Raw genomic sequence first — 53,078 nt, 5'->3', positions numbered from 1 at the left:
ACCACCAGGGACACGCCTGCGGTTGAACCAGTTGGATTTATTATTTTTTGCAGTAAGAGAGGACATATATCATGAAAAATCACGGGGAGTCTCAGTAAGAGGGTGTTAGAAAGAACTTAAAGTCCAACTTTTCACAGAAGCGTAAAATACAACAAATAAAAAAAAAAAAAAGAAAGAACTTAAAGGATTTGGACTTTAGATGATTTGGGGGAAGGTCTAAAGAAATGGAGGTTCACTCTATACTGGCTATGTGAGAAAGCCTGGGCAACCCTGTGAAATATGATCTCAACGCCTCTTAACTATAGTGAAGGGGAGATTGGGTCTACAGGTAGTGGAAACTAGAATGAGGTTAAAGTTGTAATTGGTAAACACATTTTCCTTGGTAGATGTAGTGTTTGTTGATTTGTGGGCGACACCATAAACTTGTTTTTGTCTGTGCTTAGACAAAATTATGAGGTTGACTCGCTTTGCCTCACCCTATTAGGATTGCAGAGTAACCTTGTCTGAGGTTGGTATCCTGTGAGATGGCTTATGCTTAGGAGACTGATATGGTCTGTGAGTCTCAGGCCAGGTTCTGAATGTCAGGGCCTGCTTTCTTAGCACTTGGAAAATGCCAGACACACATAGTAAACTTTGAAATGTCACCTGTTACCAGCGTGAACTTGGGGCTTCACAAGCATCTTCTTTGTCTTCGTAGTGATACTGAATTAGGTATGAATATTCGCAGTTTACGAGTGAGGAAAAGAAATCCGTTCTGAGCTGATGCATTGTGTCAACAGGCATATCACACTGCGATGGAGAACGACGTAAAGAAGGTCTGCGTTTTCATTCAATGTATTAACATTAACGTCGTTGGGAGAAAAGCCAAGGCCGGAGCGGCCGGAGCCGCTGCATCTGGGCGCCAGGGGGCGGTGTGTCCTGCGAAAAGCCAAAGCCCCCGGAAGCCGCCCTTGGCGTTTGATTTCCTCCCCTTCGCCTTAGCGAAAGTGAGGCCGCGGTTTAAAAGCAAGACATTGTTATTCTGATAATATGTGATTTAGCGCCACATCGACCACACATTTAAACACGCACTCGAGAAATAAATATAAATTACTGAAAAAGGTGCTCGCACTCGGCGGGCAGTGTATGTCGCCCGTGGCTGCAACCTGCAAACCCTCGTAGGGCGCAGGGGGTCGCCCACCCGCACAAGGACAACGAAGCTGTCGTCCTGACCTACAAAACACTGCGGGCCTAGAAAGCAGTCAAAAGCGAAGGCAAGGCCGAGCAGGCGGCGCCCGTGGGCCGGGACCTGCGAGTGGGGCGGGGGTGGCGCCTCGGGGCACCGCCGCCCGCCAGGGCGGGCCACACTGGTGCTGGCGGGCAGCCCAGCACGTTTTTCTCTCTGCCCTTTCCTGCGTCCCGCGCCCTTCCGGCCCGAGTTCCGAGGCCCAACATGGCGCTGCCGGGCTGGGGTGTCTTTGCCCGGGGGTCCTGGCTGCCCGGCCTCAGTCCTCGGCGGGTAAGGCGGCCGGGCGCGCGCGGAGGACAGGGCGTCCCGGGGCGCAGGGAGAGAGGACAGGGGGTCCCGGGGCGCAGGGAGAGAGGACAGGGGGTCCTGGGACGCAGGGAGAGAGGACAGGGGGTCCCGGGGCGCAGGGAGAGAGGACAGGGCGTCTCGGGACGCAGGGAGAGAGGACAGGGGGTCCCGGGGCGCAAGGAGAGAGGACAGGGCGTCTCGGGACGCAGGGAGAGAGGACAGGGGGTCCCGGGGCGCAAGGAGAGAGGACAGGGCGTCCCGGGACGCAGGGAGAGAGGACAAGGGGTCCTGGGGCGCAGGGAGAGGACAGAAGGTCCCGGGGCGCAAGGAGAGAGAACAAGGGGGTTCCGGGGCGCAGGGAGAGGACAGAAGGTCCCAGGACGCAAGGAGAGAGGACAGGGGGTCCCGGGGCACAAGGAGAGGACAGAATGTCCCGGGGCGCAAGGAGAGAGGACAAGGGGGTTCCGGGGCGCAAGGAGAGAGGCCAGGGAGTCCCGGGGCGCAAGGAGAGGACAGAAGATCCCGGGGCAAAGGGGGAGAGGACAAGGGGTCCCGGGGCGCAGGGAGAGAGGACAGGGGGTCCCGGGGCGCAGGGAGAGAGGACAGGGGATCCCGGGGCGCAGGGAGAAAGGACAGGGGTCCCGGGGCGCAGGGAGAGAGGACAAGGGGTCCCGGGGCGTAAGAAGAGAGGACAGGGGTACCGGGGGGCAAGGAGAGAGGCCAGGGCGACCCGGGGCTTGGGGAGCTAGGACCACTAGGTCCCTGGGCGCGTGCTAAGCGGAGAGTGAGCGGGGGAGGGGAGGTTTCGCTGGCAGATTAAGTCGCGGTGTATGTAGGGGGGATAGGGAGGGCACTTGGTTTTCGAAGTTTTCACATTTTTGCAAGTTTCAAAGTTATGTGTAAATAGGTAGATGTAGGGAAGGATCCAGCACAGCGACCCCTTGAGTGGGAGAGAGGCCAGGGTAGGGGGAGTGGGCTCTGGAGGGAGCACCGGCCTTACTGGAAGTTCTTTTTTTTTTTTAATGAGGAAAATCCATTTATGCGTTAGGTATGGGATTCAACAGCAATGCAACCAAATTCACATAAAAATGAAACAAAAACAAAACTTCAGCTGTCTGTAGACTTCCCAGGGAAAAAGCCAGGAGAGGGGCATCTCACATTGGCTTCCACCTCTGTCTCTTCCACACTTCTGTAGTTTTGTTTGGTCCACATCTCTCCACTGAACCCATAATTGAAGTAGAATATGCAGGTGAAGACAGCTAGGAAGGGGAAGAAAGAGAAAGAAAAACAAAAAGAAGCAACATCCAAGACAGGCCCTCCCTCCAACTAAATTTAAAAATCTTAATAAATAAACTAAAAGGCAGAATTTCTTTAGCCAGGTAAATAAATTCATATGTCAACTGTGAAAAAACTTTCAATTTGATAGAGCTGGTAACCATGGTTTTTTGTTGTTGTTGTTGCTGTCGTTTGTTTTGTTTTTAATACAGGCAGCAGTAATTCCAAATGTGAATACAAAAAACTGGTATGATGATTCTCTCAAGTAAGAGGACTTTTAAAAAGAGATTTGTTCATGGCTACTAGAGTGTTGCTGATATTTTCTCTTCCTGTAAAGACTAGGTATAGGTCACTGTAAAGGAATCCTGTTCCCAAAGAACTTTCTCACTTGAAACCTACAACAGCTCTGTGAGGTAGAAAAATCTTCAGAGATTTTTTTTTAAGCACAAATGATTAGGATTTTAATAAGGTCACACAGACCATATCCCAGCTCTCCTGACACCATTAGACAATACAGTTTGAGACAGAGAAAATGAACTCGCTTAAAAATTCAATGTAATCTGACAATATTGATATTCCTTTGCTTAATAAAAATGGAGGGTTTGAGGATGGAAGTTTGGAGGCAAGAGAGACACCTGTTAGTGTGGTTTGCCTTCTTCCTGGCACATGCAGGCTGGGGTTTGAATCCTTGGGAGAAGAAAAGTCTTAACATCTGTGAAGTGAAGTGGGAGGTTGTTCGGGGGGAACATCTTGTTTTTGTGGGCAGATACAAGTTATTACAATTAAAACCCCTAATCTCGATACTTTTGTTACTAAGAACCAAGAGAAATGTTTCATCTTTCATAAAACGTATTTGTGAAGTGCTTATATTAATATGTGCTGTTAGCTAGTAGGCTTCAGTTAATTCAATGAATATTTATTTATGCCTGGCCTAGTGCTATCCCCGGGGAATACAAAGATTAAAAAAATATGAACTTTGCTCTCAAGTTGCTCTCAGTTTTGCTGAGGAAAACAGTCATTCAGTTGTTTATCAGAAAGTGCTAATTAAGTGCCTACTAAGTGTTGGGCATCCTTTGGTGATCCACAGTTGAAAGACATCCCTACCTTCAATGTGCTAACAGTCTTATGTATGTTTTTCAAGCCATGGGTAATAATAAATGAGTGGGCTTTGAAATCAATTCAGTGTAGCAAAATAGATTTTAAAAAATAAATTGGAATAGAATAGAATATATCTGAGTTCATCTCATACAGTGAGGCTATTTACTTTGTGAAACTAAAAAAATTTGCCATTTTTCCTTTTGTAGATTCATTCTTTGATAACTGTGATGCACACTGCCATTCTCCCTTTCTTTTTGTTTTTATCAAGAGTATTAACTTTACTATTTTTAGACAAATGATTCCTGGCCAATAGTAATTCAAGCAATATAGTTACATTTTAAAAAACCCCAAAGTAACACATGACTTCAGACTGACCACCCAGAGCATTTGGTGAATATCATTCCTGGTATCTGTTCTGGTGAAAGGATAGGTAGCATCATTTTACTTGGATGTTTCACATTTATTTTCCCCTTAAAGTATAGTCAACATTGTTTCATTGTCTTGTGACACTGAATATTGTTAGGAAGAAGTATAAAACCAACTGGATATTTTTTTCTTTTTATGTTTACTTTGTTTTTATTTATATATTTTCTATCTGGAAAGCATAAGTATTTCTTTATCTGATTTAAAATTATAGAATATAAAACTCATGGAGGTAAGGATTTTTATCTGGTTTGTTTACAATTTTTACCTAGAACAGTACCTATTACAGAGTAAACATGTACTAATAATATCTGTGTTATATGAATGAATATGTATCCTGTGTTGATATATAAAGCAAATTTCTTACTAGGGTTCACATTTTAAAAATGTCTGAAAAATGAGTCCAGTGAGTCACCATAAAACATCAGTAGACTGTGAAAATGCATGTGTATTTGAATGCATATATGAACCAAACTGCCTCTAGAAGAGGCAGGGAAGGCTTCATAAAGGATGTGGCTCCTAGAGCTTACTTTTGAAACAGGAATTGAAATTCATGGAGCCTCAGAGGTAATCTAGACCTAAGGAATAATGTGTATCAAGAAGTGAAGGAGCACGGCTATTTCTAAAACTTCAAGTGGTTTGGTATTGTGGAGTTTGTGAAGTATAGAGGCAAAGACAAGTGGATGGAGATATCACTGATGAGGTTACAAGGGGCCTGAGCATGGTGGGCTTCCCTTATTTATATAGCAAATTGAGCATTTACTGTGTGCTAGCCACTGTGCTGGGCATATGAGGGTGTGAAGAAGAGCTGATTCCTGCTCTCGGGAAGCTTATAGTCTAACAGCACCACGGTACAATATGGTATGTATTAGGATGGGTTGTTCTTGATCTCAGGGGGTCTAAAATAAACAGCATCTCTTTTATTCCAGTCTGAAAAACAAGAGTATAGATAGAGGCTAAAGTATCACTTTTATTACGAATTGAGAGAGCCATTGGGGCCTGATAACTGAACTTCCTGTATTAGGCAGACTTACCTACTTAGGAGGAGGACAGAACATTGTGCTCTGAGGGTAGCTAGCCTCACTACTCATGTCTGATGGTTCTCAAAATTTGCCAGTCAGATCTACTGTTTCCTAAAGGGGCAGGTTGACTAAGGGGGTAGAAGTCTGGAGTTACACTAACTGAGCTCCCCATAGGAGGAGCTTCTTCCCTCAGGACTAGGGAAGAAGCATTTCCTACTCACGGAAGAGGGAGTACAAATGTTTTTGGTTACATGGTTCACTTTTGTAATGCGTGAGTCAGGGATATAAGTGTGCCCATCACCCAGATAGTGTTCATTAGGTAGATTTTCACCCATCTTCTCCCCCCCCACTTGATTTTCGCAGAGTTTTACTTCCCTTTGTGCATATGTATGCTCATTGGTTAGTGCCAATTTAATAGCAAGTACATAGGGTGTTTGTTTTTCCATTCTTTAGATATTTCACTTAGGATAACAGTCTCCAGGTCCATGAAATTGTTGCAGAAGGCCTTAATTCATCCTTCTTCATGGCCGAGTAGTATTCTAAGGCATATATGTACCACATTTTATTAATCCACTCATGAATTGATGGGCATTTGGGGTGATTCATATGTTTGCAATTGTGATTTGTGCTGCAATAAACATTCAATTGCAGGTGTCTTTTTCATACAATAACTTCTTTTCCTTTGGGTAGATACCCAGTAGTGGGATTGCTGGATCAAATGGTAGGTAAAATTTTAGTTCTTTGTGGAATCTCCATACTGTTTTCCGTAGGGGTTTTACTAATTTGCAGTCCCACCAACAGTGTATAATCTTCCTTTCTATCTGCATCCATGCCAGCATCTATTATTTTTGGACTTTTTAATAAAAACTAATCTAACTGGGGTAAGGTGATATCTCATTGTGGTTTTAATATGCATTTGCCTGATGATTAGTGACATTGAACAATTTTTCATATATTCATTGGCCATTTGTCTATATTCTTTTGAAAAGTTTCTTTTTTTTTTTGAGACAGAGTCTCACTTTCTTGCCTAGGCTAGAGTGAGTGCCGTGGCGTCAGCCTAGCTCACAGCAACCTCAAACTCCTGGGCTCAAGCGATCCTCCTGCCTCAGCCTCCCGAGTAGCTGGGACTACAGGCACAAGCCACCATGCCCGGCTGATTTTTTTTTTATATATATATGTATTAGTTGGCCAATTAATTTCTTTCTATTTTTATGGTAGAGACGGGGTCTCGCTCAGGCTGGTTTTGAACTCCTGACCTTGAGCAATCCACCCGCCTCGGCCTCCCAGAGTGCTAGGATTACAGGCGTGAGCCACTGCGCCCGGCCTTGAAAAGTTTCTGTTCATATCTTTTGCCCACTTTTTAAAAGTGTTAGTTGTTTTTTTCTACCTGATTTGCTTGAGTTCTTTGTAGATTCTGATTATTAGCCCTTAATCAGATGTATATCTTTCAAATACTTTCTCCCATTCTGTAAGTTGTCTGTTTTCTCTGTTGATTATTTCCTTAGCTGTGCAGAAGCTTTTTGATTTAATCAAGTTCCATTTATTTATTTTTGTTTTTTTGTAATTGCCATCGGGGTCTTTGTCATAAATTCTTTGCCTAGGATGATATATAGAAGGGTTTTTTATACATTTTCTTCTAAAACTCTTATGGCTTCATGCTTTTACATTGTCTTTTATCCATCTTCAATTAATTTTTGTGAGTGGTGAGAGATATGGATCCTGTTTTAATTCTTTTGCATGTGGCTATCCAATTTTCCCAGCACCATTTATTAAATAGGGCTTCTCTTCCCCAGTGTATCTTGTTGTGTGTCTCAAAGATCAGTTGGCTGTATGTGTATGGTTTTATATCTGGGTTCTCTGTTCTGTTCATTTGGTCTATGTCTCTATTTCTGTGTCAATAATCATGCTATTTTGGTTACTATAGCCTTGTAGTATAGTTTAAAGTCTAGTAATATGATGCCTCCAGATTTGTTCTTTTTGCTTAAATATTTCTTTGGCTATTTGGGCTCATTTCTGGTTCTAAACGAAACATAGAATTATTTTTTCTGGAGCTGTGAAATATGATGTTGGTATTTTGATGGGGATTGCATTGAATCTGGAAATCACTTTGGGTAGTATGAACATTTTAACAATGTTGAGTCTACCGATCCATGCGCATGTTATGTTTTTCCATTTGTTTCTGTCATTCACGATTTCTTTTCTCAGTGTTTTATAATTCTCTTTGTAGAGATCTTTCACCTCCTTAGTTAAGTATATACCTTGGTGTTTTATTTTCTTTGTAGCTATTGTGAATGATATTGAGTCTTTGTTTTGACTCTCAGCTTAGCTGTTATTGGTGTATAGAAATGCTACTGATTTGTGTACATTGATTTTGTAATCTGAGACTTTGCTGAATTTATTTATCATTTCCAATAGTCTCTTGGTGGAGTCTTTGGGGTTTTCTAGATATAAGATCATATTGTCAGCAAAAAGCGATAGTTTGACCTCCTCTTTCCCAATTTTGTTGCCCTTTATTTCTTTCTCTTGCCTGATTGCTCTGGCTAGGACTTCCAGCGAGTGTTCAGTTTTATGGGAATATTTTGGGGAGTATATAGTGAAACTGAGACCTAAAGGATGAGTAGAAGTTAGCCAGGGGGAGAGGGTGAGTCGGAAAGTTTTAGGCAGGAGAGTGGCCTGTGTGAAGGCCCAGAAAGGGAGGCAGGTGGTGCAAGACAGGCCAGCGAGCAGGTGTGGGCCATGAAGCCAGATAGTCAAACCCTGGGAAATTCTCCAAATGAGCAGTGACCTTGGTCCCAGCTAGAAAATGGCAGTGAGTATAGAGAGACTCAAAGTCAAGTGATATTTAGGAGGTAAATTGAGAGGCCATGGTGATTGGTTGGTGGTGAGGAAGGAAGATTGGACAGTACTGAGGAGCGGTGATAATGGTGCCATCAAAATTGTGAGTGGGGACATGATATCATCAGGCAAGACTTGAGATAGGGAGACCAGAAGGCAAAACTGCAGTGATGAGTGTCTGAACAGAGGTCAGCATTAGAGCTATTGACAACTAACATGAACTGGATGGGAGGATTTGAAAGGGTGGTGTGAGATGAAGTGCAGATTTCTGTCTTTGGCCAATGAGCTAAGGACAGTGCACTCTCCGAAAGAAGGCATTTAAGGGGGCTGGAGGGAGGAGGGAGTAAGTGATGCCAGTCTTGCAGTGGCAGCAGACACTGGGACTCCTAAACTGGTGTATAGACAATGAAGTTACAGAGGTGGAGGTGAGAATGTTAATTCTATCTGGGAGTGTTAGGGAAGGTGTCAGAGTTCTTAGAGATGAATTTGAATGATAAGTGTTGAGTGATGGCAGGGAGCAATTTGTGTAAAGAGAGCGAGGTAGGAAAGAGTTTGTGATGGGATCCTTGAGTATTTTGTTTTCCTGAGTGTAGATTTCAAGGGTGATGAGACTGGGGAGATGGGCCAGCTCTTGAAGCCTTGGTGTGCTGTGTGAAGCTAAGGAATCTGGACTTTGTGGAGCTCCTGGGAGCCACTGGAAGATCCTAAGGAGAGAAGTAACATAATCACGTTTTCAGTCCTCTGGAGACCAGTTAAGGGATGACACTGAATGGGCCCTCAGTAATTGTGAGTGATGTGAGATATGGGCCTTGGAAATCAGGCAGTGGATAGAGAGGAAAGATATTGGGGAGGAGGAATACATGGGTCTCAGGGATGGGTGGGATATGTCAGATGAAGAGAAGGAGGGTGTCAGGGAGTCCCTGGGAGAGTGGGGTGCTGTGCAGATAAATCCTGGCCTCGGAGCTCAAGTATACATGTGAAGAAGTTTCAAAACCAATTTCCTTCCCAAACTATAAAGCTAACTTTATGATATTTAAAAAAAAATCTAGATCTCAGATTACTCCCCAAAGGTCACCATGAACACATCAAAACAGGAGGGGAATCTAAGGTTAGCCAGAGTTGTTTACAGCCCGTAGTAGAAAGCATTCCACTGATGTTTGACAGCTCTTAGGTTTTAAAGAAAATTCCAGGTAGAAAATGATCAGCCATCTTAGCCATCCTGCGCTCCTCGCTTCTGAAGTTGATGAAACATTCTGAGATCAAGATGCCTGGGTAACTGTAATTAAGTCTAGAGTAAGGGGACAACAGTGTTTTGATCCTTTCCAGCCTGGGAAACCACACTGCATTGTGCCATACAAGCAGTGACAGAACTGTAGGCTTCTACACTTGCTCGAATGATGGAGTGATGTTGTCATTTACCTTTAGCCCTATTTATTCTCTATGCTTCAAAACTGTATTTCCTACTGCAGTTCAGATGCCTCCACCTAGATATTCCAAAGACGTCCCATTTCTAGTACAGAACTCGTTATCCTCAGTCCTCCAACTTGGGTCATCTTGTGCCAACCAGGTCATTTCAGTCACGGAATCACTCCGCAGAGGCCACTAGAAACTAGAAAACTCAGTTATCTATCCTTAGCTCTCCTCGTACTCTTGCTGGCTGGTTAGCTTCTGGGTTCAGGCTAATTGACATGTTAAATGTGTGTGGAACTTGACCTCTGCGCTTTATTTCTGCTGCCCTCAGTATCTCTCACCTAGACCAGTGACCTAGACTGTCTGACCTGTCTTCATTTCTTCTTTCTGGCTCACACTTAATTCTTACTTTTTCTAGAACACAAAGGTAGTGTTGAGGTGAAGGTGAGAGAGGCAGAGATATTGAGGTGAAGGTGAACGAGCTGGAAAAAGCTCTCTCAGTTGAATGGCCTTGATCTTTTCAGGAAGCAGGAGACCTGTTTATGTGCTTTTAATGAAATAGGTCAAAGTGTGATGAGGTTGGGCCCGAGGCAAGAAGGCTAATTGAGGTGATGGATATCCTAAATACACAGCTTTGATCATTATGCTTTCTGTGCATATAACAAAATATCACATGCACTGCATGCCATAAACATTTGCAAATATTAATATAAAAGAAAAGTGTTGGCTTATGCCTGTAATCCTAGCACTGTGGGAGGCCCAGGCAGAGGATGGCTTAAGGCCAGGAGTTTAAGATCAGCCTGAGCAGGAATAAGACCCTGTGTCTGCAAAAAAATAGAAAAAATAGATTTGGTGGTGCATGACTATAGTCCCAGCTACTCGGGAGGCTGAGACAGGAGGATGGATAGCTTGAGCCCAGTAGTTTGAGGTTTCTGTGAGCTATGATGATGCCACTGCATCTAGCGTGGGTAACAGAGTGAGACTCTGTCTCAGGAAAAAAAAAAGTTAAAAAAAGGAAGATATAATTGGACTAGGTAATGTTAGGTGCAGTGGTAATTCATTCATCCTCATTTCCTGGGACTTTTGCACTTACAAGTAATTTTATTTGCTTATATCACCACTTCTTCTGATAGCATCCTGGTCTGAGCCATCACCATCTCTTGCCTGACTTCCTGCACAAGCATCATAACTAGTCTTCCTGCTTCCAGTCTTGCTCACTACACTCCATTCTCAACATAGCAGCCAGAACCATCCTCTAAACCAGCCTCTCTTTCTGCTCCTGTCTCTCTCCCTCCTTCTTCAGCAACACTGAGCTCCTGACTCTTCCTCCATGCACTATGCAGGCTCCTTGTGCTCTCAGTCTTCCCTTTGCCTGAAACCCTGTGACTCATTCCTCACCTCCTTCAACTCTTTGCTCCAATGTCACCTTTTCAGCGAGGCCTTCAATGACATCTCTATTTAAAGTAGCAATGCTTTACCTCTGTTCTATGCCTTATTTCCCCCCATAGTGCATAACAAATTTTAATATTTTCGATAGTTTATTTATCCCTCACCCTCCTAAAGATCATCTCACTGAGGGTAGAATGTTGTGTCTGTTTTGTTTCTCTCTGTATCACCATTGCCTTTAACAGTACCTGGGGCGTGGTAAATGCTTAATAAATACTTGCTAAAAATAAACAAAGTGAATACTCTATATCTAATCATAATGTTAAGTTTATATCTAATACTTTCTCATATAAGCAAATTCTCAAGTCAAAACAAAACCTTTGCAAGAACAAGGGGTTCTAATTTCTGGTTCAAAAAAGATAGTCATGGTAGTTTTGGCTAACATGGTAGGGGATTAGTAAGAGAGTACTCAAATCAGAGTGAAGGTACAGGTGAAGGTCCCCGCTAAAAATTGCAAATTGCCTCTTGATTTATCTCTGTGATTTTATCTCCCTTTATTGTGTAGTATTTGGTAAGCATCTGTTTTGTGCACATCTAACTGTAGACGGTACTGTAATAAAAGTGGGATGTACACACTGTAGCACAGAGCACCTACTTTTTCAAGGACTCATGTTTACTGCTATATGATGGATCATAACTCAAAAATGTAATTTCTGTCTTGCTACTGGCAACTGCGTAATTCAGCCTAGCCATTGGAGGTTGGAGTCCAGCTAGGCCTTTTGTATTTGCTCAGCCTTACTTTCAAGTTGCTGTGGCAACGAGATCTGTTCTCTGCAGAAACTGAGAATATCAGTAGCCTCTGCACAGTGTCCTGCTTTAAGTTAAGGAGTGGGTGGATATGACCAAGCAATTCACATAAACACACAGTGTGAGTGTAACATGGCCTGTGGCCAGCCACAGCTGTAGTAGTCTTTGGGCACTTCACTTCTTTTAAAGTTTGCAGGATCACTATTGACATTTGGAATGGGACAGCTCTTCATTCTGCATGACTATCCTTTTCTGTACTGGAACATAGAGTAGAGTGTCCCACCTGGCTGTTCCTTGTACTTCTAGATGCCTGCAGCCAAGAACCACATATGCTGAAGTGGCAATGGCTTGAGCACTGAAAAGAATACATGCATGTATTGCCACTGAACAAAATTAAAATTGGGAAGTAGTTATGGAAGGCTTACTATGTGCAGGGAATACATGAGATACTTTGGGAATGCACAGGTATGCATTTTTCAAACTCATCCTTTGAAAAATATAGTTTTCCAGTGTTTGCCAAGAAATCATTTTAATATGACAGTTAAGGCTTAGTCTGCAAAGCTCTTATCATGTGAGTTTGAGCCAGAGTAAATGTGATCTCAAAAATATTCATTTGACTTGAACCATCAGATACTTAGAAATTCAAAGAAAATAGATACAAAAATGTTTAATTGTCTTTTTAAATATAGCTCATACTTAATTGTTGAGTATAGAGTACTTACGCTGTAAGTAAGGCATAATGTCTTTAGCATGAGACTGATTCTTGGCCATTTTTCCTTTTGTCACAACTTTGTTTCCCTGTAAATTTTTTCTTGTGTGCTTACATATATGATTCAGTTTTGTGTTAACTATTTTTAATGAAAAATTAATTTATGAACATGTTTAATATTTAAGCATTATGAAAGGAAACATAGTGGCAATATAAGTCCCTCTCCCAAAAGGTTACTACTATGAATAGTTTCTTGTGGATTCTTCCAGCAATTTTTGTGCATTTATCAACATATGTATGAAGATATCCTCATTTTAAAAAATCACATTAATGGGACCATATGTATTTCTCTGCCTTGAGTTTTTCACTTAACACATAATGCCCCGCATTGTGGGCATTCAACAAATATTTGTTGAGTGATTGAATAAACAATATATCTGTAGCAATGTGTACATTCAGGAGTTCTAGCTCTTCCTTTTAGTAGATGACAGGTCCATGTAATAGTATTTTGTTATATGGATGTGCCCTAATTCATTGGGTATATGGCTTATGGAAACTTTGCATGATTGTTTTCTAGTCTTTTCTATTACAAATAATGCTTTAATGAATCTCTTTGGCTATTTTGAGTCCCTTGCATTTCCTTATCAATTTTGGAATAAGCTTGTCAATTTTTGCAAAATGCCAGTTGGTATTTTGATAGTGATTTCATTGAATTTGTACATCAATTTGTGGAGTATTGCCTTCTTAACAAAATTAAGTTTTCTGATCCATGAACACAGATGTCTATTAATTTATTTAGATTTTCTTTAATTTTTTAATAATGTTTTGTAGTTTTCAATTTACAGGTCTTATACTTCTTTTATTAAATGTATTAGTATTTTACTCTTTTAAATGCGATTATAAACAGAATTGTTTTCTTAATTTCATTTTCATCTTAATGCACATCTTTAATCATAGCTTCTTCCTCTTCCCTTCCTAAGTAACTATTTGTGTTGGATAAATTCCTGAATGTGAGCTTGCTGAGTCAAAGAGGATTTATTTCGAATATTTTAATAAATATTGTCAAATCAGCCTCTAAAGAAGTTGCCACAATCCATATCAACAGATAGTAAGACTGGCTTTAATAAGCTGTTTCTTATATTATTCATTACAAAATTTTGAACCTTACACAGTCTGATGAGAGAAAAATGATATCTCCTTTTGTTTATACTAATTCCATTATAAATATGATTATATATATGTTTTTTTGTTTGTGTGGACTACCTTTTTAAGTTCTTTGTCCAGCTTTTCTATTTGTAATTAATATTAATATTCACATATCAATTCTATTGGATTTTCTTTTCTTGGGTTTAAACAAACTTATGGTGCCATAATTTAGGATCATTGGAAATGACTTTTAACTTTTTAAAACAAGTAGCAAAGAACTGGGTTTATACCATATCACATAAGACTCTGCATGTCTTCTGAATGGAATTGGAGCCTGGCCAACCATTGTTACATATAGTGAAACAAGCATTTACTGAATGCCTGACTGGTGCCAGAAATACTACGATGGTGATCAGTAAGGTAGTGTTCTTGCCTCCTTGAGTGCTCACAGTCTAGCATGGAAGCCATTCACTTGCTTATTTTTAAGAGGTACCTGATAAAAAGTATCAACAGAGGTGTTGCAACTGTTGCCTGATTTCGAAGCCTGATACTGGTAGGTGTAGAAAGAGAACGGGTAGTTTGGACTGACAAGAAAGCAGAGCAAAGGCCAGAAGGTAAAAGTGCTTGGAAAGTTCTGCGAATACTAAAGGGTTGGTGAGTGTAGAGTTTACTGCTACAGTGGTAGAATGGGCAGGAAGTGGGACTAGGAAGGTAGGTTGAAGCCATATTGCCCAATGGCTTGAATGCCATGCTCAAGAGTTTAGCTTTGTCTTTTTGACTATGAAAGGCATTGATATTTTTGAGGGATGGGATTTTAATGTGGAGGCCTGATCAATAGTGATGATGATGGTAAAATAGCTAAGCTAAGGGTTATTTAAATGTTAAGTCATTCAGCCTCACAACTTGCATATGAGAGTCAATTATTGTATGATTTTTACAGATTTAAAACTAGATTTTGTTAATGTACGTAAAAAACTAAAATATTTTCATAGAAATTAGTTTTACATGAAACTTCTATGTTATCTTATAAATTTCTAAGATAAACTTCAGAAATTTATCTATGATACAAAAAAAAATATCATTTTTTTTTTTGATACTTGTGTGAGGTGGAGCTGGGCAGAGCTCAGGCCTTGTCCCAGAGGAGCAGCCATGGTTTTACTTAACCATGTAGAACCCAACTTTGGCATAGGTTCTGATTTTTATGTAAATTCTCCCAGTATTTAACTGTTGACTGTAATTTTCAAAATATTTGGCAAGCCTAACAAAACATATTGGCCTGGGATTGCCAGTCTACCTCTGTTTTAGATATTTGCTTTAGACAATATAGACTAGCCCAAATATTCAAGTAATTTAGGTATGTATCTCATTGATACACAGTTCTTAATCTCTAGGGAAGGGACCGAGTCAAGACTCAGAATTTCCATTTTGAGGGTTAGAAGTGTGGCATCTCATGAATCTCATTAGTTTGGATGCTATCATTTCAGAATACAGGAAAGAGGAAGATGTTGTTTATATGATAAAAGAAAATGATAAGTATGGTGGGGGTGGGATGGGTGATAGTGAATTTTGGAGGGAAGAGATTTAGGGCTTCTCACACTAAAAAAAAATAAATCTGTATTGCCAAAACTGGAAGACTTTAGAGAGTTTTAAGAATTTTAGGTGACTAAAGATCTCCAGAGAAATCAAGCTTGGTATGAAAAGTGTTATTTTTATTTTTGCAAACAACTTATTTCTAAATAACTTATTTCTAGAAAAACCACAAAGCAAGATTTGAAAATCTTTAAAAGCCTGTTTGTATCCACTTTTTGTAATGCAAAAAGTAATGGCCAAAGTACTATTTCAGGTTATTCAGGATGCTCCTTTGTAGAAATAGGAGGTTGGCTACAGTATGGTGCTGTGAGATCCGATCATCTCCATGGGTCTTGTGGGTCCATGTGTTGACACGAACAGCTTCCTTTTAGGCAAAGAGATGGCTGGAATTCATATTTACATGTACTATGAATTGCAGGCAGGTAATATGAATTAAAATAGCGTATCAATGTCTTCCCTTTTGATTTGGTGAGGAAATAGATTCATAAGATCAGTATTGATAAGATCAAATAAGATAAAATGGGCAAGACTGTGCTATGTAATAACCTGTTACATTATAGACACTTACTAGGCATTGTTATTATCTGATGTGGTATTTTTGCCTTTATATCCTTTCCTTTACCATTTATTTTCACCGTTTATTTTATACATGATCACAAATTTTGTCCCTCAGTAATGGTTTTTTTCTGATTATAAAATCAAATCATACCTATTAGATAGGTTTTGAAAATACTAAAAACCAATCAAATAAAAAGACATCCATAATCCCATCCCTTAGAGGTAATTGTGTAAAGGAATGAGTGGGCTCTGAAGTCAAACAGATCTTGGATTTAAGTCTTTACTAATTATTATTGTTTATCTTGTTTAAGTTTTATTTTTTCAAATAGTAGTTGTACATATTCATGGGGTATGTAGTCATGTTTTGATACATATAAAGTATCAGATCAGGGTAATTAGCATATCCATCATCTAAAACATTTATCATTTCTTTGTGCTGGGAACATTCATATCTTCCTCCTAGCTATTTGAAACTATATAATATATTATTGTTAACTGTAGTCATCCTGTAGTAATATAGAGCATTATATTATTCCTCCTATCTAGCTATAATTTTGTATCCTTTAATAAATCTCTCCCTATCCCTCCCTTCTCCCTACCCTTTCCAGCCTCTGAGATCCTCTGTTCTACTCTTTACTTCTATGAAATCAACATTTTTTTGGCTTCCACATATGAGTTAGAACATGTGGTGGTTAACTTTCTATGCCTGGCTTATTTCATTTCACTTAACATATGTCCTCCAGTTCCATCCATGTTGCCAGGAATGACAGGATTTCATTCTTTTTTATGGCTGAATGGTATTCCATTGTGTACATATATTGTACTACATTTTCTTTATTCATTCACTTTCTTTATTCATTCATTTTCTTTATTTATTATTGTACATGTAGGTTGATTCAATATCTTGGCTATTGTGAATAGTAGGAGGTGCTGATGTCTCTTTAATAAAATGATTTCCTTTCCTTTGGATAAATTCCTAGTAGTGGAATTGTTGAATCATGGTGGTCCTATTTGTAGTTTTCTTGAGGAACCTCAATACTGTTCTCCATAGTGGCTATACTGGTTCATATTCTCACCAACAAGGTGTACAAATTCCCTTTTCTCTGCCTCCTTCAGCATTTGTTATTTATTTATTTACTTATTTTTTGTGAAACAGGGTTTCGCTCTGTTGCCCAGGCTAGAGTGCGATGGCATCATCATAGCTCACAGCAACCTCAAACTCCTGGGCCCAGGCAATCTGCCTGCCTCAGCCTTCTGAGTAGCTGGGATGCAGGTGTGTGCCACCATGCCCTGCTAATTAAAAAAAATTTTTGTAGAGATGGGTTCTTGCATAGGCTTGTTTGAACTCCTGGCCTCAAGGGATCCTCCTGTCTCAGCATCCCAAAGTGCTAGGATTCCAAGTGTGAGCCACCTGCCCTGCCATTTTTTGTCTTTTTGATATTAGCCATCCTATCTGAGGTGAAATGTTAACTCATTGTGGTTTTGCTTTGCATTTCCCTGATGATTAGTCATGTTAAACATTTTAAAAAATATATTGTTGGCTATTTGTATGTATTCTTTTGAGAAATGTCTGAATGTCTGTTCAGATCATATGTCCATTTTTTAATTGAAAAAAAATTTTTTTGCTGTTGAGATGTTTAAGTTCTTTTTATATTCTGGATATTAATCCACTATCAGATGAGTAGTTTGCAGTATTTTCTCCCAATCTGTAGATTGTCTTTCTACTTTCACTTTGCTGATTGTTCCCTTTGCTATACAGAAGCTTTTTAGTTTGATATAATCCCATTTGTTTATGTTTGCTTTCGTTGTCTGTGCTTTTGAGGTCTTACTCATAAAATCTTTTCCCAGACCAATGTCCTAATGCATTTCTCCTATGTTTTCTTCTAGTAGTTTTATCATTATGGGTCTTACATTTAGGTCTTTGATCCATTTTGAGTTTATTTTTATGTAGGCTGAGAGGTAGAAGTCTAATTTCATTCTTCTGCATATGGATATCCAGTTTTCCAAGCACCATTTATTGAATACATTGTCCTTTCCCCAATGAGTGTTCTTGGCACCTTTGTCAACAAATCAGTTGGCTGTAGATATGTGGGTTCATTTCTCGGTTCTCTATTCTGTTCCATTGATCTCTGGGTCTGTTTTTATGCCAGTACCATGCTGTTTGGTTATTACAACTTTGTAGTATACTTTGAAGTCTGGTAGTGTGATACCTCCTGCTTTGTTCTTTTTGCTCATGATCACTTTGGCTGTTTGGGGTCTTTTGTTATTCCATATAAATTTTAGGATTTTTTTTCTATTTCTGTGAAGAATGCCATTGGTATTTTGACAGGGCTTGCATTGAATCTGTAGATTGCTTTGGGTAGTAGGGTCATTTTAACAATATTAATACTTCTGATCCATGAGTGTGGGATGTCTTTCTATTTGTTTGTATCCTCTTTAATTTCATTCATCATTATTTTGTAGTTAAAAGTTAGTTGATCTTTCTGTGCTTCAATTTCCTTATCTATAAAATAGGAGTATGAATAAAATTTACCTTTTAGGGCTATTGTGAGGGAAGTCTTTAGGAGACCTTGGCATATGGCAAATATTGAATCTACTACATACTGCTTCTAGGCATTTTTCTAAACATAAGTTTTTAGTTATAGTTAAAGACATACTATAAATTATTTGGGTGTTTTTTTTTTATTTAACATTACATCATAAGCATTTTCTTATGCAATTTCCAGTTGATGTACAACCTTAGCCTAAGTGATTGACCACATTTCTAATCATTTCCTTAAGATAAATTTCTAGATATCCTGGATCAACTGATAGCAGCTTATCTGGCTTACAGGAATAGCCTAGCAGGAAATGACAGATTCTGGAGTTTTAATCTTACAACCATGACCTGATAGAATATCATATACCTCCCTGGTGTGATCATTAAGCTTAGCAGAAGCTCAGAGAACAGACAGAGGCAATATGCAAGGTAGTTATGAGAGAAGGCTCTGGAGCCTGTCAGTCTATGTTTAAATCTTAGTTCTGCAACTTTGAAAATATTTTTAATTTCTCTGAGCTCAACCTGTACAATGGAATAAAAATAATAGCTATTTCATGTGGTTGTTTTGAAGATTAGATAATTTGATATCTAATCCTGGCATATGGTAGCTATTTAATGAATGCTAGCTCTTTTTGTTTGTTATTATGTTCAAACTTAAAGTTTGTTTGTATAATTAAATGTGAGACGATGGCAGTGATTTTTACAAGTAATGTGAATATAAGCTATAAAATATAAAGTAGGGCAATACAAATATTTTTTTAGTTCAAAATGGATTGATTTTTTTCTCCTCATTTAAAAAATAAATATTCTCTCTGTTCTAAATTTTTTGGCTAGAGGACAACATGGGAAAAAGCATTTTATTTAATAAACATTATAAAGAATTTTTTATAATTGTCTTCAGTGATTCACAGATGAAATCTGTGAATCAAAATTTTTATCCAAATTATTCTTGTTAAAGGACACAAATGCTTTCAATTAATTTTTGAAAAGTTAAATTTAAGCAAACACCTGCTAGCATCTATAGTGCCTACTATGAGATACATACTGCTCTAGGTATTTTACTTATTAACTCATGTAATTCTCATATATCCTATTAAGAAGGTTCTTTTATAGTCCCCATTTTGTAGATGAAGGAACCGAGGCACAGAGTTGTTAAATAACTTGCTGAAGGTTATATGGCTAGGGTGAAAATTTTGTCCTATGTGGTCTAGGTCCGGTGCCCATGCCTTTTAACCATTCCACTATGTTATTTAACATTCAGAAAGCAAGAGAATAATAATTGATTAAGTGCAACACCAACATGTTTGCAGTGAGTTTGTGTTAGTCTGAGGATTTGATTAATGTAAAATTCTCGATTAAGTTTTTAAAAAATTCATCTCTTTTTTGGAAATGCATGTATGCAAATTTCAACTCATTATTTCCCCTTTTAGTTTTTCAGTTATGGGACGAAAATATTATATCAAAACACTGAAGCTGTACAGTCTAAATTCTTTCCACCCCTTCAAAAAGCGATGCTGCCACCTAATAGTTTTCAAGGAAAGGTGGCGTTCATTACCGGGGGAGGTACTGGCCTTGGTAAAGGAATGGCAACTCTTCTGTCCAGTTTGGGTGCTCAGTGTGTGATAGCCAGCCGGTAAGTCTGTCTCAGCACGTTGCTTGGCAAGAGTGTATGGATGAAACTGTTCTGTGCCATAGTATTGAAAACACCATTTGCCAGAGTTGTTTGATTTGCAACTTAATCTTATATGAAATATTCTTTAGGTTATTTAAATAAATCTCCTTGGAAAAAGTCAATTTTAAAAACAAAAGCCAAATAAAATAAAATAAACCTTTTAAAAACATCTAAAAACCAAAAAAAAAAAAGCCAGTTATAATTTGAGATGATAGAAATAGTGACAGTTATAGAACTGATGATGTTTACATTCCCAAATTCAGTGATAGAATTTTTTTTTTCTGTACTTGAAGTTAAAGAGTACTTCTTAGAGCCAGGCATGGTGGCCGCACCTATAGTCCCAGCTACTTGGTGGGACTACAGGAGGGAGGATTGCTTGAGCCTAGGAGTTTGAGACCAGTCTATAGTGAGACCCATCTCAAAAAATATGTGTATATATTAAAAAAAACTCAAAGTACTACCTACATGGAGTTTGCTTTGTTTTCAGTAGGAGTGATTATAGTTACTGCTTTATTTGATCATTAACCTTGTACCAGAATAATAGCTGTAATCCTTCCATTTTCTATTAAGGCAGACAGCTATTTCAAAACATCTATTGTGATAAATATAGGAAGAGTGAGACCATGTGGAAGGAATTTCTTCTTATGTAGGCCTATCTTGGTACCCTATAACTATGTAAGTATGAGGCTTTAGGCAGGGGAGCTCAAACTTTTTAAACAGGGAGCCAATTCACTGTCCCTCAGACCATTGGAGGGCTGGACTATAGTTTAAAAAAAAACAAAAAACTATGAACAAATTCCTATGCACACTGCACATATCTTATTTTGAAGTAAAAAAACAAACAGGCAAAAAGACCCGCATGTGGCCTGTGGGCCGTAGTTTGAGAACGCCTGATTTAGAGACTGGTCAAAAAAATCCACCCCTTCCTCCAATTTTAAATGGTATAACATTTTAGGTAGACCAAGTAGTCATCGGAACAATAGTCCCTACGTCATTTACAGCTGCAAATTGGCCAGAACATTTTTTTAATATTGTTTTAAATGTATTAAAATATTATTTTCGCTTTAATGCTACATAATTTATATTCATGGCTTATGTTTTGTGTTTCTTCAAAAGCATGAGACTCTGAATGTATGTAGGTTATCTGAACTCATAAATTTGGTCCAAAACCTACTAACATTATACCATGAATGTATTTTTTTTTTTTTTTTTTTTTTGAGACAGAGTCTCGCTTTCTTGCCTAGGCTAGAGTGAGTGCCGTGGCGTCAGCCTAGCTCACAGCAACCTCAAACTCCTGGGCTCAAGCCATCCTCCTGCCTCAGCCTCCCGAGTAGCTGGGACTACAGGCATGCGCCACCATGCCCGGCTGATTTTTTATATTATATATATTAGTTGGCCAATTAATTTCTTTCTATTTTTATGGTAGAGACAGGGTCTCGCTCAGGCTGGTTTTGAACTCCTGACCTTGAGCAATCCGCCCGCCTCGGCCTCCCAGAGTGCTGGGATTACAGGCGTGAGCCACCGCGCCCGGCCTATGAATGTATTTTCTTTGTAAAGCTGGCTTGAGCAAAAGAACAATGATTATAATTGAGGAAATAATTTAAATGTATAAGTAGATAATGCTGAAGCAACTGGTTTATAGTGAATAATTCAATAAATTAGTATCAGATATGTAAAATTTATTTAAATTTGACTTTTAGAAAATGAATTCCTTCAAATTGGTTTATATTTAGATGTAACTCATACTTTCTCAGAAATGCTTTTCTTTAAGCTATAGATTTTCTATATTCTTTAATTTACAAAATTAAAAATAAATATATAAAGATATTTCAGAACTTACTGAAAATACCATATGTTTATTTCTAGGAAGATTGATGTTTTGAAAGTTACTGCAGAACAAATTTCTTCTGAGACTGGAAATAAGGTACATTAGAAAGTAGTCATTTAATTTAGATTCAGGAATTATAATGTGTTTGAATAATGTACTCACGTTTTTGGTTTAGGATATCTGTAAAACGTAGTATTCTCTTTTTGTTATTTTGTAGGTTCATGCAATTCACTGTGATGTGAGGGATCCTGAGATGGTTAAAAACACTGTGTCAGAGCTGATCAAAATCGCAGGACATCCTGATGTAAGTGCAATTGGTGATGAGTCCAAAGTAAAAGGCATCTGATGTTGATTAAAAAACACCAAGATGCACGAAGGAAGTAAAATGCTGATGTGAGCAAGTAGTGTGTTGGGAGGCACCTATTTTCCATCCCTAGGAAAATGCCAGCTCTGTTAAAAGCAAGAACAGATCAGGAGGATTGCTATACTACTACTTCCTTTCAGGAACACTTAAAACATACATTTATGATTGATCATAGGACAAACTGGATTTCATTTTATTTAATAAGATTACGAAATAACAAGAGCAGTTACCCAAGAGCACAGTATCTAGTTTAAATGATGCATGCTCTTTGTTTTTCGTAATAAGTTTTGATTATCTCTCTCAGTGGAGGAGAACAATACAAACAAGAAAAACCACAAGAAATTCCAAATTTCTCCACATACGACTTGAGATATACATGGGTATTTTGCTGTTGCTTGGTTCATTTGTTAGAGAGAAGCCATTTCTTCCATTAGTCTCAAAGAGAGCACTTTTCTCTGTAAAAGCTATTTTTGGACATACCAATATTATTTAATAAGCTATAGAACTAAGAAGAATCTTTATTGGTAATGAACAAACAGGTCACCAACCAAGAGTTTCATTGGGTAAATTAAACTAAAATGACATGAGAAGTTAAAAGGCATTTCTTGAGATTTCTTGAAATAAAGTGCAATCATATGGTAAATATTCTTAATCTGTATTAATTTTTGTTTTTGAGACAAAGTCTCACTCTTTCAGGCTACAGTGCCGTGCTGTCATCATAGCTCACTGCAGCCTCCAACTCCTGGGCTTAAGCAATCCTCCTGCCTCAGCCTTCCTCGTAGCTGGAGCCAGAGGTGTATTCCACATGCTTGGCTAATTTTTAAAAAAATTTTAGTAAAGACAGGATCTTGCTATTGCCTGGGCTGGTTTTGAACTTCTGGCCTCAAGCGATCCTCTTGTGTTGGCATCCCAAAGTGTTAGCATTACAGGTGTGAGCCACCGTACCTGGCCTGTATTAATTTTCTTAATAGTAAGAGTCTACCCTAATTTAAAGATAGGGGTTAGGATTCTGAAATTTGGCAAATAACATAGGAGATTTTCACAGACTCAACCATAAAATGGAAGCAAATTTCCTGGTATTGTTTCATAGCTGACTATGAACTTCAGCTTTATTGTATTATTTGGATTAATAAGTTTCAGAAATAAAAGCTCTGGAGGGAAAATGTTTTTATGTATCTAAAAGTTTTAATAATTTGCTTTATTCATTTATTAGGTTGTGATAAACAATGCAGCAGGAAATTTTATTTCTCCCACTGAAAGACTCTCTCCTAATGCTTGGAAGACCATTACTGACATAGTTCTAAATGGTACAGTCTTTGTGACTCTAGAAATTGGAAAGCAACTTATTAAAGCACAGAAAGGTATGTTATTTATTCTTTGCATACTTATTGGACCCATACTGTGTGCAACATTCTGTGCTAAGTTCTGGGATACTTTAAAAAGTCAATGAGACTGTCTATACATGTACAACTCACAGAGTAATGGAGAAGAAAGATATTTAAATAATTACTGTACATTGTGATTTGAGGAAAAATAAGTATCTTTTTCAAGTGCATTGGAAATCCAGAGACAGGAATGACTAACTCTCCCTAGAATCAATGATCGAATTGCGGAATGAGATGCAATTTGAGATGAATTTTCAAAGATTTAGATGTGGAGAAAGGGAGAGAAAGAAAATGTGACTGACCGTGAATATAGGCCTCATGGAGGGGAAAAGCAGGAGTGTTTGGGGAATAATGAGAAATGTGATGTGGCAAGAGATGTGGAGAGAGGGGGTAGGAAATGATTTGGGGAAGGTGGGTTGGGATATAATTGGAAAAGTTCTCAATACCAAAATGGGAGTTTGCTGTTTTTTTTTTTTTTTTTTTTTTTTTTGAGACAGAGTCTCGCTTTGTTGCCCAGGCTAGAGTGAGTGCCATGGCGTCAGCCTAGCTCACAGCAACCTCAAACTCCTGGGCTCGAGTGATCCTTCTGCCTCAGCCTCCCGGGTAGCTGGGACTACAGGCATGCGCCACCATGCCCGGCTAATTTTTTTTTTTTTTTTTTTATATATATATCAGTTGGCCAATTAATTTCTTTCTATTTATAGTAGAGACGGGGTCTCGCTCTTGCTCAGGCTGGTTTTGAACTCCTGACCTCGAGCAATCCGCCCGCCTCGGCCTCCCCAGAGAGCTAGGATTACAGGCGTGAGCCACAGCGCCCGGCCGGAGTTTGCTGTTAATCCCGAAGAAATGGGAAACTATTTCCTTATGGATTTCCACTGAAAGTATCTCAGGAGGAATGTGACTTGATTATAAAGGTTATTTATTGGCAACAATGTGGGGGAAAGGTTTGAGGATACCCATTCAGGAGGGTTTGAGTTTTCTTTTGGCATGTGGATAGACAGCATGGGAAATAAAGTAGGAGACTTTTAGAAGACAAAGGTCAACAGGCCTTCCTGATTAAATGAGAGAGTTTTTAGCTGAGGTAAGTCGTTGGGTGATGATAACATCAATGGTGTTGAGAACACTGGACGGAGAATAGATTTAGAGAGGACTTACTAGGAGGAAATTGTTGTTAGTACTATGAAAAAATTTCCTTATTATGAAAGTTTGTGTGTACATGAATAGTGCACATGTGTAATGTGTGTATGTGTGTATATACATATATGTCTAGAGCCAGCATCCATTTATTCACTTAGCAGACACTGATGGCTTTTGTGTAGCAGGCCCTATGCTGCATGCCCAAAGCACAGAGGCAGACAAGACTCTGTCCCTGAAAAAGCTGTGGTTGGAACCTGAAAGAATGGGGGCGTTTTCTCAGAGAGGGTGGAGAGTACTCTGAACAAGGACAAGGGGGAAGAGTTGTCATGCTCCTCAGAGAATGTCTTTTGAGGCTTGAGGGGAAGAAAGAATGCATAGAATTGGCCAAGTTCCTCCCTCTGGTTCAGAAGCGTTTGCCTTCCTTACAGGGTTCTTGTAGTTTCTTGCTCTGTGCAGCTTGGATAATCCTAAAATCAATTCGAGGGAGGATGTAAGAGCAGACAGAGGGATGCTAGGAAGGCACTAGCTGTGTGTGTGTGTGTGTGTGTGTGTGTGTGTGTGTGTGTGTGTGTGTGCTAATAGCTTCCATCCTTTCCTCATGAACTCATTGAAATTGAAATCCCTAATCATCACTAATTTCCACTGCAGCAGAGTAGATATGATTTATATTTAGGGTTTGGGTGATGCGTTTTTGATTTTATCTGTTTTTCTTCAGGAGAGATGGATGAGAGTGGGAAGGGGACAGAGAAGAGTAGGTGGATTCCTCTGTCTTCCCTTCTCTGTCTGAGGAACCTTGATCTCTGTATCCTTTCCTCTTTCTCTCTGCCTCTGTTTGATTTTCTCTCTCCTTACTTCTGGCTCATGTCTTGATTTCTTTCTCTATCTCTCTGCCTCTGTTGGTTCTTCATTTTTGGTTCTCTGTTTTCTCTTCATCTCTCTTTCATCACTTTTTCTTGTTTCCTCCCTTGCCCATCTCTGTGACCCTTGATTTCTGTCATGCTCTCCCTTCTTTTCTCATTATTGTCTTTCATTTTAACATCGACTTTGATCTATTTTTATTCATCACATTGGATTAAAATTCTATGGGCTTCATTAAAAATATATCAGATAAGACTTTTTAAAAGATGGAAGCCAGTTTTTATTCTACCAAAATTCTTGTCAGTTATTGATGCCACATGTAACCTGACAGAGTTTGGAGAACTTTGAGCTGAGCGGAAGAGAGCACGGTGCACAGGGTCTATTCTGGTATTGGATCCATAGTCAAGGAGCTCAAGTGTGTCAATGTGGGTAAACCTGCAGGTCAGTTCAGGGGGTGGCAATCTGTGGTAACCTGTGATCAGAAATGTGCTAGGTGGTCTGGCATCTAGGAAGTCAGTCAAGGTAAGATATTCAGGAAGTCAGACTAGAGAAGATGAGGGCACCAGCAACTGGAAGGTAGAAGCTCACTTGCTGTGGGCAGGAATTGGTGACAGTGTGCAGTGGGAGTAGGCAGCAGATGACTAAAGACTAGGAGCACAGTGGCCTTAGCAAGGGCAGAGAAGACAGAATTAGAGGGAGAGGTAGCACTGATGCAAAATTATCAATTACAAAGAGATGAAAGGTTTAGGAAACTTCTAAAGACTTTAGCCAGTTGAACTCTTAACAGCTACAAAGGTCAATAAATAAATGGCTGATCCATACTGGGAAGGATATTGGAAATATCATGCTAAGGTTCATTTATTACTGGAATATCATATATAAAAATGAAAAAATTCATATGTAGGTTGAGATGGATTCGCTTCCACTATAGCTCTCAGCTCATCATTATCCACCTTGGTCTCAGGTTGTCCACATGGCTCATTTTCAAGATGAAAATCACAAGAACATAACTTCTCAAAGCATAGATGTACTGTGTGTTCATTAGCCACATCCTTCCCAAACACTTCATTGATATTTCAAGCTGTCTGCCCAGCATTAGTTTCACAATGGAATTCATATTTGAAAATAACATGAATTTTGACTTTCCCATGGTTTCACAAAAATTGCTCTAAAAAAATTTGAAAGATAATCACAAGGCAAAACGTGCATTTGCAAGACTGAGGATATACCTTCACAATAAGAATAAAACAAGTGTCAAAGTGAAATGTCAGTGATATCAACTGTCAAACTTAGTACTTAAGGAAATCAGACGTTTCATACTTAATAACCTAATATATTTTTGTTGAAGTGGCATTAATAGTTGTTTTAGTTCAGAGTGCTATAACAAATGACCACAGACTGGGTGGCTTAAACAGCAAATGTTTATTTCTCATGGTTGCAGAGGCTGGAAGTCTGAGATTAGGGTGCCAGCATGGTCAGGTTCTTGGTGAGGGTTCTCTTGCTGGTTGTGTCATTTCGTGGCTTTTCCTTGGTTTGTGCACACAGGGAGAGATGTGCCATCTCTTCCTCTTTTTATATGGGCATCGATCCTATCATGGGGGCTCCAACCTCATGACCTACTTCAACGCTAATTACCTCCCAAAAGTCCCACATCCAACTACCATCGTTGGGGATTAGGGTTTCACCGTATGAGTTTGGCGTGAGGCAGGGGTGGGGAGGGGGAGCGGATACAAACATTCAGTTCATAGGAATAATACTTTATACCACTGTAGTAATTTACAAAATGCTTTCATTTTGGAAACAGTATGAAACCCAAGTATTATAAGCCTAAATACAGACGGCTTTTTAAAAATATAAATCAATGATATAGCTTTAACATTATTTTTTAGTTTGCTAAAATTGGAGTAAAATTTACATATAGTGAAATGAAGAGATCTTTTATGTGTGCAGATTGACGTTTTGTTAAACTTACACACATAAGCACCCATTTCCCCGGTGAAGACAGAGCAATTTCCATTACCCTCAAAAGTTCTCCCTTACCATCTTCCAGTCAGTCCTCACTGTTTACTTCTTTAGACTTTTTAAAATTGGGTTATTTTTTTCTTCTTCTTATTGATTTGTAGGACTTCTTTATATAGACCGATTTCTTTGTCAGATATAGTATGTTTTTAGAGTATTTCCTCCCAGTCTGTGTTTTCCATTTCATTTCCTTAACAGTGTCTTTTGATGAGCAGAAGAAATTCTGAATTTGGCTAAATCTGTCAAACTGTGTTCTGTCAAACTAGCTGTACCATACTGCATTCCCAGCAGCAATTTGTAAAGTTGCAGTTGCTCCACATCCTGGCCCACACTTGCTCTTGTTAGTTTTTTAGACTTTTAACCATTCTCATTTGTGGTGTTAACTTATATTTTCCTAATGACTAATGATGCTGAGCATTTTTTCATGTGGTTATTTGTCATTCATATATATTCTTTGATGAAAAGTCTGTTAGAATCTTCTGTTCATTTTAAAAATTGGATTGTTTGTCTTCTGGTATTAAATTGAAAGCATTAATTTTATTTATTCTGAATAGAAATCGCTTCTTAGATATATGTTTTGGTAATATTTTTTTGCACTCTATGGCTTATCTTTTCATGTCCGTAACAATGTCTTCTGAAGAGGAAAGGTTTTTAATTTTGATCTTGTCCAACTTAGGCAATTTTTCTTTTTCATGCTTTTTTTATCTACAAAATCTTTGCCTAATTCAAGGTCACAAGTAATTTTTCCATTGTTTCCTTTTGGAAGTTTCATAGTTTTTGCTTTTACTAATTAGGTCAGTGATCTTTTTTTTTTTTTCTAAGAGATGGGTTCTCAGTCTGTCACCCAGGCTGGAGTGCAATTTGAGCTCACTTCTGCCTCAGCCTCCAGAGTAGCTAGGACTATAGGCGTGCGCACAACCACACCTGGATAATTTTTTTTATTATTTTTTATTTTTTGTAGAGACAGGGTCTCACTATGTTGCCCAGGCTGGTCTTGAACTTCTGGCCTCAAGTGATCCTCTCATCTCAGCCTCCCAAATTGCTGGGATTACAGGAGTAAGCCACCATGCCTAGCCCAGAAAATTATATTTTTTAGAAATTTAGTATACCCTAAGTATACAGTTATAAAGTCTACAGTAGTATACAGTAATGTCCCAGGTCTTCATATTCACTCACTGATTCACCCAGAGCAACTTCAGTTTTGGAAGCTCTATTCATAGTAAGCACTCTATATAGGTGTTTCATTTTTTTTTTTTATATAAATAGATTTTGCTTTTATTTTATTTGTTGCCTTGCTGCAAAAATTAATTTAGACAAATGTATACAAAAATAGCACTTGAAATGATTTCATAGCAGTTGTCATACACGAATGATGCTAGTAATACAGAAAGCACTAGGAAAAAAAAAGCATTTGGTATTCAAAGAAAATACAAAATATATTTTTCATAATACAAATAAAATTGAAATGAAAGCTCTAAATTATTTAAATGAGCTGATTATTCACTTTAATTTCATAGTTGTAATCACAATATATGTCTTCATAGAAACCTTGATTTTTTTTGTCAGAATTGGCAACTCCAATAATCTTTTCTACCATATTTTTACTGTACCTTTTCTATGTTTAGATATATAGGTACCATTGTATTATAATGACTTGCAGTATTCAGTACAATAACATGCCATATGGGTTTGTAGTCTAGGAGCAATAAGACTATATCATATAGTCTAGGTAGTAGGCTATACCATCTAGGTTTGGGTAAGTACACTCTCTGATGTTTGCACAGTGAAATAATCTAATAATACATTTCTCAGAATGTATCCCCATCATTAAGTGATGCATGACTGTGTGTGTGTGTGTGTGTGTGTGTGTGTGTATAAATGAATCAATTTCTGAACTCTCTATTCTGTTTCATTCATCTGTATGTCTGTCATTATTTTGATCACTTATCTTTGTGATATACACATATAGTATATGTTTAATGTATTATATGTATTCATTACTTTAGCTTGATATTAACCTTGAAATGAGGTAGTATATATCCTACAACTTTATTATTTCTGGCTATTCTGTGTTCTATGCATTTTCATAAACATTTTAGAATTCACTTGATAATTTTTATAAAAAAGCCTATAGGGATTTTGACCAGGCTTGTGTTAAATTTGTAGGTTATATTGGAGACAATTGACATTTTAACAATATCGAGTCTTCTAATCCATCAATGTAGTATCTCTCTCTATTTATTTAGGTCTTTAATTTCTATCAGCAATATTTTGCTATTTTCAGGGTATAGGTCTTGCATATGTTTTGTTAACTTTCACCCAGGGTATTTTAGTTTTTGGTGCTATTGCAAATGGTATTATTTTCTAAATTTTATTTTCCAGTAGTTTTCTTGTAGTGTTTAGAAATACAGTGGGTTCATTTTATATATTGATCTTTTTCCTGGGAGCTTGCTAAACCGCACTTAATAGTTCTTACAGCTTTTTTATAAGATTCTTTTGGATTTTCTACATTGATGATAATATAGCTTGTAAAAAAAGATAATTTTTCTATCTTCCTTCCAAATCTGTATGCCTTTTATTTTCTTTCTTGCCTAATTTAACTGGATGGAATCTTCAGTAAAACATTGAATAGCAGTAGTGAAAACTAATATTCTATTTGTTCCTGATAGCAAGAACAAATCAAGTATATTTCTTTCTGATATCAGGAGGAAAGAACTTGGACTATTACCATTAGTTGTGATTTACCTGTAGGTTTTTTTTTTTTTTTTTTTTTGAGACAGAGTCTCACTTGTTGCCCAGGCTAGAGTGAGTGCCGTGGCGTCAGCCTAGCTCATAGCAACCTCAAACTCCTGGGCTCGAGCAATCCTTCTGCCTCAGCCTCCCGAGTAGCTGGGACTACAGGCATGCGCCACCATGCCCGGCTAATTTTTTATATATATATCAGTTGGCCAATTAATTTCTTTCTATTCATAGTAGAGACGGGGTCTCGCTCTTGCTCAGGCTGGTTTTGAACTCCTGACCTTGAGCAATCTGCCCGCCTCGGCCTCCCAAGAGCTAGGATTACAGGCGTGAGCCACCGCGCCCGGCCTACCTGTAGGTTTTTATAAAGGCCTTGTATCAGTTTGAGGAAGTTCCCTTCTATATTTAGTTGGCTGATAGCTTTTTTTTTTTTTTAAAATCATGACTAGGTATTGAATTTGTTAAGTTGAATCCTCTTTCCATGTTTATCGAGACGGCCATACATTTTTTAGCCTGTTAAAATGGTGAATTACATTGGTTAATTATATTTTTGAATATTAAACTAACATTGCATTCCTAGGCTAAATCTTGCTTGGTTATGATGTATTATCCTATTTACATATTGCTGGATTTGTTTTGCTAAAATTTTCTTAAGGCTCACTTTTTCAGCTTCCAGCTATTACTTTTCATTGAGCATCTTAACAGCCACTTCTGTGCTTGCTATTGGTTCAGGGATCAGGATTTGAGGGAGTTAATATGTAGACGTTACTTCCTCCTTTCCAACTGCTCTGGCCATCTTCAGCTCTTTGTCCTGTGGATACAGATGATATTTTGGCTACAGCTCTGCCTTTTAAAATTGATTTTATGTTTACCCTAAATCCAACAAATACCTCTTGTGCCACTATCAAAGACATATCAGATAAGTGTTCAACACAGTATCATTTTCTTCGTATTTGGATTTTTAAAACAATCTTAGATTACTTAACATTCTAGTAAACATATTGGCTTTGTATCCGTTATTGTCTTTTAAAAATACATTTGGATTCCATCTAAAGAAAATTAAGTTTTTAAAAATTTTCTTTTTATTTCTTTTACATGTATCAATTTAAAAAATATATGACAGGCTACCCGGATGTTATACTTGATTTTGAACTAGCTTTGGTAACTGCATCACGTGGATTACTTTATATTATACCAGAAAGCTAGAATTCTTTCTGCATAAGACCATTTGAGAATTCCATAGTGATTACTGCAAGTTTTATAATTATTAAATAAAGGTCTATGATATAACAGGTATTGGAATACAGAACAAGCAAAAAGGGAAGCATTATTTATAAAGACATGCCCTAATTTTAACCAAATTTTCCTTCCCCCTTCTCTCCTTCCCTCCCTTCCTCCCTCTATCCTGTCTTTCCTTCCCTCCTTTTTCCCTTTTTAACTTCCTTTCCTCTTCCTTCCCTCCTTTCTTTACTCTTTTATTCTTTCTTTTTTTAATAGCTAACATTTATTGGGTGCTTCTTCTGTATCACGTTTTATTCTAAACACTTACTAACTCGTTTAATACTTGCATGACCTTGTAAGGTAAGTGCTATTTTATTCATATTCATAGATATGGGTCAAAATGAATGCAAAGTTATTCTTTTTTTTTTAATATATGAGCTAAGTGTTTTTAATACATTCACAGATGAGAAACTATGGTTTATTAAATGCCTAATAAGTGTTAACTATTACTATTAAAATCAATGATTTATATAGTTTTTAAAAATTTTTTTCATTTTAAGGGGTATAGCAGGGAAAAAGAAGGAACTGTGACTTTGTTATAATCATGGTCGGTCTCCTAGTTTACACGTGATACTTGGACAGTTAGTGAATCATGATATTTCTCCTGTTACTCAGCTTTCTATTTCTGTAAAATAGATTTGATAATAAATTTCTATTCTAATATTTGGTAACAAAAGGTGTTAGTTATAAAAGCCTCATGAAAAATGTAAATTTCTTTACAGATGTACATGTACTTCTTCATGTGAATGAACATATGGTATCCTAGCTAATTTAAGAGTCTGGCCAAAATAATTTGAAGAGCTTCAGGGAATCTAAGAGTAAGGGATAGTCAGTAGCAACCCAAGGAAGCTTGAACGTATGGAGCTTAGTTGGAGAAAGGGAAAGAATGAAAACTCCCTATCTAAGCAAGTTAATCATGTAATATGGGGAGGGGGAGTAATTAATAAATGTCTGTAAAAGGAATTATGGATAGGATGAGACTTACTGAAATTATGCCTGAAGCCATCTTACCTGCAGTCTTGTGATAGAGGAAGACAAGAATAAATGAAGTCTTGGAAACATTGAACTAAGTTGTAAAATACTTATTGTTCTTATAGTTAGGTTAAATTTTCAGAAAACACAAGGTTTTTAACCATCTAGCTATTTTCCTCATGAGTGTGAACTATAAATGCAAAAATAAATTTCAAAACATTCTTCTTTCCAATCCATAGATATTGTACTTGGCCAGGTACTCTTCCTCTTCCTCCATAATCAGGCACCCTTGGCCTCTCCAATCTTACATCTGTCCATAATAACCCTTTGTTTGTATGCCCCATTCCACCTGCTCTGACTAAAATCATTCTTTCCCTAGAGATTCTTCATGTCCAGCTGTAGCCCTGCTCCTCAAGGAAAGATTCCCTGTTCAGAGTCTGTGATGCAGACTGTAGCATTTAAAAACATGTGCATGTTGTTATTGTTTCACATTGTAAATCTCCTTTTCCTACCCATCAAGATTAGAAATGTTTTTATCCATCAGGACCCATTGCTTCTGCTCACTTGCAAACCTTTTCCATTTCCCCTACACTTTTTTTCCCCACCATTTCCAAACTTAACACTAAACACAAAGGTGGCTAACACTAAACACAAAATTGGTGCTTTGTTTATGCAATGAAACATTCTAGAGACCTACAATAGGAAGGTGAGTTGAGGACATATTTAATATTTCTTTCAATTGTGTCCTTCAGCTGTTAGTGGCAAAAGAAGATGACCAGTCATTTGAATGGGCAACTAGAATGGAATCAAACACACCTTGTTTCAGAATCAGAAAGAGTAGAGCAGAAGAAGGTGGCATTTCTTATTTATTAGAACTATGATTTTGTAAGATGTATAGTGTTTAGATTTTAAAATGTAAAAGAATTGTATGGATACATTTCTTTGTATTGTGTCCAGGTGCATTTAAAGAATATTTTAAAACACATTTTTGGTAATCAGTGGAAATTTATTTTGGCAGCATTAATATCTTTTTTTGTTAGAGTTATCTTGCTAGTTTGATAAAAGATTTCAACCTCATCTATTAAAATTTCTTGGAGCAACTAAGCACCTTATTTTGGTGTTTTGTGAAGATAATGGAAAGGTAGGACAATTTGGAAATTTTGAAAAGGAATCTTTTTTTTTTCTTTTTAAGTATGTAATTGGAAATTTCTTGGCAAGGCTGTTTTAGTGGTTAAGAATGTAGTCTCTAGAGCCAAACTGCCTAGTTCTGATCCTGGTTACATCACTCATTAATCCTCTGAACCTGGACAGGTTACCTCATTGTGCCTCAATCTCTTCTGCAAAATGACATTAATAATAAAGGCTTCTTCTAGAGTTGCTGTAGTGATTAAATGAGCTCATATCTATAAAGCATTAAAATAGTGCCTGATCCAGAGTAATCTAGTACTCAATAAATGTTAGTTATTAAAGAAAATGTTAGTTTCCTCCAAGATAAGTATATTTTTACCATCCCTTTTACAGGGGGACCATCAAGTATCTGAAATTTAGGCTATGACCCATAATTAAAATGGATTAGAAAAACTAGATCCCTGATATCACTTATTTGTAATTAAACTTGCAAATTTGCAACCTACACGGGGGAGGTATTTATGTTAATTATTTAAATTAGAAAAGCATTTACTTAGTAGATAATGTTCTTTTATGCAGGGTTATTCTAGTTTTTTAAGTTACGTAGTTCTCCTTTAAGTAACTTTAAAGCATTGATGATTTTTAGATTTTAATCTGGGCTATCACTGAAAACTGGCTGAGAGATAGGTTTTCTCTGTGCCCTCATCAAAAAGAGAAGTTTCTCTTCCCATGATTGTCAGTAAGATTAATTGCCAGCAACAGAAGAGTTAAAGGTGCAAACAATAGTTCAGTTGTGTGTTTGGGAAGGGGGAGGGGGAGGGGGAGGGGGAGGGGGAGGGGGAGGGGGAGGGGGAGGGGGAGGGGGAGGGGGAGAGACATGGATTTTATCCTTGGAGGTGGATATAGTTAAACTGAAGGATTTTAAGAGGAGGTATACTGTTGGCCAGGAGCAGTGGCTCACACCTGTAATCCTAGCACTCTGGGAGACTGCGGTGAGAGGATCCTTTGAGGTCAGGAGTTTCAGAACAGTCTGAGCAAGAGCGAGACCCCATCTTTACTAAAAGTAGAAAAAATTAGCCAAATGTGGTGGTACCTACCTGAAGTCCCAGCTACTCAGGAAGCTGAGGCAGGAAGATCCCTTGAACCCAGATGTTTGAGGTTGCTGTGAGCTAGGCTGATGCAATAGTACTCTAGCCCCGGTGACAGAACAAGACTCTATCCCCCACTCCTCCAAATAATCCATTTAAAAATCCATTAAAAAAAAGAGATATTCAGAGTGGAGATTGGAGTATGATTAATGACTGGGGGGAGGGCCCAGAGAAGAGAGGTGCTAAAGATGAAGGAGAAAGAAGAGAGAACCCGTGGAGGGATGATCTAGCCTCAGGAGCTGTGGGTCAGAAATATAGGTGGAGGGGCTTACTCCAGACATGAAAGAGTTGATGTGTTCTGTTTAGAGCCCAAGTGGAATTTGTAGATGCATCATTCCAATGGCATTCATCTACTATTTATAACAGTATTAAACTCCCTCTGAGTGAGAGTGGAGAAGGCAACTGTGATATGAGGAGTTGCAGGGAGAATTCTCTCATGTCTTGAGAGAATATGGTGCTAGGAATTGAGTGATTAATTCATGTAATTGTCTAGGCTGCAAACATGCAAATAATACTAGGAAGGAATAATAAGCTGAAGATGGGAGAAAAAAATCACCTGGAATTTATAATGAAGTCTAAAAGAGCACATATAGCATGAGAGTTTGAGAGAACTGGAAGGATGGAATCCAGAGTGGCCACGCTAGTCAATATTCTGGAAGGATGACAAAGGTCGGGGTGTGGCTGAGTTGGGCTGACACTGAAAGTCCGTGATGATGGGGAGATGATGCAGTTGTAAGATTTATGATATTAACCACCTGGATGTTGAGATCTACCAGGATGATGACAGAAGTTGAGTTTGAGATGTGGGTACAGATTTATTTGTAGGTTTGAGGCCAGGAGTCAAATTTCAATGACAGTGACAGTTTAGCTGTGGAGTCAAAGATGACATCAATTTTCAGCAAAGTATGGTGGCTCATTCCTATAATCCTAGAACTTTGAGAAGCTGAGGTGGGAGGATCTCTTGAGACTAGGAGCTTGACACCAGCCTGAGCAACAGAGTGAGACTTAACCTCTCTACAAAAATTTTTAAAAAGTTAGCTGGGTGTGGCGGTATGTGCTGCTAGTGCCAGCTACTCGGGAGGCTGAGGCAGGATCGCTTGAGCTCAGGAGCCCAGGAGCCCAGGAATTTGAGGTCACAGTGATTTATGATGATGCCACTGCACTCTAGCCTGGGTGACAGAGTGAGACCCTGTCACAAAATTAAATAAATAAATAAATAAAACATCAATTTTAGTTACAGATGGTGATTTAGAAAGCTGGATATTATTAGTTTACAAATGAAGCTGTTTGCATGAGTGCAGAAAAGTAAAAGGTAGAAACAACAGCATCGATTAACAAGTAGTATTAATACTTAGAATCTAATTTCATTTGTTGGATATTACCTGTTTTATTATTTTACATGTGATAAATCTAGGGCCTAGAGCAGGGAGGAGACTTGCCAAAGGTCACACAGCTACACAGCTAGTAAATAGTGGAATCAGTATTTGAGTCCAGGTATCTTTATACTATGCTCCTATACTTCTGTTGGACATTAGAACTAAAATTACTCATTGATTCTTTTAATTTTCATAATTTGTCTTTAAGCCAGATTTCAGGGCTTTTGAATCCTCTTTTGAAATTGGATCATAATCATGTACACATTTTAGAATGTTTTAGAGTGTGATTTTTAATGTTCCTTTGTTACTATTTTTTCTCATTTTAAAATAGTGAAGGATGGGCTAGCATAACATTTATTTTGATTATTGCATCCTTTCTCTATTTTCTTAATCTCACTAAATAACACAGAATCATTTCTGTTGTCTGCATTGGGCTGTTAGAAACTTGCCTTTTACAAATCTCTTCCATGGGCAATTATTCTAATGGAAATAACTGGGCTCCCTACAAGAAGAAAAATGTATCTGTGACTAACCCTGGGAATCTGGGGATTCTTTGAGCTTTTAGCCCCACTGTTCATTTTTTGAAGTCCAGCTGTTAATTGTTTCACCGTCCAGCATTCATCCTGTTGGAACAGTGCAATTTCAAACTTTTATCTCCCATTTACACTCAGGGAGAATTAAAAGCAGCAGTATCTCATTCTAAGCAGTGGGCTATCCAAATTTTCTAGGCTGAGAAAATAAAACATAAAGGGAGAAAGAAGAGTGCAATAACTTTCATTTTTAACATCTAAGTTAGAATGACATGACTCCTTCTCTCCGACTCTTGGAGAAACCTATCTGTTAAATCTTTACTCGCAGATAGTGCTCTTTCTATTGGAGCATTTGCTTTGTATAAGTAATTGTCACTTTTAAAGTAGTTTTAAAAATAATTTTTCTGTAAGAATGATGCAGCTAACATCTGTTTCAGTGTTCTGTAATGAAGCCCACTAATGTTCTACATACCTCCTCTTTCGCAGAGTAAGATTTTGGAAGCAAAGTAATTTTCAGAGATCTGAAAGGCTGAGTTTCATATACATAAAAGGAGTTACCAGAATGACTAACATAACCATTCTTATTTTTCATATCCTCAAAATGGTACTCCTGCCCCCTCCTACACCCCCATGTTTTCCAGGATATGCTGAGTTTTATTTCTACTCTGGAAAATGCTGAGAGAGAGAGAAATTACATATGAGAAAAACTTAACTGAATATTCTTCCAAATACTTTCCTTGTAGTCCTTCAAAGTTATGTTAAATTTCTTAAAGTATGCACTGTTTTGTAAAATAAAGTATGCACTGTTTTGTAAATGCGTTTTGATCCTTTTGTAGATACTAAACTTAGAGTTTTGTCTTATATAGTGTTGTGATAGTGAGAAGTAGAAAATCACTGATTTCATAGGAGCCAAAGATTACTCTGTTAAGCTTTCATTGATTCAGTTAATTTTTTAAGAACCTACCATGTCCCAGGCACTGTTGATTACTGTATGGGCATTATCACTTTATAGTATAGCTTTATACAGTCAATTATTTTATAACAGAAATTTAGAAAACAAGAAAAAATATTTGTATTTACCTGTTTACCATTTCAGATATCAATCTTTCCTTTCGGTGATCTGAGCTTCTATCTACTGTCATTTTCATTTTGTCTTAAGAAAACTCTTGAAGTGTTTATTGTAGTACAGGTCTGGTTGTTGTTTTTGTTTATCAGAAAATATCACCTTCACTTTTGAGGGATATTTTTGCTGGATATGGAATTCAGGGTTGGCAAGTTCTTATCTTTCAGCACTTTTAAGATGTCAATCCATTATCTTCTAGTATACATTATCTCTGATGAGAAGTCAAAGAAAATTTTTATCTGTGTTCCCTTATTTACATTGTTTACTTTGTCCTTTGGCTACTACTAAGATTTTCACTTTATCACTGATTTTAAGTTCTTGATTATGATATGTCTTGATTTTTTTCCCCCTTGTTTGGGGGAAATCCTGCTGGGGATTAACAAGCTCTCTGTATCTAAGTTATAGTTTTTATTAAATTTGGAGTTTTTTGGTTTCTACTACTGCAAGTACTTTTTCTTTCTCTGGGACTCCAATTATACATGTATTAGAATGCTAGATACTGTTCCACAGGTCACTGAGGCTCTGCTATTTTCTTTACTCAGATTTTTCTTCCTCTGTTCTTCATTTTGGATATTATATTGCTGTTTCTTCAAGTTCATGGATCTTTTTTTCCTGAAGCTAAGCCCATTTATTTAATTTTTTATTTCAGATATTGAATTATCTTGCTTTAGAAATTATATTTGTATTTTCCATTTTCTCATAGTCATCTTTTCAATGAAATCTTTTAAAATATTTATAATAGAATTTTACAGGTCTTTACTAATTCTATCTTCTCTGTCATTTCTTTGGCTCTTTCTATTAACTGATTTTTCACTTGGTTGTGTTTCTGTATCATTTTGTGTGTAGTAATTTTTAATTGTATGTTATGAATGTTATATTGCTGTGTAGTATGTATTATATTTTAATGTTTCTTTTGAGGTCTGTTTTTTGTTTTGGCAAGAAGCTAAATTACTTGTGGACCAGCTAAATCATTTTAAGTCTCATTTTAAAGCTTTATTTGGGCAAGTCTAGAGTAGTCTTCACTGTTGGGTTAATTTAATGCCTCTACTAAGGCCTTTTGAAAGCCCTGGATGTTCAATGAAGTTGCTTAGAACTCACATACCTCCTGGCCCTATGCGAGCTGTACAAAGAATTGTATAGTTTACAGTTCCCTTGAGTTGTTTTTTGTCTGGCTTCATGGAATCACACCCTATACATGTACAGCTGGTATTTGACCAAAGACTCAATGAAACTCTGTCCAGCCTTATGGAGCTCTATCCCTGCATACTTTCCTTAGAGGAACTCCTACTCACTTTAGTTTCTGCAGCCTTCCCAACTCTGATCTCTGTCTCTTTAACTCAGTGTGAATGCCATTTTTTGCATATGCCACAGTCTATGTAGTATTCTGAACAAAAATCTGGGGTGATCTTAGGGCTTATTTCATTCTTTTCCCTTCTCTCAGGGATCAGTATCCTTCCCTGCCTGCTGTACAGTACCTGTAAATGATTGTATCATGTATCTTACTTTTCTTGATATTTGCAATGGAAAGGTAAGTCTATCATGGCTGGAGGCAAAAGACCCTGCTAATTTAGTTTTAATTCTCATTTATTCTTGTTTAAGTGGTACTTAGTTAATAGGAATCCTGTCCAGATGATTATGCAGGGTGTTATAGGGCACACCTCTGAGATTTGGGCTTTTGTATTGACTTTCTAGGTATAGAATTCCAAGTTAGTGCAGAGTGGGCCACCCTCAGTGAACAGCAAGATTAATAGCAAGAAATAGCAATTTTCTGAGATTACTCTCTCATTAATTTGGGGCTAGTAAAGTTTTAAAAAATGCTTCAGCTTTTGTTATACCCTCTTGAATCAGCTCCTATTCTTGTAAATCATGTTTTCCTGACGTGAATTGATATAGCTGTATTGTTAATCAACTGTATCCTTTTAAAATTGCAGGAGCAGCATTTCTTGCTATTACAACCATCTATGCTGAGACTGGCTCAGGCTTTGTAGTACCAAGTGCTTCTGCCAAAGCAGGCGTGGAAGCCATGAGCAAGTGAGTCCTTCTGTGATAATCTCGTTGCTGAAGATAAATGATGACTTCAGTAGCTCAGGGAACTAAATTCCTGCTTCCTGGTCTCCATCCAGAAAAAAGCAAAACAAAGACTAATTTGGATTCACGATGAGACAGACATTCCATCTCCCACATGGGTCCTTTTTGTCACTTACTGCACTGTTCTATAGAACTTTCTGCCGTGATGGAAATGTTCTGTACATCTGCAACATCCAACAGTCACATGTAGCAATTGAACCCCTGAAATGAGGCCCCTGTGACTGAGAAACTAAATTTAAAAATTTTCAATTAAAATTAAATAGCCATATGTGGCTAGTGGTTACTTATTAGACACCTTAGGACTATAGCTTTTATTTTTTTGCTCTCCCATGTGTCTTTACCAGTGTCATTCCTAACTTTTTATAAACACATCTTTAATGTTTTATTATACCTACTGTGTTAGATTAATGTGACTAACACAGATCATGAGCACTTGCCAAGTCCAGTGGCCTTTTACTCAGCAGAGTGTGATTGCTTTTTGAGTCTGTTGCTCATTGGCTTTTTCCTTCATCTTTGTTGTAATGGAAGTCCTCATCATTGCTTGTCTGGCTTACTGTAATAATCCTATATTTCTTTTGTATCAGTCTCTTCCTCTTTCATTTTATATTCATATTCCTACCAGAATAATTTTTCTAAAAATATGTATCTGCTAATGATACTCCCTAGCTAAAAACCTTAAAGCATTTCCTGTTACTCTTTGGAATAAAAGCCAGAACTCCGTATGACATTTTAAACAGAGTTGTCCCTGGCTTTTATGAATTAATTTATTCAACAAATATTTATTGTGTACCTTTTTGTGTGCTAAGTACCAGGGATATGATAGTGATGGAAATAGAGCAGTCCCCATCCTCAGCAGAGCTTAAAGTTTTATACTATTCCATCCATTATTCCTGTACTTTAATTTCCATTGAACCGTTCCATGTTTCCTTAAACATGCCATACATTTTCTTATGTCTATACATGGGTTATGCTATTGTTGGAATTTGCTGTGCTATTTTCCCTACTTTTAAGGCTTTCATCATATCCCCTCCTCTGGGATGTGTTCTTTCATTTCTTTATACAGAATTAATCATTCCCTATACTTTGTGTCTTAAAACTTTGTTTAATCCAATCTAGTGAGAGGACAAACAGACTAATAAATAGATTCTAAAATGAAGGTACTATATCAGTAGAGCAGAGGCACAGAGAAGGGCATGACAGAGTTTTTAACATAACATTAAAACTACCTGGCTTCCTCACCAGAGTGTGAGTTCTGCTAGAGAGGGGACCATATCTCTGTATCTTCATTACCTAGGAGGATCTGGTACATCGCTAGTGCTCCATGCTTGTTGAAATGTGTCATCATACTCTCCTTTCAGTAGACTCAAGGTGCTGTGAAATATCTAAATCAGTAGTACACATTTGTTTGAGATAGAAATATTACTTTTTTCAGAAGTTGAATCTTAGTCTGAATAGAGATAATTGCCATCCTTTTAAGGTCAGATGGTATTGGAAATAAGAGTTTGGAACTAGACTATTTTTGGCATTATTATACAATATCAATATTTGTTTTTTGGGACTTTTGGATCTTATTAGAGCTTTCAATTTCACGTCCTAAAGGACTGTGTTTCTGTGTTGCTTTTGTTTGTGTTCTTGCATAGTGTATTGCATGTAATAGATGCTCAATAAATATTAATATGTGCTTTCCTTTACAATTTGAGTTCCCATCTTTATAGTGCACCGTCATACTGAATAAGACCTTGTAGGTTCCCAAGTACTACATTTTGTTGATGCCTTTGTTCTTTACTCATACTGACCTGTATGCCTGGGCTGTCTTTCTGTCTCTATTCTACCTTCCTATCCACTTCTTCTCCTTCCCCCTGTCTCTTGCAGCAAATTCCTAATCCTTCTTTAAGTGTCAGCTCAAATATGACGTCCTCGGGGAAGCCTTCCCTGTCACTCCCAGTATACATAGGTGTTTTTCCCTTCAAGCAGCTAGCTAGGGCTCACATCACACAATTCCCTGTCTAGTAACTCATTCATTATACCGCCCAACTGATCTCTCTTGAGAGAGAGGGACTGTGTTTTTGAGAGCAGGGGCTAACTTTATTTGATGCTAAACAATACTTAGAGGATGTTGACACATGGTAAGTACATGGTAAACATTTGATGAATGAACAACAATAATGGCTAACATTTATTGAGTATATTGTCCTTAGTGTCTTAACATGCAGAGGTAGTCATATGAGGTGGATTCTTTATTATATTACAATAGTTCCTCAGTAGGTAAACTAGCTTAATGAGAGCAGATAGATCATGCTAGCAATTGAAGAAATTTATCTGACATACCTCTGAGCCATAGGATGGCTTTTCCTCTAGGCAGGTTTTCTTAACAGATTACTAAGTTTTTTTTACAGGATGAAATGGATTCTGCTCAGTTCAATAATTCTGTTAAGAAATGAAGTTACTACTTCTTTAGTGATTTAGAGTAGTGACACTACAAATACATGCTCAGGGTAGTTATAGTCATGAACTTTGTCCAAAGCATCACTGAGAGAAGCAGTTTTTATGTACAATTTGCCTAAAAGAGATGCAGCGCACCCATCTCTCTAAAATGTGTTCATGGATTAAGTCAGATTAAGAGAATGTACTTGAATTACATGTACCCTGACCCTGAGAATTGGTTTTTCTGAATTGGCCTTTGAAGTGATGCTATCAGACTATATTAATAGATACATTATAGTTTCGTAAAACTAATCTGATTTTATCTATTGCAAGGATACAGTGTCTTCCGGACATTATTATATAACACAGTTTTCCTTTTATAAATCTTGTAGGAAGAAATGTTTTTCTGATTTTTGTATTAGAAACAATTGTGTTTTTCCTGTTCAGTTAGTTTGCTTTTTCCTTACAGGCACTGTGAATTGTGTAACTAATTAGGCTTACTTTTTTTGCCTAGGGTCATAGAATAGATACAAGTCTGTGCTGTGATTATTGCAATTATATGGAATTTAACAATATATTCCGATATTAGCTTCATTCATAGCTCTTTTATATTTCCTTATCCTTATTTCTCTCTCTCTTTTTTTTCTTCCTTCTTTCAAATTATGGTTATCTTCCTCATTTGCATTATCTGTATTCTTTTAAGCTACATTAAGTCATTTTTAAAACTAGATTAAGTATATATATACATATATATATCTACACACACACACATATACATATCAATATAAATTCCTAAAATAAATTTAGATTAAAAAAAGTTAGACCTATCTGTCAAATAGGCTTTTAAAAGAAGTTGCTTTAAAGTTCCATGTTTGCTGTTAGTCTTATATTTTGCTTTAGGACATTAAGCAAGATTTTGTTAGATTCCTATTTCCTTTCATGTTTAATTCAACAATTGTATTAAGGCCTAGTTAAACATGGATGTGGTTAATATTTTAAATCTATGTAATCCATCTCTTAATTAAAGCACTTGTGATATTGCAGACATTGTAATCGCATGCAAGGGCTATAAATAAAGTTATAATGAACTTTGTAACTGCAGGACTGAACTCCAGGAAATGTGAGGGAGGGGCACAAAGCTCCCACATTTTTATGTGGGTAAGGAATACCTACTCTAAAAATGTATATTGATACTGGACTTCTTGTTCTCAAGTGTAAATGGTAGGTAGTGTAGCATAGTAATTAAGGGCACTAAAATGTAAATGGTAGGTTTTATAGCAGAGTGATTAAGGGCACAAACTGGAGCTAGACCACCTGAGGCTGACAGATCAGCCATGTGACATAGAGAAAATGATTTAACCTCTTTGTGTCTTAGCTACCTATCTGTAACATAGGGAATAATAATGGTACTTACCTGTAATCTCTGTCATGAAGTAAGCATACAGTGAGTCTTGATATTAGTCTTGTTAACATATGGTGTAATATTCTAGAATATATGTTGTTTGTTTTAATTTTTAGGTCTCTTGCAGCTGAGTGGGGTAAATATGGAATGCGATTCAACGTGATTCAACCAGGGCCTATAAAAACCAAAGTAAGTTGTAGTTTGCTTATTATCACATTGTGAATGATTAAAGAATGGAAGTGACAGATGTATTCTGATGGTTGGGTGGACTTTCCGGGGAAGTCTGGGTTGTAAGGGAGAGGCTTTTGCTATCATCCAGTCTAATAAATAAGGAGGTGGGCAGGAATATAACAGCTATGCAACTTCTTGATTAGGTTTATTTCAATGTCTTAATCTTCTGGGATATTTTATGCCATCAATTTTGGCATCTTGTCTGATTTGCTTCAGTTATCTCTTATTTTTCTATATTTTTTAATTTTCACCATATTTTAAAGACTTACTTTGACTGACATCCTTTTTGTCAATCATGGAAATGTAACTATATTTTTAGTTTAAGAAATGCTCTAGGAATTTATTATACAGGCTTGGTCTTGCTATATAGGTAGCATTGTCTTTGACTCATGCCTGTGCCTTTTCACTTTCAAACAGTCAATTATGCATGTCATCTAACTCCTACGTTTCTCTGATTAAAAATCCTTCGATGGCATGTCTTTTACCTATAAGTAATAATCCTTACAGATACTGAGTATAATTCATAATTATCACTATCATAATTATAATTCATAATTATCAGAGACATTGCTCAGAGTGTCCACACATTCTCTGTTCTCTCACACCGCCCCAAATAACTTTACTCTCACACTTCTTTTTGTTTTCATGTAAAGCAAGAATTTATAAATGCAACCAGAATGTAGCTTTGAAAGCCCAGCCAAAGTTTTATAGCTTGTTTCAGTTGTATAAAGACCCTGGAAAATGTACCAAGGAATATTAGGTTAGTGGGAAAGCAATTCAAAAGCATACAACACATGCTTCAGGGTGGCCCTGTGCTGTCTGAAACGAACTGTATAATCATAGAAACTTCTGTGTAGTCACAGAACTGTATAGTCACAGGACCTCAATATCTAGGAAAGATCATCTGTATTTTATTTATTTGTTTAACATAATTTATTGAATGCCCACTGTGTGCAAAGGTACTGAGAAAGATACTGAAACATTTGTGAGAATGTGCTTACCATCAAGAAGTTTATAGTCTAGTCCTTGAGATATGAGTTGTACCCAAACAATAAGTATTTAGTTTTGAAGAGATTAAAAGACAACCGAAGTATAGACACTCCCTAGCCTGTACTTATAGAACCAAGATTGGGACCAATTGCTACCCTTTGTCTCTGTTGCATTATACCTGCCCAGGGAGAACTGGAGGCTCACAAGGAGCCTTCTGAGTGTTTGCTCTGTCTCATACCTGTGTTATTGAGCAAAACATTGGCACAGAAAAATCTAGTCATTATTAATCAGTGCACATCTATACTTCATCTTGGTCTGTTCCTTCACATCATTGACACATGCAGAAGTTGGCCAATTTAGTTATGTTTTTTTTTTTCCTCTCTAGGATCTACTTGAATTTAATATTCCTACATATTTGTTTCCTTCCTTTCCTATTATTTTGAGAAAGGAGTAGAAAAGGAATTTCCTCTTAAATATTTTCACTTTTCATTTTCAAAGGAATTTCCTCTTAAAATATTTCACTTTGTTGAAATTCTTTATTCTTTACAAGGCATAAGGTATGAAAAGGCTGCCATGATAGCATTCCATTTTATATAAATTTTTTTCTTATGTAGGAAAGGGGTTGCATTAAAAACAAACAAAGAAATACCTAAATTGTCTTCTGAATTTCTAAGGGTGCCTTTAGCCGTCTTGACCCAACTGGAGAATTTGAGAGAGAAATGATTGACAGAATTCCCTGTGGTCGGCTGGGGACTGTGGAGGAACTTGCAAATCTTGCTGCTTTCCTTTGTAGTGATTATGCTTCTTGGATTAATGGAGCAGTAAGCATTGTTTATTTCTCTTGTCTTTTTCCAGAGGTGTCTTTGGGATGGGGAGGCATATATAGTGTGGAACCAGTCCTGACAATGCTGGATATAAATATGATTTAAAATATTTATTTAGCTGTAAATAATATCAAAATATTATATATATTGTTTTGCCTATTAAATTTATTAACTGATAAATTAATTTTATTAAATGTAAGTTACTTAGGTAAACATGCTTTTAAGATGATCTTTAAGACTGGGTGGAATTTGAAATTGTGGAGATGATGGAAATAGGATTCTATACCAAGTAAATTAATTTAGGTTTAATTATGAGTTTTATCTTTAAAATTTGTGCTTTTATTGAAAGTGCCAAGGAGATACTCCATCCCTTTAGGCTGGGAATATGGATAATGGTTCAGAAATGTTTTAAAAGGAGTTAATTTCAAATTTTTAAATTATTTTTCAGGCTATTAGATTTGATGGTGGAGAGGAAGCATTTATTTCAGGAGAATTCAACAGTCTGAGAAAGGTAATGCCATTTTGTGTATATAATGTAATATTAACAGCTAGGATACTAAGCTTTAAAAACATGCAGGAAGCTTATTAAATTGTTATTTTCTTTTTGTGTTAGGTCACCAAGGAGCAGTGGGACACAATAGAAGGACTCATTAGGAAGACAAAAGGCTCCTAAGACAACTCTGGCCATCATTTTGGCCACAAAAAAGTCAGAGAATCGAAATGATACAAACTGTCTATCATCTTTTCCATTTTTCAAGTCTAATAAATTGTTAATGAATAGACATTCATTGAGTGTGTTATTATGTACCAGACCAGTGTTTATAGCCATTGTATATAAAAGATAAATTAAGATGATATATAGTCCTTTCTAAAAAATGTTTAAAACTTAAGAAAAAGGAGAGAGTAGGTGGAAGGCTTTGATAGAAGTAAAAAGTGCTTAGAAGTGCAGAGAAAGGAATGGATATTTGCAACCTGGAAAATCAGGAGAAACTTAATGGTGGAAATAGCATTTGAGTTACAAATTATGCTATGCTTATTGTTAGAGGGCCTAAAAGAAAGAAAGTAGAGAATCTGGCTCAGGCACTGTGGTTCACACTTGTAATCCTAGCACTTTGGGAAGCTGAGTGGGGAGGACCGCTTGAGTCAGGAGTTCAAGGCCAGCTTGGGCAACCCAGTGAGACCTTGTCTCTATAAAAATTAAAAAATGAAATATTATATGGGCATGATTATGTGCACCTGTAGTCCCAGCTACTTGAGAGGCTGAGGCAGGAGGATCACTGGAACCCAGGAGTTTGAGGTTGCAGTCAGCTATGATTGCAGTCAGCTATGCCCAACAGAGCCTGGGCATCATTTTTTTTTTTTTTTTTGGAGTCAGAGTCTCACCCTGTTGCCCAGACTAGAGTGCCATGGCATCAACCTAGCTCACAGCAACCTTAAACTCCTGGGCTCAAGCAATCCTCCTGCCTCAGCCTCCCGAGTAGCTGGGACTACAGGCATGCACTACCATATCCGGCTAACTTTTTGTATATATATATTTTAGTTGGTCAATCAACTGCTGTCTCAAAATAACAACAACAACAAAATATTTAAAAAAAAAGAAATTAAAGATCTACACTAAATTCAATAGATTCTGCCTTTCTAGTATATTTCATTTTCATTGTGCTTGTGAATTTTCTTCTTTAGATAGCTCACTATTAACTCAAACCTTAAATTTTTACTAGGGCTTCTTTTGTAGCCAGGCATTTTATTTGGTACTGAATAATCTATAGCCTTTGCCCTTTTGAAACTCATAATGTAGCAGGATAGACAGATCTATAAACAATTATGATATATTATGGTAAATATTATTCTGGCAGTATTAAAGTGTGGAGGAAGAAGTAATTCATTCTGTCTCTAGAGTTTAGAGAGATAGCATTCCATCTCAGCTTTAAAAGAAAAATAGACTTTTTTGGGTAGAGAAGATAAACAAAGGTTATAAAATATTTTTGTGTAAATTTAATTTAATTTTATGTTTGGTTTGACTAATCTGGCATCCTGAGAATGAAATAATAAGAAAGCTAAAGCCTTAAGTCTACAGAGCTATGATTTTTAGTCTATATTTTTTGTTGTTATTTTATTTTTTTATTTTATTTCAGCATATTATGGGGGTATAAATATTAAGGTTGCGTATATTGCCCTTGTTTCCCCTCGCCCCTAGAATCAGAGCTTCAAGGGTGTCCATCCCCTCGTTGGTGCACATCGTACTCATTATGTATGTATATATTCATCCCCTCCCCCCCACCTGCCCGACATCCAATAAATGTTATTCCTATATGTCCATTAGGTGTTGATCAGTGAAACCAATTTGCTGGTGAGTACATGTGGTGCTAAGTTTTCCATTCTTGGGATACTTCACTTAATAGAATGGGTTCCAGCTCTATCCAGGAAAATACAAGAGGTGCTATTATCACTGTTGTTTCTTATAGCTGAATAATACTCCGTGGTATACATATACCACATTTTATTAATCCACTCATGTATTGATGGGCACTTCGGTTGTTTCCATATCTTTGCAATTGTGAATTGTGTTGAGCCTGTATTTTTAAAATGTCCATTTTGCTTTCATAGGAATCACATGTAACACATTCACTAGACTGTCCCATTGTCCAAATTGTCAAGAGAAGGGACCAGCTTTTGTCTTATCTTATAGATCTTAATAGATCTGCAAAAGAATCCAGTTTTCCTATTTGAATTTAGAAGCTATAAGCCCCACATGGAAACCCTTATTATATTGGTAGCTAATTGTGCACATAAATTACATTTATTACATTTAGTTGTGTGCATATAGGGTAATGTTATAGGTTTGGAATACGTGGCCTTGACATTTCTAATTATACTGACTTTCACTGGGCTTTTTAGGATGTTAAGCTTTTTCTCGACACTCTTGCAATGCAGGTACCCAGTCTCCATCTTACCTTTAACGCTAACCCTGGTTTTCTTCTTGCTCATCCACATCTTTCTTCTTCTTTTTAAAATCATCAATACTTCTTGTAGTGTAAACAAAAAAGGACCCTTGTATAAGTTTCATCACTTTTTATTTTTGACATCTATAACTGCCGTCCTCAAGACCGGGGCTACAGACTGGTATCAGTCTGTGGCCTGTTAGGAACTGGGCCACACAGCAGGAGGTGAGCAGTGGGCAAGCGAGTGAAGCTTCATCTGTATTTACAGCTGCTCCCCATTGCCTGCATCACGGCAAAAACTCCACCTCCTGTCAGCTCAGCAGCAGCGTTAGATTTCTTTTTTTTTTTTTTTGAGTCAGAGTCTCACCCTGTTGCCTAGGCTAGAGTGGCATCAACCATGGCATCAACCTAGCTCACAACAACCTTAAACTCCTGGGCTCAAGTGATCCTCCTACCTCAGCCTCTAGAGTAGCTGGGACTACAGGCATGCACTACCATGCCCAGCTAATTTTTTGTATATATATTTTTAGTTGGTCAATTAATTTCTTTCTATTTTTAGTAGAGATGGGTCTCACTCTTGCTCAGGCTGGTTTTGAACTCCTGACCTTGAGCGATCCTCCCGCCTCGGCCTTCCAGAGTGCTAGGATTACAGGCGTGAGCCTGTAGCGTTAGATTCTTATAGGAGCACAAACCCTACTGTAAACTGTAAACTGCCCTGAGAGGGATCTAGATTGTGCTCCCTATGAGAATCTAATGCCTGATGATCTGAGGTGGAGCTGAGGTGGTGATGCTAGCACTAGGAAGTGGCTGCAAATACAGATTATCATTAGCAGAAAGATTTGGCTGCACAATAAATGTAATACGCCTGAATCATCCCAAAACCATTCTCTCCCACCTCCACCCAGGGAAAAAATGTCTTCCATAAAACTGGTCTCTGGTGCCAAAAAGATTGGGGACTGATGATCTCTAAGATATAAGATTATAACATCTGCTTCCTGGGGTTGTTTTGAGGACTGAGATGTAATAAGTAAATATACTGTAAAATGTAAAACGTACAGAAGAAAGTTGGGACCTCTTGTCGTATTCTGCCCTTTCATATTTAAGACTTGCTTATCATAGAAAATGTGGGAATACAAAAGAATAGAAAAAAGATTAAAAACTCACTAACTTTCTAAAGAAAACGTCTGCTAATACTTTGAAATATTTATTTTCTATCTTTATATTTTTTATTTTTATGAAGGTAATTTGTGCATATCATTTGCACAGCATCTACTACAGTCCCTGCTCCTCAACTCACTTTCCACAGCAACTATCTTCAACTTTTTTTTTTCCTTCTGGCATGTAACTCCATTTTAAGAAGCAACATACTTATTTTGCAATGTCTTCATGTTTTACCCCAATTTGAGAAACTTCGTTGACTTTCTTCCATGAATGATGGTTATCACTCTAATTCCATTTTCATACCCACCTTTTACCTCCCACCTCTCACCACACATACACAGAGACACTCTTCCCCTCCACTAATTCTACTATTATAACCACGTCCCTATTTTTGGTAAAATTGATATTCAGTGTTTACATTTTTATAGCTTTATAAATATATTTTTTTCCCCAATGTTTTCTCAACCTCCCTCCTTTTTTGTTAATAGTTCATGTTGTATAATAAATCAGATTCTTTTAAAAATAAATATTATTTTTAGTATTCTATTATTTATATATATCATAATTTAATTCTTAATGTTTATAATTATGTTACTTTTTTATTTTTTTAATTTAAAATTGTTTTTTTCAAGGATACTGGTGCCTCTCTTGCCAATGCATTTTTAAATTATTACTATTATTATTTTTGATTGACAAATCATAATTGTATACTTTTATGGGGTACAATGTGATCTTTTGATATATGTATACAATGGAGAATGATTAAATCAATCTAATTTACAATATCTACCACCTCACTTACATATTTTTTATGTTGAGATATTTTAAATTTACTCTTAGTTATTTTGAAATATATAATATATTGGCTGCTGTGCAATGGGTCTCAAAACCTATTCCTCCTGTCTATCTGAAACTTTGTGCCCTTTGATCAAAAACTCCCCCTTCGGGGGCATGGGCAATATATGCAGCCTTAACATTTGTACCCCATAATATGCTGAAATAAAAAAAAATGCAAATAAATAAATAAATAAAAGGTTTCAGAGAAAAAAAAAAAACTCCCCCTTCCACCCCCAGCCTCTGGTAACTATCATTCTACTTCCCAGTTCTATGAGTTTCAACTTTATTTGATTCCACACATAAGTGAGATCATAGATTATTTTTATATTTTAATATTATAAATAAAACTTTAAATATTGTACTATTGCAAACATTTTGGTTTGTGTGAGCTTGTATACAATTTTTTCTTCTATTAAAAATAGTTCACTTAATAGTTTCTTAGTCGTCTCTCAAAGTTTGCATCATTATTATATATTATCACAAATGGTGGATGAGGGAGCAAAGCTTGTAAGCATGGCAGAGAGATCAGGAAAGAGAGACCATGGGGTTATCGAGTAATAGTTACTTCTTCCTGAGTCTGGAAGAGAAACAAACATTACTGATGGATAACCATACTTTATGACAAACAACACAAGCAACGTTTGGGCTGTAACCACATCAGTGTTTGACCATAAGAATTATTACACTGTCACTCTACTTAGTACCTCTTGTAAGAGTACTGCTTCTATTGCACTAATGGAAGAGTTAATACTCAGTAAATTATTGGTAACAGTGTCATTCATCTTACAATTAATATGTGAAAACACCTCCAGGAAATGTTTCAGCTGTAGAGTGACAGCCATTGTTTCCTTATTGTTTTGTGGAAACTAAAGCAGCAAGAATTTAAGCGACTTTGTAGGATTTTAGAGCTGGAAAAGCTTTAGAAGATATAAATTCTTAATCTTTTCACTTTCCAGTTGAGGAAACTGCAGCCCAAAGAGGTTATATGAGTTGCTCCAGGTCACAGAATTATTCAACCTCATGTCTGTTGTCCAGTTGGATGTTTCTTGGGATCATAACTTAAACCGAGAGTCAATCGCTGGGTCTTCATGAGATAGAATTACATAACAAAAGCCTTGAAGGGGAAAAGCCCATTAGTTTCTTTTTTAACTTTTTTAGTTGAAGTTAAAATGACTTCTAAAATTGCACAAATCATGAATTATCACAAAACGAATACACTTGTGTAACCAGTACCCAGGTCAAGAAACAGAATGTCACCAGCAATCCAGAAGCCTCCCACCTGGTCCCCATCAGGACTCCCTTCCTCCCTAAAACTAACCACTATCTTGACTTCTGACACCACAGTTAAGCTGCTTTTGAGATTTATATAAATAGAATCACACAATATGTATTCTTATCTTTCTGGCTTTTTTCTTTCCGTGTAGCAATTGCATGTGCATTCTTGTTCTATGCCATTGAATATATGGTAAATATAAATATACCACAATTACTTTGTTAGTTCTGCTATTGGTAGACATTTGGGTTATTGGTAGTTTGAGGTTATGCCAAACACAACAGTGCTGTGAACATTCTTATTCTTTTGGTGAAAATATATACACCTTCGACTGTTAGATTGATAATACCTAGAAGGGAAATTGCCGGATTATAAGGTGTGCATATGGTCACATTTAGTACATACTGTGAAATGGCTTTCCAAAGTGTTCACAGTTTAACCTCCTACTAAGAATTGTGTGAGAATTTCCACTGTGCCACATTCTCACTAGTACTTAGCATCCTAAATCTCTTTACTTTTAACCTTTCTGATGAGCGTGTAATGGTACTTCATTTTTTAAATTTGCATTTCTCCTGATTAGTAGTAAAGTTGATTACTTTGTATATGTTATTGACATTTAGATATTCTTTTATTTGTGAAATGCCTGTTCAACTTTCTTTACACATTTCCTATTGGTTTTTACTTTTTAAAATAGATTTAGAATGAATTTTGTCTGTGGTGTGAGGTAGGAGTTGTGCCAATAATCTTATATCTGCCCTTCCAGATTCTTCTTGTTCATTCTTTTTCTTCATCCTATTCTCTGCCCCAGGAAGCAGACTTGCCACTTATATTAATATGTAAGTGTGATGGATTTAGCTGAAGTGTAAAAATTTCTTTGCCTTATTGGAGTTCAAGTTCACTAAGATAGTCCTAGTATTAGACTTGGGACCATTATTACCTGCAGCCCTCTAGGAAGTCTATTCAGAAATATTCCCTTCATACTTTGTTGTTGTTGTTGTTCTTTTTCTTTTTTCATGATATTACTGTAAGAAT

General features: G+C 37.2%; 1 protein-coding gene across 1 annotated transcript; it reads left to right on the top strand.

Moving 5' to 3' along the window:
* The first annotated feature begins 1,356 nt into the window (after positions 1-1,356).
* On the top strand, positions 1,357-46,617 carry DECR1 (2,4-dienoyl-CoA reductase 1). The gene is made up of 10 exons (XM_012763200.2): positions 1,357-1,498; positions 19,745-19,947; positions 21,853-21,910; positions 22,032-22,118; positions 23,392-23,539; positions 39,806-39,905; positions 43,905-43,977; positions 45,684-45,830; positions 46,282-46,344; positions 46,447-46,617. The coding sequence occupies exons 1-10, from the start codon at positions 1,433-1,435 to the stop codon at positions 46,504-46,506; spliced, it is 1,005 nt and encodes a 334-aa protein (XP_012618654.2). The 5' UTR covers positions 1,357-1,432; the 3' UTR covers positions 46,507-46,617.
* The last annotated feature ends 6,461 nt before the right edge of the window (positions 46,618-53,078 follow it).

This window comes from Microcebus murinus, chromosome 7, assembly GCF_040939455.1.
Source record: "Microcebus murinus isolate Inina chromosome 7, M.murinus_Inina_mat1.0, whole genome shotgun sequence".
In the NCBI taxonomy this organism is placed as follows: Eukaryota; Metazoa; Chordata; class Mammalia; order Primates; family Cheirogaleidae; genus Microcebus; species Microcebus murinus.
This window is presented reverse-complemented; position numbering and strand designations above follow the sequence as displayed.

Bases quoted from the DNA above. Each gene is read 5' to 3' on its own strand.
- DECR1 (XM_012763200.2), top strand. From the start codon at position 1,433: ATGGCGCTGCCGGGCTGGGGTGTCTTTGCCCGGGGGTCCTGGCTGCCC. The intron at 19,948-21,852 runs GTAAGTCTGTCT...GTTTATTTCTAG, and splicing joins CAGTGTGTGATAGCCAGCCG to GAAGATTGATGTTTTGAAAG. The intron at 23,540-39,805 runs GTATGTTATTTA...TTAAAATTGCAG, and splicing joins ACTTATTAAAGCACAGAAAG to GAGCAGCATTTCTTGCTATT.